This window comes from Micromesistius poutassou (assembly GCF_964030765.1).
Source record: "Micromesistius poutassou genome assembly, chromosome: 19".
Classification (NCBI taxonomy): Eukaryota; Metazoa; Chordata; class Actinopteri; order Gadiformes; family Gadidae; genus Micromesistius; species Micromesistius poutassou.
Genome location: NC_140289.1, coordinates 6,627,515 through 6,699,603, shown reverse-complemented (window position 1 = coordinate 6,699,603; position 72,089 = coordinate 6,627,515). Strand labels below are relative to the sequence as shown.

The 72,089-nt window shown below is 45.7% G+C and overlaps 2 protein-coding genes and 1 pseudogene across 3 annotated transcripts in view; all 3 read left to right on the top strand.

Moving 5' to 3' along the window:
- ddhd1b (DDHD domain containing 1b) overlaps nucleotides 1-5,405 on the top strand; it is a gene marked incomplete at both ends in the record, with an annotated part of 12,603 nt that extends 7,198 nt beyond the window's left edge. The window contains 4 exons of the mRNA XM_084484146.1: nucleotides 359-423; nucleotides 2,460-2,638; nucleotides 4,038-4,301; nucleotides 5,227-5,405. Coding sequence (XP_084340272.1) covers nucleotides 359-423; nucleotides 2,460-2,638; nucleotides 4,038-4,301; nucleotides 5,227-5,405 — 687 coding nt within the window. The remainder of the gene's footprint in view (nucleotides 1-358; nucleotides 424-2,459; nucleotides 2,639-4,037; nucleotides 4,302-5,226) is intronic.
- A 19,018-nt stretch (nucleotides 5,406-24,423) lies between these two features.
- Nucleotides 24,424-53,715, top strand: tiam2b (TIAM Rac1 associated GEF 2b). The gene is made up of 26 exons (XM_084483584.1): nucleotides 24,424-24,552; nucleotides 30,551-30,713; nucleotides 31,417-32,592; nucleotides 34,034-34,592; nucleotides 35,177-35,346; nucleotides 37,114-37,344; nucleotides 38,602-38,787; nucleotides 39,192-39,338; nucleotides 41,327-41,386; nucleotides 42,136-42,303; nucleotides 42,600-42,704; nucleotides 42,910-42,988; nucleotides 43,085-43,174; nucleotides 43,397-43,564; nucleotides 44,653-44,762; nucleotides 47,090-47,311; nucleotides 47,620-47,688; nucleotides 47,975-48,100; nucleotides 48,362-48,470; nucleotides 48,812-48,991; nucleotides 49,397-49,515; nucleotides 49,737-49,845; nucleotides 50,753-50,811; nucleotides 51,071-51,161; nucleotides 51,306-51,393; nucleotides 52,069-53,715. Exons 3-26 carry the CDS (start codon nucleotides 31,423-31,425, stop codon nucleotides 52,781-52,783), a joined length of 5,130 nt encoding a protein of 1,709 aa, XP_084339710.1. The 5' UTR covers nucleotides 24,424-24,552; nucleotides 30,551-30,713; nucleotides 31,417-31,422; the 3' UTR covers nucleotides 52,784-53,715.
- A 7,339-nt stretch (nucleotides 53,716-61,054) lies between these two features.
- Nucleotides 61,055-68,507, top strand: LOC311364278 (claudin-20 pseudogene; annotated as a pseudogene). The gene is made up of 3 exons: nucleotides 61,055-61,733; nucleotides 63,476-63,516; nucleotides 68,340-68,507. The product of its transcript is annotated as a claudin-20 pseudogene (transcript).
- The last annotated feature ends 3,582 nt before the right edge of the window (nucleotides 68,508-72,089 follow it).

Sequence of the window (72,089 nt, the reverse complement as noted above, 5' to 3'; positions counted from 1 at the left end):
TCATTCCGTGGATGGTCATATTAAGTGTTAAACAGTATTAAAGTGTTTAAATCCAGCATGGTAATTCCTAGTCTTTTAGGTAATTCAAATTATCAATAGTTATCGATATCAATCAATATGATCAAGTTATATCGTGATATGACTTTTAGCCATATCGCCCAGGCCTACGAATACCTCACAATTTAACTTAATGTGGATCAATCCCATAAATCCCATAATCTCATGTAAATCTGTTAAATATACAAATGGAAGAGGGAGAGAGGGGATGTATTTCTGTTTATTTTAAAAAAGGTTTTCATTATTCCAGGGAAACTTAACGTGATCTTGTTGTTTATCAGAGATTCTGTTTATGTTGCAGGCCTACAGACTGGAACCCCTCGTTTTGAAGCACTACAGTAACGTGGCACCTGTCCAAATCAACTGGTGAGTGCTATGCTCTGCAATGTTGTACTCTACAACTGTACAACTACCAAAATATTGTCTACAAGTCAGACCCATGACCTTTGACCTGTTGACCAGCAGTGGGGACCGATATCAGGAACACACTTTCTTTGTTGTCTCACGTTCCATGTGCTGGACTTCATTATTATTGATTGATTTTTTTTCAATAGGTTGGTTTTCAAAATATGATTCCGTTGGGTGCTTATAATAAATACGATTAAAGCATGAATAATACATTGCTCAGTATACCTAACCTGGTTATGATAAATGTAATTATAGGTTAGAATAGTTTTTCCAATTCATACTTTGCGGTCACGTGACTACCTTGGATACCTGGAGGGCAACAAACACTGGCAAAATGGCGATGAACAACGGCCAACCAAGGGAATTGCAGCCTGGTTGGCCGATACAGATTTCCGATACTTAAATAAATCAACTATTTAGACCATTTGTCACAAAATGTTAAAATTATATACGAAGAGAAGATAAACATACTCGGAACTTGTGATCCATACACAGCACCCGCTGATGTAGGTTATTCATTGCTTTGAAGCTGGCAAAGACGCTACCAGACTTGGAGTTTGGAGATATTTACATTTATCTCATAGAGAATCCGTCACCTTATACCGCACAACAATTGAAAGCCTACGGATGGGTTAACAGCGCTGTCGTATGGGAGGTGAAAAACAGGAATATCTTCATAATCAAAGCAAAGGTGAATGTTACTATTCCACCATCCACTATGAAATGTCCCCTTTTGTCCGCGATTACATAGCCAATACGGTCTTATTATAGCCCGATCATTCACTAAAATACACATAGAAAGATTAAAGCATCCAGCATATGATTTCAACAATGTGTGAGGGCAGGGATGATCGCACAGTTGCTGTTACAGAATGCTGCGCGATTTAATCTGCACAGTGGAATGAGCGCTGGGCGGAGCTGTTTGTGCATTTCAGAAGCAGGGAGATTCTGTACAAAAATATATGTCTAATCTGTCAGTTTGCCATGTGTATGCCTGGCACAAATGCTCCCGTTGAACTAATCTTTCCATCATGGCGGTATTTGGACTGAGAGGAACCTAAGGACCGTTCGTGTGGTAAAACTGGCGACGTCCTGATTATGTTACTAGGTTTCGTTGCTGGAGTTCTTGCCCGCCAGCCAGTGGTTGTGACGTCACGTGCAAAGTATGAATTACAGAAGGACTCAAATAAATTACAAAAGCTATTATAACTATGATACTTAATATTGACCTTTTAGGTTTTACAATGTTTAAGTCTCAGAGATCCACAGCTAGAACATAACTCAATAAAGTGCCACCTAATTCAAAACAAGAGTTTAAATCACTGAAGTCAACAAGTCATTTTATGAGTTTATGTTCTCATAAGAGGAGTTAAAGTAAAGAAGCACTCTTCACCCCTACTTTCACTCGACAACAGAGAACAACAGCTGTTAGGTCTTGGATATGGTATAAGGTATGATGATGTTATCACATGCACACTTTGCACACAGCGCAAATGTATTTATATAGCGCCCTTGAAACACAAAGGCTGTTCAGAATACTTTACCATGGGAGGAGTCACATGAGAAAGCACATTAATGCTATCGTGAAGATATTTCAAGACAAATCGATGAAGCAAAATACAACAAAAGAGAACCATTTCAATTAGAAATGTACAATTAAAGTATATGAATGTAACATAATAAATATGCCAGTGCACACTTGCATGTAAATAAAAAAATATAAAAAAATGCTACAATTATTTGAAAGTTTAAAGTGTTGAGGCAGGATGGGTGTTCTGGAAGTTTGTGATATGTTGTGTTAAACCTGCATTGTGTCTACATTTTCCTACTATCAACCTCTTCTTAAGGAACTTTCTAGTTCAAATATTCTGTGAATGCAGTAATTGCCTGCAGTAGAAAAGTCACATAGTGCAGGTTTAAGTTTTAAGTCATGCATATTATATGCATATATTAATAAAATCTGCTTTGCCATGCTATTTGGTTCTGACCTCCAGGTATAACACCGTCAACCCCCTGCCCTACGACCACATCCGGCCGACACTGATCAACCCTCTAAAGGAGAGCACTTCCATCTCGGACTCGGAGAGCCTGCCCAGCCCATGCACCTCCCCTCCCCAGGCCCGCAGGCACTACGGAGACTCCATCACCAGCCTGGGAAAGGCCAGCTTCATGGGTGAGTGGAGGTCCCTCCTGATGGAGAGAGACGTATACTGATAAGACACTGCTTTTAACATGAGATAAGATGGAGTCCTAATCAGTTTTTTTATGGCCTAGTACGCTTTAATCCCATACCAGGACTTTGATGTGGTGTATCAGTGCAGAATTACAAGATATTAAAAAAACAAGGAAAACAAAACTGTAGGATCTAAAATAAAATATGAGAAATATATAGTTGACATTTGATATATATTTTTTTGATATATATCTTAAAAAAAATCTTAAAATATTTATGATATCTTAGAAATTCTATCATCATCCTGGGAAATGCCAGCAACATGGAGGAGTGTAGCGGGTCACACATAATGGAGAAAGACTAAACAGGATACTGTTTAAGACGGCGGATCGTTGCAGAACTACAAGATGCTATGTGACATGGTATTCCTACGACATGGATAAGGTATCCTGTGGACTTTGGCCACTTCAAACACTGACGAGATGAGACACTGACTGATTCAGTGACTGATGGATACAGACTGACAGACAGACACACACAGACAAACACACACAGACAGAGAGAGGCACAGATGATGGTTGGATTCATTGCAATAGCAATTTATTTTGAAGCATTTTTTGTCCTATTTGTTGAATTGATCAGAACATCCTGACGGTAATTATTAAATCAAATGCTCTGACAAAAAAACAAGTGTTGTCTGTGACCTTCGCCAGGCCTTTCATGAGCTTGTCTAATGATTTTATTCGGTCCGAATGAAAGTACTGGAGTCTTACCTGTCTGTGTAGCTACCTGGCCACCTGCACGCACGCATGACTGGTGTCCTCTACAAGGCTTGGAAGATATACTGCTTGAGCAAATGAACTAGTCTCGTGTTTTGGGGGAGTGGCTTTTGAGGGATGGCCTGAAGGTAGGGCTGGGATTTTTTGGTTGGATACTTTCAAATGTAGCTTACTCTGGCTGCTTTCTCCAAATTGCCTACCGTAGCTTTAATACTAATGAAAAAAATATATTGTGGCAGGCACTGCAAGTGTAGTTTATATAATTTCATAATAATAATATAAATCATATTTATTTGAGTGTCAATAATTCATATAAATATAATTATTATTCAGACATATATTATTTTGTGCAATGTGTTGCAAATTGAATAAAAATTAAATAAAATCTATATATTTTTATAAAATACAATTATTTTATAAATACAATTTAATCCAGGCACTGTTGCTCTTATATTTCTACGTTAATATAAATATAAATAACTACTAAATATAACAATGCTAAACGATATCATTCAGTAATTGTGTCAGGCGCTGCAAATCCTGAATAGTCATGTCGTCATTTGAAGCCAATATATATATAACATGTTCTTTCTATTACACTGTTGTTCTTGTTGTGTCAGGTGCTGCGAGTATCGGGAAGGGGATCAGTGGGATCCTTTTCTCCCGGTTTTCCCGGTCCAGCAGCCATGTGGGAGGACTGGAGGAGGAGCCATCCGACCTGGAGTGCGGAGCCACAGAGGGGGAGATTGTGGAGGGGTCAGGGTTGGAGGAGGTGGGCGTAGCAGGATTGCTGCTGTTGGAGGCTGAAGAGGAAGAGGCGGAGCTAAAGGAGGCGGAGCCTATCATGTCTCAGTCTCCGTCGGCCATATTGGACAGCACCTCTGGTGAGTCTGGAGTCCGGCTGACGCTTTGTTTGAACTGACGAATATCTCACCCAATGATTTACTCAGACCATTGAGAGAAACCATCTATATTTTATTCCTCACTATGAAGTTCTCATCGTAGATTGATTTTAGTGACTCGCGGAAACCCATAAATGAGATACACCGCCGACTTTTTTTGGAAAAAAAAAACAGTATAGGGGGGTATTTCAGGACATAAATCCCAGTGTGTGAATGACGACCTGGCGAGACGGTTTTCATCTACGTGAGGCGGCAGGAGCGCTAGCGCCAGGTGCTAGGAGCTAAGTGCTCAGGGCTTTGGGGAGGAGGGTGGTCTCCACGTGTAATAAATTCCTCCTCACCCTGAACCGCGGAGCACGACAGTGCAGAGCTCACGAGACGACCAGGACTGTGATTAATCCTCGCATACCTGTCGCTGTGGAGCGCCATGTGATTAAACCTCAGCGGTTTATGCATGTGATGATGATGATGAGATGTCATCACATGATGTCGTCGTGGGGGATGCATCACGTGACATCATCACTTGTCGTCATTGCGTGATGTCATGTGTCATGTCACATGTGTAACGTCATTGTGCTGCGTCGTGTGTCACGTCATGGTGTCATTTTATAGCGCTTAATCACAGTGAGTCTTGATAGGCCAAGTATTTATGCCACCCCTTAGCCATAGCCCCCCTGAAAGGCAAGAAAAAAAACTCCTCCCTCCATTAACAAGTCAGGAGCCTTTTTGAAGGAACGCAGAATGGGGGATCCCTCCTCGAGTGCAATGGTGGAAAACATAATGGCATTACAAGCAGAAATTTGAAGCAAAATGAATTAGAGACAGAAAATGAGTGTTGTGTGTGTGTGTGTGTGTGTGTGTGTGTGTGTGTGTGTGTGTGTGTGTGTGTGTGTGTGTGCGTTCCCAGTGGAGCTGGAGCAACGCATGGACTTTGAGCTGCGTGAGGGGATGGTGGAGAGCCGCTACCTGACGGCGGTGACGTCGCACACGGCCTACTGGTGCTCCTACGACGTGGCGCTCTTCCTGCTCACCTTCATGTACCGACAGCAGGAGTACCCGGAGCCCCACGACGCAGAGCAGTCCTAGCACACACACACACACACACACACACACACACACACACACACACACACACACACGGGCATCTTAACACACACACACACACACACACACAGGCATCTTAACACACACACACACACACACACAGGCATCTTAACACACAAACAAACACACACACACAGGTATCTCAATGCACACACACACACACACACAGGCATCTTAACACACACACACTGGCATCACACACACACACACACACACACACACAGGGGCATCTTAACACATACACACGGGTATCTCAATGCACACACACACACACACACACACTGGCATCTTAACGCATGTCCACACACAAACACATATGCAGGCATCTCAACACACACACACACACAGAAATCTTAACACACATCTTAACAGGCATAGGCATCTTAACACACTAACAAACACACACGGGCATCTCAATGCACGCACACAAACAAACACACACACACACACACCATGTATATCCATAGTCATCTTAATGCATCCATACATATACACATACAGAACAAACAGGAGACTTCACATCAACACACACACACACACACAGCTTATGACACACACACACCCTAACCCTTTAACACAATAAAACACACACAATCGCCATCATAACAAAACACATATGCATGCACACACACAAACACACAAACACAAAGGCGAAGAAGGGACGCGTAATAAGATCATTTATTCTTGACAATAATTTATTTATCGTTTAGTCCCAGGTTTTAAGCAGATGTTTGAACCTGTATTTTCCTGTAGTATGTAATAGTTGTCTTTTTTACCGAGGAATCTCGACGTGAAACAGCCTACACGACTCCTCAAAAAATAAGCAGACGTAATAACGATCATTTCAACCCAATTTTCACTATTGTGTTTTGTACAGTTAAGAAAGTCATCAACTCATGTCAATGAGTGAGTGAAAATTACCCTTTTGAACAACCTGAACCCTGACACACAAACATGCATTTGTACAATCATAACACACACTCACTTTACATAAATGTGGCAACACACATTTAGACATGCAGCACACTCTCAGCCCCGCATCTCACACCACAAATTTCCCACCGAATGGATGCCTCCCCTTTTGGATATAACCTTTAACCTTTTGACCTCGAATGCAGCAGACGTACACTGTGGATTATTTATTGTTCATTCATTCATCCTATTCGTTCTCCTGATAATGACTTGTTAGCTTGTATTCCATCATGGACGTCATTTGTCGTTTTCCGTTCTATACGGCAGCCGTCCTGTGCACCTTAACCCCTTAGGGTTGATCTGATATTTTATCTGTAGTTGTAGGACACTGTGGAAGTCTCACAATAACACCTCCCTCCATACAGTTCATACGAGGTCATGGATTCTGAGAACAGAAATGTTAAAAATTGAGAATTCAGATAAACAGAATAGGCAATATTTTAACGTTGTTTTTTTGTTTAATGTAGGGAGTGAATCCTAGAAGCCATACTATCATGTTTACCTTCAGCAAACTGCAGTTGAATGATTCTCACACTTCTCACCCATTGTGGGGGAAAAGGCGAAATACGGTGGCCAAAATGATTGTTTTCATGCCTAGAATCGTAGCTTTATAAGCACACGTAAAGTTTGCTGACCATCCGAAACATTTCCACTTTGGTTTATTTGTGACCGCACATAGACCAACAAACGGTTTGATGATATGTCTGAGTGGGGTCAAATATCACGGCTATAGTTCTCTGGGTGAAGATTGTTTTTAAAGACATCTTGGTGCAAATGGGTGGAGTTTGCTGCCCGTTACGTGTTGGGTCGAAGATGCCATGGAAACAATGTATACCATGTGCACTGAACTGTCCTTATTAGACGAAGCCCACCTATCCTCAGCTGTCCAGGATATTTAACACAAACAACATTGAAAAGAAGGTTATCCAACAGATTATACTTGCGTCTTTTAAACGTTTGAAAAAAGAAAAATAAGTCCTAGTTTGTCACTGGATTAAACGAAGCATGAAACGGTTGTGTGTGGAGAGCGCACACAACCAGGCTTTGCTACTAAGATTCAATTTAAAAAAAACACGTTTAGCATGCTAGTGTAGCGTGCACGAGGTTTGGAACGCGCCCCCCCCCCCCCGGTCCTAGTGCATCTAGACCCCAGGGAACTGAGTGGTCTTACCTTTACCACAACAAAACTTTCAGCCAAAAGACGTGACTATTTTTCTACCAATTTACCGTTTACGTTTTTTTGTGTTTCCTACTTGCCGTTCGATTTGCTTTTGCTGTTTAGCCATTCTTATAATAATAATAAAGGTTGAACAACACTTGAAAGGTCTTACATATGTCCTACACTACTTGTGTACCCTGTTTACATAATGTCTGCTGATGGAAGATGAACTGAATGGTTTGGGCTTGTTTGTGTGCCATATCCAAATGAAATTAATGTTGCAATTTGTGTCACCTTTTAGATGTTATGGAAGATTTATTTATGTTTTGTTTCATGAGAGGAAGTGGGGAGAAATGCACTGTATTAGTGTGTTAAAATACAGTTCTTGTTGGATTGAGACCAGTTCTTGGTTCAGGAGTAAGAGTCTACTCCATGAAATTTCACCAAGTTCTGATTGAACAACAAATGTACTGGGACTTGTCGTTGCTACCTAACAACTTTATTTTGTGTATCTTGTGTTTTTTCTGTTTTGTTTTAATACTTCCTAATATGTTTAAGTGCCATTTTGTTTCCCAACTGAGGCCACTCCAATAACACACATCTGTCTTTAAATTTCTCACAGTGAGTGGATGAGCCCAAAGCCTCTGTGTGAAATCTGTACGATAAACCGGCCTTCATGCTAACCCCTTTGTACCTTGTGTCCACTGTTCCTAACTTAATTATGTGGTGCTTTTACCTTGGTAATACTTTGTTTATTTTTCCTTTTTTTTCATTAAAATAGACCTCTGCACCTCCTCTCTAAAAACCTTCAGTGGTTGTATCACATTTCTTTGTCATTACTAGAAAACAAGTCAAAGTAATTTATGGATATTATTGTATAATTGTTAGGCATCCTACACAATGCTACACATGACAAATTAAATGATAGTTCTAAATAAAAAAGAATTATCGATTGTTAAGAGTAGATTTATCATGTTCTCTGGTAACTTGGGAATAATGAATAAACAAATTGAATGAATGAATAAATGAATAAACAATAAACGAAAAAAAAAAATCAATTACAGATTGGATGTCACGTTATTCAAGGAATTCACTATATTCCACTACATTGCATAAAGTAACCACGAGATGACATCCTCTTATATAAACCCAGGGCATCAAAACAATGAACAATGGGCATCACACAAGTAGATCATTGTCCAAGACAAAACAGTTTTACTAATGGGGGCCTTTTAAAAAATGTAATACATTTAATTTTCTCTTTCTATAAGAATAGTGTAGGCCTTTTTGCCTCAGTTCCACCTGCTGATCTGGTGAAAGCCCGGCAGCTGTGAGTGTGACTGACAACTTGATGAATTCAAAAAAGTAATCTCAAAGAAAAGTATGAGTGAATAAAGTAGTCACAGCACAGAGCTAAAAGTCGTCGAGGACTTCCCACCATCTGCCGCAAGCTTTTGTTGTCCCGCAACAAAGACCCCGGCTCTCGGTCCTCGACCCCCTCCGTTGGTCTGCCACCCAACCCTGACGCGCCGTTTGGGTGGAAATGTTCACCATTAGAGGGCGTCATTACAGCTCAAATCTGCCAAAGAAAAGGCCGCAAAATGACAATAAAGCACACGATGGGAGATCAAGAACGTTTTCATTGTCCACCACTAGTTGATTTGTCATCATCGTTTTTGTGAAAACGTTGAATGCCTTTAAAAACTGCAATGACTTTTACATTGGTGTCTTTGCCCATGGCTCTTAGGACGGTGTTACTAAAGTAATAATGTATTTACAGCTGTTGTAGCATATCTCTCACCTCCTGAAGTCACACAAATTCTCAATGTTGGCTCAAAATCCATGCAATCCATCAAAATGTCCCAATTTCCCCCTCACCATCGACAACTCCATAGTCCCTCCTTCCCCTCAGCTCAAGAGTCTGGGTGTCATCCTTGATGGCACACTTTCTTTTGAAAAACATCAATAATCTCACCTGGTCTGCTTACTTTCACCTGCACACTATCCACTGTCTTCATCCATCACACACACACCCAACAGCACTGCAACTCTCATACACACCCTCGTCACTTCCCGTATTGACTATTGCAACTTCCTCCTCTCTGGTCTGGTCTACCCCACAAGTCGATCCGTAAACTGCAACTGGTCCAGAACTCTGCTGCCCGTATTATCACCAGAACCCCATCCACCGAACACATCACTCCTATCCTCAAATAACTACACTGGCTCCCTGTCCAACATCGCATTGACTTCAAGATTATTCTCCTCACTTTCAAGGCCCTCCATAGTCTCTCTCCTCCATACCTCTCTGAGCTCCTCTAGCCTTACACTCCCTCACGAACTCTCCGGTCCTCTTCCTCCTCCCTGCTCTCGTCTCCCTCTGCCTGCTTGTCCACGATGGGGCTCAGAGCATTCAGCCGCTCTGCCCCCCGCCTCTGGAACTCTCGCCCACTATCCATCCATAGTATAGTCTCTCCCCACCTTTAAAACCTCCATTATAACTCACCTGTTCCGACTGGCCTATCCCACTTAACCCCACCTACCAGCCAATCTAATGAATATGTTGGATTGTTTCTTTTTAAAATGTGAAAAAAATTAGGTTTTAACTATATTTGCCTATTTTAAATTGTTTGATTGTCTTAACTGTTAGGCGACCTTGAGAGTTTTGAAAGGCGCCCTGAAATAAAATGTATTATTATTATTATTATTATTATTATTACAAAGATCAAACATATGGGCTCAACATGTAGGCTAACCTACACTGTAACACAACAGAAACATCTGGTTTCCAAATAATGCAGCTAATATAAAACTAAAGGAAGCATTCAGCATACAGTTATGACTGAGTGTGTGTGTGTGTGTGTGTGTGTGTGTGTGTGTGTGTGTGTGTGTGTGTGTGTGTGTGTTGACCAAAAGACGGATCATGATGTTTAAAATGTATCTGTTTGCTTTCTTTCTTCTAAAGTAGGCCGCAATATTCAGCACAGATTTGCATTTCAGAGGAGCTATAATCCGGGCAAAGAAACTAACATTATCCTCTCTTCAGAACAAGCATCCATCATTCTCTCGTAAAAGTATGGCAGTAAATGGTTTTACTGGAACGCCATCCTAACATTTCGTTTTGGCCGGCTACGCTGCCAAATTAGAGATTCCCCAACCGACAACAGTTGGGTGTCCTAGCATGCATCGTGTGTGTGTGTGTGTGTGTGTGTGTGTGTGTGTGTGTGTGTGTGTGTGTGTGTGTGGAGAGATAAAAAGAAACTAATGAGGACCACAACACAAGTTTAAACTAAAATGGCAGCTTTGAGTGACTTTGTTTAATTTATTTGGTTTTAAGGCCTGCCACGACCACAACAATGTCTTGCGTGCCAGTGATATGCTCTGCTCAGCATTGAATGGTCAATTTGTTTAATCGGAGACCAGATGTGCCTTTATTTCCCCTGCTGTGTGGGTTTCAAAGGGATATAAGAGGACAAAGAGCCAGAACGTAGACGCTATCAGGCGCCTGTTGTTATCAGACTAAGAAAAGGTTGGATTGTTGACATGGCAGCTGGGGACCACGTGGTCTGAACATGTATCTGTATGTGTCATAGTGGTCCAGCAAGGGACAGCCCATGGAGCCACAACCAGGGGGATTTTCTTTTTCGTACACAACTAAATCTGTTTTCATTCGACATTAACTTCCGAGATAATCACATTTTGCCGTAGCATTGAGCGATTCCACATGTTGCTAAGCTGAACGTACTAATTACTTTCCCAGAAACATCTTTGTGCTACGGGAATTGAAATCGAAACCTTTTCGATGAGCTGCTCTTATACGGATGAGTGGGACTAGTTTACGGACTAGTTTACGTATGAAGTGTGGATCCCGATTCCCATCAGCACTTGTCTCTCAGTGAGGTGTGGTCTCCTAAAACAAAACTCAGCTCCTCCCTAATGCTTGCCTCTCCCCCTCCACACATCAGGGATGACGGCAGAGACATATGTCCAGTCAAACCTCTGGATAGTTATAAGACAGAGAAACAGTTTTGATACAGAGGAAACAACACCACGGAGGTTAAAGCCATCTTCTGCAGCAACCTGTTGGTAAGTGTGTAGCATACTTTGTTTTAACTTCGAATTCGCGTTTCTCTGCAAAAATGGGGATTTCCATTTTTAAATAACGTCAGCAAATGTACGCTTTAGCCAACAAGTCGGAACCATATGCGGGAACATTTGTGCATTTTCTGCATATATCTCCACTTAAACGTTATTTCCTTGTGTTCCGTGGAAGTTCTCCACGTGACTGTGTTGTTCCTGCTCTTGACAGCTGGAGACTCGTCATTCCATCGTCCAAAAGTTTTGCCAAAATATTCATATTCGTCCACTCACCTGGCAGTATGTCAGATATTTTGCTCTCAGCTGTTGTTCTAAGGCATCGTTGTGAAGGATCTAGAAGCAAAGCGTGTGTGAGGATTGTCAATAAGGTTCAAGCGCAATTAGGCGCCAATATTAGATTTGGCCAATTTAAAAGTTGTTCGTGGCTGAAGCCTTGCCCTTTTTCTTTTTTTTTTGGTGACATGCGATGACGTCAAAACATTAAGAACTGCTAGTATTCATAAAAGATATTATCTGGCTGTTTTATAGTATAGCCTACATTCTGGAATCAACGTATAGACCTATCCACTAATACGCTATTCACTATAATTTACATAGGCGTGGTACCAATAGTCTGCGTCTGTCTCCGTCTATTTATTGGATGATGACTAGGTGGATGGATGTATCAAATGCCCCCCATCCCTGTCTTTGTAGTGGTCTGTATAGTGTCTGTCTGGCCCAGCCGCGTGTGTGTGTGTGTGTGTGTGTGTGTGTGTGTGTGTGTGTGTGTGTGTGTGTGTGTGTGTGTGTGTGTGTGTGTGTGTGTGTGTGTGTGTGTGTGTGTGTGTGTGTGTGTGTGTGTGTGTGTGTGTGTGCGCCCGTGGTTGTTTGTGTGCACTCGTGTGTGTGGGCGGGTTAAGGGGTGTATTCATGAGCAGACAAAAGGGCGAAATTGGCTCGACAGAGTGTGTCGGAGGGGAGGGGGACACTTTCACGGTTCCACAGGAAAGTCTGTCGTCAAGCACTTTCCCATTATAGTTCTGTAGAGTCATGGAGGGGAAAACGGTGTTCCTTGACCATTAGAAAGAAGTGATAAGTTGTTTTTTCTAAAGGTCCAGGTTTCTCCAACCCAGTGCTTTGGTCTGGGTAACGTGACTCATGCACCGTCACGATCCTCCCGCCATTGGGCAGTTGGGTCGGTGCCCCTCTCTCTGGACGTGGGTTCTGGGCCCTAGCACCAGTAGAGAATTACATGACGGTTGGTGGTTTCTATGGACTGACACTAGTGGAGTGAACCAGGTTCCAGGATTATTTTTGCCTAGTTCAGATTTTTGAGTCTGAACTAGTCTTACCTTGATAAAGGATTATTTTTTTTTAATTTCCAATTTAAGGTTGGATAAAATATTTATGCTGGAAGGAATTTGTACAATATGAATCCCATGGAGTATGATGTGTGGTGTATTTTTGATGAACGCTTACCTTGACAGTGCTACATCATCGATTATTGTTTTACCATTTAGACCAAAACAAAAACCCTGCTGAGATTTACATCGTTTTTTTGCTTGAGGGAAATTGAGTGTTTTCTGATTCCCACATTTGGCAGATTAAATACTTGTGTGTGTGTGTGTGTGTGTGTGTGTGTGTGTGTGTGTGTGTGTGTGTGTATGTATATATATATATATATAGGCCTATAAATAAAGTATTTTCTAAGCAATTCCGTTCCCCAGCTGACTCAACTAAACCCCACTCCTGGGCCTTGGTCACATGTTTTTTGGGAGGGATTTGTCGGGGAAGAATGTTTGGCAGTTAGTGCGTAGCTTAGCAACATATCAGCTGTGGCAGAATTTTACGCTTCCAAAACACACAGACCTGCCAGTGGGCCGGACCACACAGGTCTTAGCGGGACATGCTATGCTTCAGCAGGTAAATGTCAATATTTGTTATTGACTTAATGGAGACTACAGACACCCATACACACACATTCTAGCCACGCACACACAGAAACCCCAATGTTATGTCAGTATTTTCCTCTCGGCAAAATAAATATTGGAAAGGAAAAAAATGCCAAAAGCAAAGTACTCAAATTTTTCCTTCAAGTTGGTTGCCTGTTGTGACCTTCTTATTTTACTTGTCACATGGTTTCGTATTTTGTTTCCGACTTGTTTTTTTTCCGCAAAATTACAGATCATAATGACTCTGAGGCCAAACCTCTGTACTCAAGACTGAATTTAGTTAAACAGCGCCATTCTCCCTGCTCTATTGATGTGTCCATTAGGCGAAGGCAGTAAAACCTTGGGATTCCTTGCCTGGCCTGGTTAATATAATTAGCTTGTATGAATACTAAGCAGGACGGAGCAGAGAGAGAAAGCATGTGGCCCAAATAAGCACACCTCCCCTGGGTACTTAAGGTTCAATAATGCCTCTGTTGTCCTGGAGGGTCACAACCCCCAACCCTCAGGAACCAGCTGGCAAATGGCAGTAAGCCTGAACCAAGTCCTTCTCAAAGCTACCTGCTCAGATGTTCCGTGGTTTCGTTTTGATTGGTTTTGGGCAGTGGTGTCATGGTAACCAAACAGCTACAGAGTTCAGTTTTTCCAGGTTCTGTCGTGGGGAATTTGGTACTTGTTAGAATTGGTAGAATTTCAGTTTCCTCGCTCAAAGGTGAGGTACCTTTTGAATGCTGACTCTCATCATCCAAAAAAATCTTATGTCCTCCCTACCAGTTCTACCTATGGATCATCGTTCAAGATTTATTTTCTAAGCTGAGCTATCTAGCATCTCTCACATATGTTGCTCTATGATGTGTGCGTCAAAAGTGAATTCAAGCTAAGCTATTTCTAATACAAACTAACTGTACCATCTTTAAACACAACAAACAGACCCTGTACTAATAATTAACCACCGATGTGCCCATTCCTTGCGTCAAACGTGTAGGTTTGATTGTCATTTGGGAAGGCATTTGTGATGCTAATGATTATTGATGGCAGCCAGTGTCCTGTCCAGTTAGACAATGGCGGCTTTTTAAGGTGACCGGTGATTACGACACGGTCCCCTGCTCTTCTGTGTAAAGCCCTGCCTTGCCATATGTCTTCTGTGGCCTGACAGCTAGCTACTACTGGTCAATGAATAGAGAAGACGTCGAAGGAACCAACTGTTTTTTTTGTGGCCAAAATGCGCTAATGAGATCGGGTGTCCGGATGTCATCAGGTGCTTTTCAGCCTCATTATTGTCCTTGTTTGATGATTAAAGTCATGTAAGACTGACCAACTGTTTACCTAAAGGTTCACACAACAAAAGATGTGTCAGAAGTTGAATTTGTTACTTTGGAAACCTGAGTTGAGGCAAACGACATCTGGCCAAACAAAAAAATACAACAGTGGCATTATTGATGAAGAACATTTAGCTCTGTTCAAATATTTCACCTCCCGGGAGGTGATGGAGGTGAGGTGGGTTGGTTTGTTTTTCTAGCGGTGGTGGTCTAGGCGGGTGGGGCTAGTACCAGCCATACCACCACCACCACCAATGGGCCTTGATGTCTTTTGTGGCTTTAGCGAGAAGAAGGTGCCCTCTGTTTGGCCGTCGACAAAAACGGGCTACCGGGGCTGGAATGTGTGGTGGATTTTCTACTTAATTAACCCCCATTTCTTGTGCAAGCCGGCACTTTTTTTTTATGGCGCGGAAAAATGCAATGGGCATAGTCCGTCTCGGCCGTTGTTGTTTTTTCTGGTGGTCGCTAAGCCGTCCAGGGCGAAGTGTTAGCCGGGGGAGCAGTGAGCGTGAAACCAAAGTGTACACCAACAATGGTAGCACTTTATGTGTGGGGCTTTACTGAGGCACGTGTGTGTGACCTGATAGAATCTCTCACTGGTCAAGATTAGCCACAGATTTTTTTAGGAGGGAAAGAACCAGTGAAATTCTTTGCAGTAATCAAAGTAATTTCTGTAATAGTTTCAAGTTTTGTTATCGCCGCTGCACGAGTCAAGGGTTTTAAATTGTACGTCATGTGATTAAACATTTTCTGTCTCATTTACACTGACATAATGGAAACACTATTTGCTGGACAGACATTCAAACCACAGTTTTAGACTGTTTTAGTCTGGTCAACCACAATATTATTTAGTTTATTAAGTTATTTCAGAAATGTTAAAGGAGTAGGGGCTAGGCATGTTATGCAGGGATGCCTAAATGTAGGCAGTGGACCACTGGGATCAAACCCAGTACTGTTCGGTTGGGAACATATGTATTCCAGAGGGGATTCAGTGTCGACTATGAAGCAGAAACAGAGAATTTTGTTCCTCTGTTCCCTAAAATAAATTTTGTACTAGACAATTTGTCATAATGTGGAATTGGAAAATGTGTTCAGCTGCTTTCAAACATCCCTCCCTTGTGAGCGTAACTGCTGTTTGCCATGATGTTTGAGGTGCATGGAGGAAAAGGAGGCTGCTTTCCTGCACCCACTAACCAAACCTAAAATACCTGTGGCCACATCAAACAAGACTGGTACTGTTCCCTCCACACTTGGGAAAAAACCCCAAACTGTTGATCCAGGTGAACGTCTCAAGCTTATGTTACCGTTAGCAACAACAACCATGGCGTTTACTTTTTTTCTTAACAGCACTAAAGTGGTTAAATGTGTCAGGTTGTCTACCTACCTGGGAACCCTTTTTTCCCTCTGGTATTTATTTGGACAATTGACAATGGTTGACAATAATGTTGAAGCACTAATGAGTATGAGTATTTATAAAGAACAGCGATTTGCAATTATCTTGGCAATTTGTTAGTATAGTCCCTCCCAATGCACCATTGACAGTTGAACCTCGTCAATACTACAATGTTAAGGGCTCTTTACGTCCACGCTGTACCATGTCCAAACTGTACCATGTCCAAACTGTTTGCAAATGTGATGTGTCAGTTTTGTTCACGATTGCATCAAAAATCAAAAACCAAAATCAGTTCCAGCTCCATCTTTTTTACCGTCTTATCCCTTTGACCAATCTCAATCTCAACAACCTTGAACCATCTCATATTTATAACTGTTTTATGACGCCATGTTTTTGCTGTTTTGTTTCCTAAAATGTGTTATTTTAAGGCCAAAAAGCTGAAAACAGGAAAGAACAAACAGCAGTTCCGGAGATAGTCTCAGAGGCCAATCATTTCAATTAGTTTTCTGTAAAACATTCAGTAATCTTCTCTAAATTTGCTTCAGTTTCCGTGAAAACGGTTTAAATTAGCTGACCTGCTGTGTCATCATTACCAACCCACCGAATGAATCATGTCATGCGATGGTCATGGCACTAGGAGGGAAGAGAAAGAGAGAGTGAGGGGGGAGGGAAGGAGGGCGGGAGAGCAATGACATGGCGTACAGTTCATCATGGTAATGAAGACTCTGCTGTAAAAACCTCTGTCGGAAGCATAGGATTCATGTGTGCAATTTGTGGCGTGTGTGAGTGATTTTTTGTGTCAGGTTGTGTGTGTGTGTGTGTGTGGTAGTGTGTAGCATTTGTAATTGGTATCTTTGTGTGTGTGTGTGTGTGTGTGTGTGTGTGTGTGTGTGTGTGTGTGTGTGTGTGTGTGTGTTTCTATGCAATCATGTGTTTGTGTGTGTGTTTCTCTGGGTAAGGAAGGCACTAATTTCTCCACAGAGGAGGGGCTGGAAAATGGTTTTCTGGGGACCACAGCTGCCATTCCAGCTCTGTCTTTGAAGTAGTTTCACAGTCCGATCCGATCTTATCAGCGTTTCCATTAGAACTCTGCAAGGCCCAGACTAATGCCAGTCTGTCGCCCCCCCCTATGCCCGCATCGCTACCCCACAATCTGGTTTGATGATGCCCCCCCCCCCCCCATTTTTACAAACCAGTTACTAACCAACGCTCAGACGACCACAGGAAGTTTGGTGCCACCTCTCATATTAGTGTCAAGTGGCCACCATCTTGGCTCCAGGGTTGCCCACTATGTGGTTTGTGTGCCTGGGAATTTGGGGATCTGCTCTTCCCTTCTTCTTGCCTCCATTACTCTGTTCTGTGTCCATGGGGGGGGGGGGGGCTATGAAAACAGCATGGAGGTTCAGGAAGGCTTTTCTGTATGGCAGTCTGACACCCCCCCCCCATGCCTCATCTTTGAGTGACTTTATTTACAGCTGAAGCACTTAAACCCAATTTCCCAAGTCTCGCCGACCCCCAACCTTTAACCTGTGATGTTGACTGTGTGTGTGTGTGTGTGTGTGTGTGTGTACTGTGTGTTGTTTTTGTGTGAACGAGGATTCTCTCCTGGGTCGGGTCATGAGAGTTTCCCCCCCCCCTCTGAACAGGCCTGAGACAAGCAAGGTGAGGTGAGTTTGGGAGTGTTGTGAGTCCAGCTGTGTTGAGTCTTTCTGGTCCTCATCGTGACATCACCAGTCTGTTCCCAGGACGGCACTCGTCTTAATGAAGAAACCCCGGAAAGAACTTTTCTTTCTGTCTTTATGAGCTTCTCTCTGTATCACAGCTGTTTATTATTACCAGCGTATTAGCTATTAATCTCTCACTCTCTCCCTCCCTCTCTCTCTCTCTCTGATATTCCCACAGCAGTATAATCCCCTTTAGGTTGTGAACTCTATGCACACATACACACATACCACATTTGATGCAACCAATACAGTATGTAGTCCCAGTCCTTGGTTTCATAGTACTTGTACACGTTCATACTGCAGTTCCAGAGTTGTCAGAGAGTACATCTGTACCAGTTAACAGGAAATCCCTCCTCTTGGTCCAACCTTGACTCATTAAGCCAGTTCCCAGCTTCCTGTTGGTGTAATGTTGGTTGGAACTCATTGGCTAACTGTCTGCTGACTTCCTTCCTGTCCTTGCCACCACTGATTTATGTGTCCAAAAAAGTGTTTTTAGTCTAGTTCAGCACCTGAAACAAACATGGATGACTTGACTCTCCTCTCTTGCTCTCTCTCACACACTCTCTAAATCTTAGAGGCTCTCTCTCTCTCTCTTTCTCTCTCTCTCTCTCTTTCTTTCTTTTTCTTTCTTTCTTTCTTTCTTTCTTTCTTTCTTTCTTTCTTTCTTTCTTTCTTTCTTTCTTTCTTTCTCTCTCTCTCTCTCTCTCTCTCTCTCTCTCTCTCTCTCTCTCTCTCTCTCTCTCTCTCTCTCTCTCTCTCTCTCTCTCTCTCTCTCTCTCTCTCTCTCTCTCTCTTTGCGTCCCTCTCTCTGTCTACTTCTCATTCTAGGTCTCTCCCGCTCTCTCTCTGGGTCGGTCTCCAACCAAAGTCGTCATTGTTTTCCATCTTCTCCTCCTTTGCCAGTGTTGTGTAATAGGAGAACTCCTTAACTTTCTATCGCCTGTCCCTGGAGAGAGTCAGCAGTATACTCTCAATGTCCTGAGGAACATTTACTGGGTCTATTCATGGTTACTGAAATGGTACAAATGCAAAGACTGGCAGAGTGTAAAATAACTCAAGGACATGTTTGAAGGCCTTGAAGGCAGAATAAATGTATAATAAATGTAAAAGAGCCACTACAAAGCACAGCACCGAATGCAAATCAGATGGATGCAGCATCCGAATGTGTCTTTCCTCTTGAAAACAATGGCCTGTCTGGTGCTGGGAGAATACATTTATTATTAACTTTACAAGAACAGAATATGGAAATGGGGACTTTTACTTTCCTACTAGACTTTGAATTCCATCTCATGGAGCTGCAGGACAGCAGTAACAACTGATATAATCACAGGGATTCATTTATTTTAAATTTATAATTATGCATGGATTTTCTCGCAGTCCCAACAAGGATAATATGTGTCATAACTGAAGTAGTTGAAAAAAAATATCCCACTTGCTCATTGTGTTCCCAGCGGATTGGAGCTCTTATGTAATGCAAAGGGATGTGGCAGAGGTGGGGTTTGATGTTCTCATATGGGAGGAACAGATCACTAAGCTTAGCTAAACTCTACAACCCAGCAGGAGCAGAAGCCAACAGCAAGAGACACCCAGTAAGAGAGATCTATTCTGGGGAAGCTCCCATTGGTCAAGGATATCATCGGGCAGAATGAACGTGAAATATTCTCAACCGTTCAAATCACCTGACATCGCCTCAGGCTTCTGATTGGTTAATCTTATCTTCTACAGAGTTACTAACCCTAACCCTAACCCTAACCCTAACCCTAAAAATAGTTAGAGCCAAACGCTGGACGTCACGTTTTTTAAACAACGCTCTTTAAACACCACAAGGTGTGTCCTTTCCTCTTCCCTCTGGACCGGTGGGTGGAGAGGAAAGTGCAGGCTAAATTTGTTCTCATCTGTATGACGAGAACAGGACACGGGATGGGGGTGTTTGCTTGACCTAATGGCCACCTGCGTCAAACTCCGGATAAGCGACGCTTTCTGATTGGTCAGATGATGGTGATAGGAAACGGTGTAATGGCGTGCATGCGCTCTTCATTCATGTATGGTGTGCGTGTGTGCATGCATACTTCATGGCCAAAATGGCTCTCTATCATAGATGTCATGAAAACATAAATAATTCCTTTGGCTCAATGGTGCATGCTAGCAGGTTGACATTTTCAACCAATAACATCAGGGCATTTCTGCTCCCCCTTTTATCTGAAGTCTGAAACACAGACAGCTACCAGCGTGGTTTGTTACTTCAGCACGATCCAATCAAATCCTCAGGGATCAACTGAAATTCCTCCCATGTTGTGGTCTTATATCCTGTTAGGCTTCAATATGAACATATTCCATAAGTAAGATACACACTGGACACCATGTTAGCTTTAACAACATAAATGACCTTTCCGGCATTTCTTCTCAGGTGTGTGTGTGTGTGTGTGTGTGTGTGTGTGTGTGTGTGTGTGTGTGTACACTTGTGTGTGCTAGTGTGTGTACACATCTATTCAGGTCATGCCTCTCACCTTCTGGTATTTGGTGTCGACTCAGCAGTAAGTTCACCGACTTGGCGTGTGTGTGTTACGTGTGTCTCTGACGAAGCCTTTGTCTGCACTGTCAGAAGCGCTCACGAGAGGTCGGCGTAAAGCAGGACGCAGTCTCCTCCTGCTCTCTCGAATCAAGTTCTCTTCCATCGCCATAGTCCCCATGGTGCCTGGCTCCGCCCACAACACAATGAGGCCTATCACAACAGGCCCCTGGACACAATTGGTGGATGTGGACTCTGCACTGTGAAGCTAGCCGAACCTCCGATAGCTCCGCTGTGAAAGCTTTCACATTCCAGCCGGATCAGTGCTTAGGTGCTGGCCGACGCTCAAGACCCACTGATCCTCGTACCTATAAGCTGACCCGTCCAGGGAATGATGTCCGCTCTGTCACAAATGGCTCTCTTTGTTCCATTTCCCCTGAGGCTACCATAGTTGTTAGAGAGCTTGATGCTTAAACTTTGGGTACAGGATCCAAAATGGCTCAATCCAGTCGGAGATGAGTCGCGGACCCCTAGATTAAAAAGTGTGGCTTCCGCTGGTATCCTGTGATATGGTTGTAGATGGTCCACACTAGGATCATGAAAGCTATTACGCTACTGCTTTTTTATTTTGGTGAATCTTTATTCAACTAGGGTAGGCTCATCCTAGCCTGGCTCCGCTCGCCTCCGTACTTCCGCTCAATTTTCATTTCCCTCCAGTACTAGGTCTGGGTTTGCGGTATATTCGCAGGTTTTCTGCAGCCAATTTTTTGGCCGTCCAGTCAGCGAACAGAGGGAGTGGCTGAGAACATTGACGTTGAGGTTGTGCGCTAGTTTGAGTTGTAGTCAAACGTCAGCAATTGGTTATGGCAGATCCAGAGCGGCACTGGGCAGATCCAATAGTTTTAAACTCCAACAGACACCCGCCTTCAAGTGAGTTAACGTTTGTCAATGGAGAGTGGCCAGACTCTCTGTGCAAATTAAATGAAGTACGAGATTCTGGTAGGACCAGGCTAGGCTCATCCCATCAGCACAGCCAAGTTTCCCCCTCCCCTAATGCGAAAGCAATGATTGGTAAGTCTATGAAAATGATGTCGGGATTTTCCATGGAATTGAATAGGAAACCGGAATAGGCATGTATCTTGTGTGGCTCTTGTAGCGACGAGAGCTGCTCTAAGCCCTTTACGCACACTGGTTAACACCCAGTGGTTGACACCCAGTGGTAGACACCCTTTGTTGACATTCATGGCACAGTGTCCACCATGCAGGCACGGCAACATAGCAAGTCAGGTGTGAGTTGGGTGTCTTGATCAATGACGACCCTTTGTCATTTCAGCCAGCAACCAGCAAATTCCTGAGATGACGAGGACTGAAGAAGCTCACCTCTACCTCCTGAGCTTCTGCCCTCCTCAGTAAATACACACTACTATTGGCCCCGCTAGCACAACTCACCACTAGCTAGTTATACTAATGAGCCCACATAGTAGGGGTAGTGGTAGGAATGGAAACCTGGGGGGGGGGGGGTGAGGGGTGGGGGTCGGGACTTGGTGACTCAGGTAGAAAACCACAGGTACAAATGATTGCATTTCAAAGAAAAGCACCTCAATTTCTTCCCCTCCAAACCCCACCCAACCATGCACACTAAGCTTCTGTTTACCCTGCGGTGTGTCTGTGTTGACGTAGGCTGAGCCAAAACCCCTGTATCCTGATCAGCGTGTATGCATGAACGAGTGTGTGTGTGTGTGTGTGTGTGTGTGTGTGTGTGTGTGTCTGTGCCTGTGCCGTGCACAATCCTGCAAAAGGGCCATCCGGTGTGCCTCTGTGTTGATGGGAAACATCAAAGGGACAATATGCTGTATGTGCTCTTTAGGAAATGCTTTTATCTGAAGCAACAGTGAATGGAGATGCATGTCATTAAGAAGCAGGTAGTGGCAAGGGGCATCTTGCTCAAGGATGCTTACAGGTATGTTATGGAAATCGGGGGATTGAACCCAGAACCTTATGGCCTTAGCCACTACACTACACAGCCCCCTCCTATCCAGGGGTGTATGCATAATATACATTTATCACTCACTTTTATTAAATAATTACAAAGAAATATAAAATATACATCCATAGTGTAAGCTGTTGGAGGTTGTCTTTGTGGTAGCCGCTCCTCAGAATCCCTCAGAAGCACCATGAGTTCCCTGTCACCAGGCTCTGTCCACTGGGCAGAGACAGAGCTACAATGTGCGCCACAATGTCCTCCTGTACCATGGAGGCTCTGCGTGTTGACGTCTACTCCCCGGACCACTACGCTGGTGATGATGGAGGGGTAGGGGTCGGGGGGGTGGGGACAGGGGTGGTCACACAGCATCTGGAGGCTGAATGGAAGGGCCCGCATCAGGGAGCCCCGTCCTCCTCCCCAGCCCCCTCCCTCTCCCTCACAAGCCCCCAGATATTGGACAAAAGAGTCGGGGAAGAAAAGAGAGTGTGTTCAGAGAAATAATCAAACGTCTCTGGCCACGCTGTGAGCGGGGAAGAAAGGGGAAGAGAGCCGAACAACGGGCCCAGTTGTCCGGAGCAGGGAGGCTTCCTGGTTTGTTTGGGACCCATGTTGGCGGCCGGTCTGAATGACAGGCGTGGCCGGGAGTCTGGACTGTGTAGATGTCGCTGTGGCAGATGTCATGTTTAAAATACTTTTGAGTAAATTCCATCTGTTGGAAAAAACAAGGTGTAGCCAAGCCCTGGGGCTACAAAAATAAATGATGTTTTCAAGTTTTCATTTTCATTAAATGTAAGTCCTCCTTTACATTCCACAGTTATTGTTGAGTTATTCTGTACATAAGTTACTTAGTCAGTTCACACGTTTGCAGTAGGGTAGTGCGTTAGTTAATCAGGGAGTCCTTACGTTTGTTTGTCAGTCAGTAGGTTAGATTTAGAGGTCTCTGTGGAGCGTCTTCCAGGTCCCAACAGTCTTGTAGGCAGTGTACCAGAGCGTGTGTGTATAACCTCACTCAACAAAAATTCTCCCTCGTTCTATTTCTTCCGTCTACTTCTGGCGGGCGATGAGGGGCTGGTCCAGAAATAGTCATCTTGTCCTGGCGGCGGTCCCTCCGACAGAAAACCCTTCCAGGGTGAAAACTGTTTACTTCACCCACATAGAAAAAAGAGAGAACAAAACAGCCATTTTGGAATCCCATCTAGTGTTTCTTTTCCCCCCGCACTGACTTCAACAACATCACCCTGGAAAAGTGTTGTTAGCTTGTTAACTCAGCCTCCCGTTGCCATGGATAACACTTAACGGCTTCTGGGAAGTACGTTCATCTCCCGGCGTGTTCAAATTGGAGGCTAATCGAATGAAACGGCCACCGTTGTGTCACAGAGGCTAATGGATAGTGGCCAGAGGATTAGATCAACCCCTAGCCCTAGATTTAGATTGAGAGTTTTACATTGAGATGTATTGTGATAAAGGACAACTGCGCGTATACACAGTGTACACATTGACTTTTCTCATTGGAAGTGACAGAATTAACCGGTCAGATCAGATGAGCATCCTGAGAGTAGAAACCAGAATCTAGATATTCAGTCTGTTGGTGCTGGTCTTGATGGCTTTATGACGTTATAACAACAGAGTAGACCGAGTATTGCTAGGGTGAGACACATTCTTGATGACGTGAACAGCCTTCCTACTTCCAGACAGAAGTAGAGAGAGCCTAAAATAGACTGTTCTGCAAGACCACCCTGGTGAGTCCCTTGCAAACGTTCTTTTGATTATGTTTAGTTCTGGATCCAGAAATCCAGAACCGGAACCAGGGAACTTTGATCAGTATTTCTGGATCCGGTGACTCAATATGTGCCCCCCCCCCAAAGTGCAGACGCGTGGGCTGGACGAAGAATCCAAGAGTAATCGTGGAACTCACTCATCTGTCCTGAGAGACCAAGGGAGAGAGAGGTGACCGGAGCAGCCAAGTGAATTGCATTGCTACTCCTCAGACAGTTGGGCTGCTGACCCAGCCAGAAGGTTATCTGCCCATCAAAACACAACAAGGTGATATAACCGAAGGCATATTCCTTGATGTCGTTATCTCTGTAGCGACCACAGAGGTCTTGTCCTCATGTATGTTCTCAACCCCCAAACCCTCCAGTTGAACCAGCATGTAAATCACAAACCTACTATCTATGACCTCCATGTAGCTTTGTTTGTCTCTTATTAAGTCCCTGTTGGCTAGGGTTATAAATGTATCACAGCTGCTACTTATCACATGAAATCTAGTCATGATGTATCCCAGTATGAAGCCAACTATACACAGTGTGCGTAACTGTATATATAAATAGATACTTATCTGATATCAAGCTCATTTTCATAATAATAATACACTCATTTGGACGTTTCCATCCAAAGCGTCTTACAATAACCTGTGCATGCATTGTTAGCATGGGTGGCCGCAGTAGGGAATTGGACCCCTAACCCTGGCACAATGCCTTGCTCTACCAGTTGAGCGAGGCAGGACCGTTTTGCCCTCATGCACATTGGAAATGCTGTGTGTGTGTGTGTGTGTGTGTGTGTGTGTGTGTGTGTGTGTGTGTGTGTGTGTGTGTGTGTGTGTGTGTGTGTGTGTGTGTGTGTGTGTGTGTGTGTGTGTGTGTGTGTGTGTGTACGTGTGTGTGCACATGTGCGCGTGTCTCTGTATAGGAGTGTCAGCCAAATACCAGAGAGGTTAAAACATATATAAATGCTCAGTATTTTCTGCTTTGCATGCTAAACCCCGAGAGGAGGAAGCAGCTGTGCACAGGGGCCACACCAAATGCAATGTTTGGCCCCTCCTGGTTCCAGGGGCCACCGCCCCGTCTGTTGCTGCTATCTGGAGCACAAGGACCCCAGTCAGCTGGGACAGGAAACAGACCTCTCCCTCCAACTGGACACACTTCCTGTGGCAGAGAGAGAGAAGGAGAGTTGGGTTGGTGGCCCCGGGGCCCCCAGGCCCTGCCTGCTCCTTATCGAAGACCCCCTTTGTATTTCTCAAGAGGGGCAGAGGGAGGAGGGACTGTTGTGGGTTTTGTTCCCACACTTGAATGAGTAAATATTGGGCTTGAGGTGGGGAAAGGCGTTGGGCTCTGTGGTAGACCTGAAGGGTTGTGATGGTATCTGTGAGATTAATGTTAGAAAAAAAACGGTTCCTAGGTTCCTATGTTCAACTTAGATAAGAGTTTGGCAAGGGTTGTAAAGTATTACACTTCTAAAGACTACAAGGGGACCTGTATGTGCCTCAGCGTTGTGTGTTTAATTTAAACAGATTTGATTATTTGTGTTTCCAATCTTCATAGAAAAGCGTTCAGATTTGAATTAAATTAGGTACATTCTTAGACACAAACTCTTGGCACTTGGTACATACCTACAACTCTAGCAAACCTAGTAATTAAATTCAATTTTATTTGACTAGCCCTTAATCACGGGTACAGTCTCAAAGGGCTTAACAGGCCATATATCTGTGACAGTACCACAGTACACACAGAAAGACCCACAACAACAATAGAGACCTACGACTCTTAAGACCTATCCACTGGGCAGCACCCGTTGATCTGCCAGTGTGTTAGCAACCTCAGAACGTCCCCATGGTAACTGTCGTTGGGAAGGCGTTGCCTGTGTAATTTTAAGACAACGGCAACATTAACTAGCATTCTCTGTGCTTGCCGTCATTTGTTGTTGTCAGTAACGTAACTAATAACGTTAGTAACGTTAGTAACTAGTAACGTTGCTAATGTTTCGCTATGGGGAATCCCCTACAATCCCTCAAGCAAGGCAAAAGTCCAACAACTACCCTGCTATCAGCACTGCACAAAATGCAGGTGTTGGGGGAGTCGAACGCCTTATTATGGATTAAGGTGGGCCAAATAAGGTATGTGTATTATGTCTGAGATTCTACGATAAAGCGAAACACAAAAGCCCGGAAGCTCCATCGCCTCTCTGAGGTCTGAAGACCAGGATGTTTTTCTTTCCTCCAACCTCCATCACCTGAGAACCACAATAAAGCCACCTGCCACCTTCATTGTCAGCTACTGTGTGTCTGTCACCACCACCCTCATCCTCAGGAGAGAGAGAGAGAGATAGGGAGGCCGATCTTATTGGGATGGTTAGACGATTCTTGTCTGGGGAATGGTGGATGGAACAGACAAGGCAGATGAGATTGAATAATTGAAGGGACAGAGAGACAGAGAAGTGTTTATCAGTAATGGGCAAATCATCGTTATAAGTCGATGCATTGGTTGATGATGGGTTGAGGAGATGAGCTGGTAGAGAGACTAAGTGATACAGAGAGAGAGCACTAGCTTCATTAAGAGGAAAAGTGATTGAAAAGTGATGAGGAAGAGTGATTGAATGAGGTTTATAGCAAGATTTTAAAATGTATTTTCTCACGTGTGGCTGTTATGCATGTGCCGGCATGCATATCTGTGTGTGTTTGTAGAGAGCGGTGTGTGTGTGTGTGTGTGTGTCAGCAGCCTGTCTCAGTCCAGCACCATGCTACTGGGGGTATGCTGGCTGGAACAAGAGTCCCAGTCAGGCTCACTCCCAGGTGGCTGCCTGCCCGTCACCACAGACCCCCCTCTCCCACTCCTCTCCTCCATCCCCTCTCCACAGCCAGAACCGTTCCAGAGCCTTTACCACCACACATCCCACACCCACCACTCCAACTCTCCTCTGTCCTACTCCTCCTCTCCTCCCCCCTCTTCTCTCCTCTCTGTGACTATCCGTCTTCCTCCTCTCCTCTACCTCCATCCCCTCCTCTCTTCCTCTCCACTCTTCTCATCTCCTCTTCCCACTCCCCTCCACTCTTATCATCTCTGCTCCGATCTCTCTTTTCTCTCCTTCCTCCTCTCCTCTTCTCTACCATCATATCCTCTCTTCCTCACCACCCTTCTCTCCCTGATCTTCCCTTTTTCTCCTTGCCTCCTCTGTTCTTTTCTTTTTTTCTTTTCCTTCTCTCTTCCATCTTTCACTCCCTCCTCTCTTCCTCTCCATTCCTCATCCCCTCTCGACTCTTTTCCTCCCTCGCTTCTCTCCTTACCACTCCTCTTCTTCTCCACCTCTCTCTTCTGCTTCCTCCGCACTCTTACCTCCACCCTCTCCCCTCCATCCACTCCTCCTATCCACTGTTCTCATCTCCTCTTTCTATGTTCTACGTTCTCCTCCGCTCTCCTCATGGTGCTCATGAACTGAGAGGTCCTGGTTCTATGCTGAACCGTCTCATGTTGTTGTTCAGAGAAGGGCACGGTGGCTGCTCCGCGCTCCGATGACACACACGGAACGAATCTCCAGGCTGAATCACTGAGTGCTCTGGCTTTAATGACAACCACAGTTTGTTTGGGAAAACTCTGGCGCTCTTTCAGCGTCTGCCAGGTCCTCTCTCGTCTCGAGAGAGGCACTGCTGGAGTTTATCCCAGCTATAAACTAGAGATGGAATGACACAGACGCATCCAGTTTATGAGGACTGATGACTGGCTAAAATAGACTCGGAGAAAAATCCAGTTATAAAAATCACAATAACATAATCTCAATAAAGTTTCCAAGTCAAAATAATAAACAATAAAATGCAAAAGTAATTCCCAATAAAAAAATCGATACACGCTTTATTCAGATATCTCAAAACAACATAATTATATAAACAAATAATCATGTATTTTTGGTTCAGTAAAGTCAAACACTTCACAAATGTTCCTGTTAACAGAGAAAGGAGTTTTTAGCAGTATTCATGTCCGAGACTCCAAATCCCTGCAACAAACGCTGCTTAGAGGTGTCCTAGTTGTGCACAAGAGCCAACGGCACAACAGAGATGGAATAAGTACATCCAACCACACTGGTCCAAACTGCCAGTTTGGCCATCGTATGACTAACTCACTCCTATTGGACGAATATCACGATGGCTCAGGGGATACAATACACAACGATTACAAGAAGAGGCCATTAAAATGTCTCCTGGCCAAACCAGAGCCTTAATGGCTTCTGGCCGGCGGAGGAGCCTGTATACAGAGGGCTACAGTGCCTGGACACCGTGGGGATAATGGGAAGTGACACGTGTATTGGGAACAGGTGGCATTCCTCCACACAGGGCCCAGCATCAAACCCTGCATTCAGCCGTCACTTCATCCACCGAAGAGGGGGAATCCCGACTGCAATGCCCCATGTCTGCTGCGTGGGGGGGGGGGTCGTTGGTTCAGGGCCTGTCGGGTCTTTGTTCTGTGGTAGAATGCGAGAGGGGTCCCGAGGGACTGGGTCTTGAGGGGGGGGGGGGGTTGCCCCTATGAGGCAGCAGATGGTGGATGGGAGACAAAAGGTGGGCGACCAACCAAGCCCACATCTTCCTCCTTCAGAGATATTGGTATGGATCAAAACCCTCCACCGCCACCACCACCTCTTCCTCCACCACTGCTTCTGCTGCTGCTGCCCAGACCACGACCTGTAGGTCACTTGAGGAGGCGGTATTAGGCGCACGCATCGTAGCGTCTGATAGGCCGGGAGCCAGAGGAGAGTGTGATTTCTGGGGTCTCTAGCGTGTCAGGATGGATCGGCTGCTTCCATTGGATGTGCCTGCCAGTGACATCACCGGTTCAAGTGCAGGCGTTGGGGTTTTGTCTTGAGGACATCTGCGTCCGTCTATTCATCCCCACACTTTCCATATCAAGTGTTTGACACACACACACACACACACACATCACTCCTTCCCTTACACACACAAAAATTTAATTCATACCTTTTCCAAATTTCCATTTATCTAGATTTACTTTAAACAATATGCTGTTTAAGATGAGGCCCAGATGAGGACAATTATATCATCTATGACAATCTCAACATGAGCAAAAGCAAAGTTTTATTTTAAGTAAAGTTTTTCAGAGTTCCTCCTGAAGAATTCCTCGCCTCCCTGGTCCTGTGGACCCTGGCAGCTGGAAGACCTTCAGCTGGAGGCATGTTCAATGAAAGGGTCAAAGGTCACATGCTTGTTCAGGGTAAGCAGTGCATTGCGCCGCTATGGAGACAGCCCCGCTCACTCCTCGCCTGAACCTCGGGTCCATAGTAACCTTTGACCTCTCCTAGCTCTGTGCGGGGAATTAGAATGCTAATCGCAACCCGAGGCTCCTCAGTGTTATGTTTGTGTTTTTTTCCTGTGGACGATATGGCGATCGTAACTCATAGAAGTAGGTATTGAAGCCACAAGTAGATTGTCTGACAGAAGAGGCGGGAAGAGGAATATAGAAGGAAAGGAGAAAAAAAGGCGAGGAGAAAAGAGTTCTATCTCATTGTGTTTCTGTCCTTGGCCTGGTCAGGGTTCAGGGGTTGTTGTGGTGTGGTTTAGTGTAGCTAACCCAGCCAGGATCAGTGTATCTGTCTCAGGCTACTGTTGCTAAACACGCACTGGCACTGACTCACCAGACTAAACACAGTGTTTCTCTTGTTTTTAGTGTGTTTAGGTTTTGTATTTGAGAGGTTTTTGTTCTGCCTCCTGGCGAAGAAGCTTTCATCTCAAAGGCGTCCTCAGTTGTATATAGCGACTAAAAACCCTGAACACTGAGAGACTTGTGACGCCTTTATTAAAATAACGCTGGGTTCCCCGGTGACTTCGGTCCCAGCGGCTTTCGGGGGGGACTAGCAGAAGAAAACAGAGGCCGGCGAAAACATTGAAAGAAGAAGGAACGAAAACAGTGGATGAATTGGTTTGAAATTGCAGCGGGGCAATGTAAACAGTAGACATGAGTAGTAGTGGTGGTAATAGGCAGCCTTTTTAAATGGGCCCCCTTCAACAGCGAGCACGACGTCATAGGAAGAGCTGGGGGGGGGGGGGGTTAGGGGTAGGATGGAGCGTGTTTAGATTATGGGTAGGGGTTGGAAATGGGGGGGCGGCAGGGGTTGGATGGCGGATGGGGAGGGGGAGTGGAAGACCACAGCACCAACCTCCACCACTCACAAAAGCCACGTCTGTGTGGAAATTGCTTACTTACTTAAGCCCCTCCTCCTCCCCCTCCCCTCCTTTCTCTTTCCCTTTCTGCCTGGACAGATGATCTGGTGAGCGAGAGGGAGAGTGAGCGCGAGAGAGAGAGAGAGAAAGAGAGAGAGAGAGCAGCTGGAGGAGACGGAGAGAGGAGCTGCCATACGACAGCCAGCTACCGAGGAGGAAACAGGAGCATGAGAAGAAGCAGGAGTACGAAGCATTGTAACTGGTAAGGCTCGCTGTTGCACGTGTGTTTGTGTGTATTTCTGTATTTCTGTGCATGTGTATGTTTATTCTCAAAGCGGAGAAGAAACAAATGCATGTTGCATTTGCATTGCATCATGCTATGATACTTTTTGATAGTCGCTGTCTACCCGAAATGATCAGTTCTTCCTTTTTCATCATTTTTGTTTTATACTTTTCTAATATCTTTTTCAAAAGTCATTTTTTTACTGATATTCTCATACTTCATCACAGAAAATGATTCAAGATTCAAAGGGTTTTATTGGTATGGTAAACTTAATGTTCTGTTGCCAAAGCACTAAAAGTGAAATAAGATACAACGTAGAATACAAAATAACAACTAAAATAGAATTGTCTAAAAATCCATGGTTAAAATATTTGAATATTCCTCCATTTTCTTTCATGCATTTATTGTCTTTTGGTTATTTTTATACTTTTTCCCACAACTCACTCACAGTCTCCACTGGATGATGTCATATACCGGTGTAATTTTCCAGTTTATTTTATTTATATTTATTTTAAGTACTTTTTGTCATAGTTCCCTAACTGTCTTTTTTCCCGCGTCATCATCCGTTATTTATTCAGTTTTGGTTCATTTTTCCTACTACTTTCCCCATAACTCCCTCACTCATGGTCTCCCCCTGATGATGTCACGTGTCGTCATCATCTTTGTGTCTCCCTACCGACAGATCGCCATGGGAAATACCGACAGCCAGTATGGCAGCGTTATCGCTCCTGGCAAGTCCTGTTCTTCCGGCTTTCCCTCCTCCTCCTCCTCCTCCTCCTCCAAGCGGAGCAAGGAGGTGCCCTCCGCCCAGTGCTGGTGGCAGGGCAGCAGGGCCGGGGCCCGAGCCGGAGTGGGGGCCGGTGCCCGCGGTTACCCCCAGCCCAACAGCTCCTGGCAGTACCAACACCTTCCACACGGGGGCGCTGTCACGACGGCAGGATCGATCCGAGACAACGTGTCCCAAGTCGGGGGTCAAATCGACGGCGGTTGTCGTGGTTACCTGGAGAGCAGCATCCGGGGAGGTGGGGGCGGGCCCCTGGAGAAGCGGGGCGGAAGCCCCAAGGTGCTGCTCAGCAAGGACGGAAGCATGAGGGTGGAGTTCACCAACGGACGGGTGGTCCCGGCCGCGGGGGACCCGGGGCCCCAGGGCCCCCCCGCCTCCACGGGGCCCGAGGTGCTGCGCACCAGCAAGGGCAGCTCTCTGAGCTCGGACGGCTCCTGGTACGACTCCCCCTGGGGCGTGGGCGGCGGCTGCGGCGGCGGCAATGGCGAGCTAGCGGACAGCGTGTTCATCTGCGGGCCCGAGGACACCAGCGTGGGCTACGCCAGCAGCGGCTACAACACCTTCTCCTCGGCCCAGATGGACGACGTCTCCACGGGGGGCTTCAACGCCAGCCTCCTCTTCGCCGGCGCCACCGGCAACGCCGGCGCCAAGGCGGCGGGGAGCGGCAGCTTCATCACGTGTTCGTCCGGGCGCACCGAGGACAGCGACATGGGCGACTCGGCCATCGAGTCGGAGACGCGGGACTCCGCGCTGGGCTCGCCGGGCTTCGTGAGCTCCCCCCACCTCGCCACCGTGGCGCCCTTCCCCACGGCGGTCGGCCCCCAGCTCCGCGCCCCGCTCCCCGGGAGGTGCTCGCCCTCCTTCCCCCCGGACGTGGCCGTCGTCAGGGAGGAGAAATTCGAGGAGAGCTACTCGTCACGCACGCTACCCTGCCCCAAGGCGGGGCCTGGCTGTGACGGTGGTGCCGGCGCCGTCGTTGCCCCTGGCAACAACCGGAAGGATTTCCTGAAGAACCGCATCAGACGCCTCAGCGACTGGACAGGAAGTCTGAGCAGGAAGAAGCGGCGGATGCAGGTGAGACAGCGACAGCGACAGCGACAGCGACAGACAGCGACAGGTCGCTGTCTGTTTTGTTGTGGTATTCTTCGTCACTTTGGCGTTTTTCCATCCGTCTGTCTTTCTATGTTTTCACTGTTTCTTTATCGACCTAAGCATTTTCATATATGTTTATCTGTTTGTATATTTTTCCTCGTGTCTGTATATCGGTTTCTCTGTATTTTCAGTCGTCTGTGTCTTTAACTGTCTTCTGGAACAGTTCCTGGTTCTTGACCACAGTGCATGAACATGCATGTAGCAGTTGCAGTGGAAGCAGAGAGGTTATTCATTATAGAGCAGTAGAAGCAGAATCAATTCTCAAATCCATGCTTCAAGTATGCCATGCTGCTCTTTAATACTCATGTGAGCAAATGCTAACATCATATCCTGTTTACAAAGTCCAACAGGAGCTCACATCCTGACCAGAGTCTCAACAATAGCAGGGGGCGTTCTACCAGGAGCAGGGATTGGGCTATAATAGTAAACACGATTGGACTCCAAAGAAACAATACGGTCAAAATCCTGACAACAGAAGGTCAAGTCACAATCACTTCTGTGTCTAAAGTCACTGCATGTAAGAGGATACCGAGAGAGACTGCATTACCTCATGCAGGTATCTCTCCTCCCTCTCTGAGTCTTTGCTATGGCTGTTTACTGATCCGTCATGTCAAAGCACAGCACTGGATGCTGTCCCACACAGGGTCATCCGACTCCACCATGTCGGCCCCTGTTGAGGGCTACTGCTGAGGGTTGTTTTGGCCGTAAGAGGAGCCCCGCTTCGTGCCCTGGCTCAGGACAGTGTGTGTGTCCTTGCTGATTAAGCAGTTCAATAATGCAGTGGATGTGCTCCAGCGACGCAGTTTATCAGGGACATCTGTTGTGATTAAAGTTAGCCTGGCACAGGGGGGAGAGGAGGGGAGAGAGACAGATTGTCTCCCACCGCTCTGGGGTTTCCCGGTTCGATTGCTCCTCAGTATGGTGGCGTCCTTGAGCAAGAGGCCCGACTCTGAACTAGTCCAGATGATAGCTGGTGGTCGTCATGCAGGGTGGTCACCGCAGGCGCTGTGTTTGAGTGTGTGTGTGGACTGGTAGGGGTAAGGGCGAGAGAGCTCTGTGAGGGAATGAGATGTCCTAGCTCACCCCAAACAACACGTCATGCTGACTACAATGTACCAATCAAATGGTTTTGGTTTTCTGTTGTGTCCCTATATTCGATTCGAACACTTTAATCCTCTTTCCCACTTTCTCTTTATGTTGTTCGTTGTCTTTCTTTTCTTCCTTATTCTTCCCTTTTTTATTGTGTTATTCTTTCTTTTCCTCATGTTTGGTGGTCTGCCATTAGAGTAACACGCACCATGGCTCGATAAGTTGTACCACACATCAAATCAAGTTACCCCTTTGTCCCCATCCCCTCCCGTAGGAGCCCTACGGCAGCGAGACCAGCGAAGCCTTCAGCGGCGTCAACCCCGACCCCAACCACCACCACCACCACCACCACCACCCCGCCACTCTGTGGGCCACCAACCCCCTGCACGTTCAAAACCAGAGCCAGGCCTCCACGGCCCAGAACCACTTCCAGCAGGCCCAGCCCGCCCAGCACAAACCCCCCAGCAACAGCAGCAGCAGCAGTAACGCGGCCCTGCGGCACAACATCTACCAGAACTTCATGCAGGAGCTGGAGACGGGCCACAGCGAGGCAGGCCGCACCAACCCCTCTGACGGGGCCGTGGACGAAGAGGAAGAGGAAGACGAGGGGGCAGGGGAGGAGATGGCAGGAGGAAGGGACATTGGGGAGGAGAGCAGCAGCGGGTCGATGGGGTGCTCCCTGGAGCAGCTGGACCTCCTGTTTGAGAAGGAGCAAGGCGTGGTGCGCAGGGCGGGCTGGCTGTCCTTCAAGGCCCTCATCACCGTCACCAAGGACCAGAAGCTGGAGATGGTGGCGCGACGCAAGTGGAAGCAGTACTGGGTCACGCTCAAAGGTAGGGGCCCCCGGAGATAAGTCTACACACACACTACTGGGTCACGCTCAAAGGTAGGGGCCCCCGGAGATAAGTCTACACACACACTATTGGGTCACGCTCAAAGGCAAGGGCCCTCGGAGATACGTCTACTGCACACACTACACACACACTACTGGGTCACCCTCAAAGGCAGGGGCCCCTGGAGATACTTCTGCTGAAATGTAAACGTGGATAAGAAACTCTGTCCTATTTACAGCAATATCAAAGCACTAAACTCAAACCACAGTTGCAGCTCCAGTTCTATTGAAACAGCCATGGTGCAATTTCTGTTTCTAAACGGATCAATTTGGGGAGAGGATTATCTAGTGTTGACAGTGTTGCACATGAAAGGTGCTGGGTTTGAACCCCAGTGTTCACAGTCTACCTGTAGGCCCCCTTGAGCAATATTTCCTCACCCCCACCTGCTACTAATTGCAATGTCAGTTATTTCCAACCTGATTTATCTAAATCCTCTTGCTAAATTACCTAATACTTAACAATAGGCACATGCATTCCACTGAACCAAACTCTACTTGATCTGAAACCTTGTGACCTCCCTTCAGGTTGCACCCTGCTGTTTTATGAGACCTACGGGAAGAGCACAGCAGAGCTGGAGGACTCGTGCTACGCGCTGCTAGCAGAGGACAGCATCGTCCAGGCGGTCCCAGAGCACCCCAAGAAGGAGAACGTCTTCTGCCTCAGCAACTCCTACGGAGACGTCTACCTCTTCCAGGTCAGAAGACAGCCAGCATGCTCTACTACAGCTAGCACAGTTTAGAGCTACTGTAGGCTCACGTAGCACGGCGCTAGCATACCACAAAGCTAGCGTATCATAAGCCATAAGAATACCATAGCATACAAATGAGGTATCCTTGTGTAGTGCTAGGTAACTAGCACTACTGGAAGTACTATATGAAGGAAATGGATACACATCACATCTGGGAAATTCAGCGCTCATTCTTGTACGTTCTTGTAGGACTGTATTCACTTCGAAAACATAATATGCAACCATACCACAATTTTTCTTGTCTGAAATGGCGATTCCATTCAGCCTCTCACGCACAATCTTCAGCTTGGCAAGCCTTCATGTTATAGGCATAGCTCCACGATAGAAAACGGTGGTTATTGTTTCCAAACGTACTTCTCAGCCATACAGCCGATGACATCACAAACACTGATTGGCCAGCTGATTGGCCGATTGGCGGAGGCAGGGCATCATACTAAACGCTTCGGTCTCCGGGGGCAACGGCGACTCGGCAAAACAGGCCGGGCCGGCTGGTGTGAATAAACGAGAGGAAAGACTGCGGTGGTTTGCGGTGGCCCCGCCGACCCCAGTCCCTTCGACGCTGCCACAAGTATGAACAGACCTCTGGCACATTTAGTTTGGCAGTTGTGCCCAGTAATGACTACGTTGGAGTTGTGGGTACGTCTTACTGTACTTTAATGGAGCCCTTGTTTCAGGACTCTTCAGAAAGGAGGGGCGGGGGGGGGGGAGGGAAAACAACATAGCAAATACAAAATGGCCTCTGTGTTGTTTATTCAGTTGGACAGTCGTGGTTGTTTTTAGTTTTTTTTCACAACTTCTATTATATTATAAGGTGGATCAACCGCTTGTTTGAGGTAAACAAAAACACAAAAACTGTTTATAAAGCCAAACGCACACAGAACACAAATGTAGAAGGGCTTATTTGTTTTGCTCACTTCAAATAGAACTCAAGTCTATTTTGGACGGGAAGAAATGAGTAAGTAATTTATCTGTGTCTTTCCCACAGCCGTGTGCTTTGGGCTTCTGGCTCCAAGTCCTGGATCATTAACAGGCATGTTATGAGCGCAACAATTATTACAAAGGCATTGAAATACGGGCCGTGACATTGTCGTTAAGCGCCACAGGGCTCCGGCAGTAAATCTGTTAGAGGGCCCTGTGACGTGGGGGTAATGGCAGCTCTTTGACCTGCGCTATCCAACGGAGGAAGCACGCCACGCGTTGACTTGGGAAACGTTTTTTATGTACATGCTAAAAAAAGGTCTTTCATTTTGTGAGTGTGAGTGTGTGTGTGTGTGTGTGTGTGTGTCTGTGTGTGTGCGTGTGCGTGCATGCTTACATTAATCATCCCCCCCCCCGGCCAGCCCATCTGCTCCACATCACCACGGTAACTAGCCATGGTGGTAGAGGGGGTCGATGAATGGACTGAGGTGTAGCAAGTGTAGCTTTTGTCTGGGCGAGAGTCATTTAATGAGAATTACGACCTCCCGCTCTCTCTCTCTCTCGCTCTCGCTCTCTCTGTGCAACAAATGGTCACCTGAAAAACAACAAGCTAATGGATACCTGAGGGGGAAGAAAAAGTCTTGCCGGCACAAAGTATAATAGCTCACTAACACATGAGAATACTGGGCAGAATCAAACGTTTTACAAATGTCTCTCTCTCTCTCTCTCTCTCTCTCACTCTCTCACTCTCAAAATGTCAGCCCTTATGAAGTATTCTGACTCTCCCTCACGCAGGCGGCCAACCAGACGGACCTGGAGAACTGGGTGACGTCGGTGCACTCGGCCAGCGCCTCCCTGCTGGCCAAGCGGCAGGGCCGGCGGCGGGAGGACACGGTGCGCCTCCTGCGGGGCCGCGCCCGCCTCCTGCTGCAGGAGATCGACATGGACAGCAAGATGAAGAAGATGGCCGACCTGCAGCTGTCCGTCATCCGGGACCACAAGAACCGCAGGGCCGTCGAGAGCCAGGTGTGTGTGCGTGAGAAAGAGAGTGTGTGTGTATGTGTATGTGTGTGTGTTTCTTTCACCTTCACATTTGGTTTATGAGGTAACACACACACACACACACACACACACACACTTGTACTTGTTGTTAAAGGACTTCCATGCAGTTGGTTCTCAGTAATAAAACCCAGAACCTCCGGTGAAGGAGGTAAACACTTAGTAAACACCAAGTGTGGGAAATGGGCAACAGCAGCTCGCTCAGGCAATTGAATGTCCAACTGGGGGGGAGAGTGGATCTCTGGAGTGGGTCTCAAGAGTTGAGTATTTTTGGTGTTAACTTAACATAGAAGTGTTACCCCTTACTCTCTCTCTCTCTTTCTCTCTCCTGCTGGATGTCAGCATCTCTTTGGTGATGGCAACTGATATGGTAGAGGCGATGTGAGGATGGGAGGTTAGAAGAGTAGAGAAGAGAGGTAGTGGGGTGTCGATTGAGAGGTTTTGATAGCTACTAGCTGCATTTGTCTCCTCTAAAGACAATTTACATTTTTTATTATTCATTCTAAGTGAGAAATGGAGCGAGGTAGAGAGAGCTAGACAGAGAGAGAGAGAGAGAGAGTGAGAGATACAGATGGAGAGAGAGAGAGAGAGAGAGACAGAGACAGACAGAGAGAGAGAGAGAGACAGACAGACAAAGAGAGAGAGCTAGTCAGAGAGAGCGATACAGACAGAGAGAGAGGTGTAGACAGAGAAAGTGAGAGATACAGACAGAGAGAGAGAGAGAGACAGACAGAGAGAGAGACAGACAGACAGAGAGAGAGCTAGTCAGAGAGAGCGATACAGACAGAGAGAGAGGTGTAGACAGAGAAAGTGAGAGATACAGACAGAGAGAGAGCTAGACAGAGAGAGAATAGGGAGGTCTATTAAACAGAGTGTTGCTAATAGTGAAGGGACAGAGCCAGCAGTGAGGGATCCAGCTACTGCTTCCTCTCGCTGCAGGACGCTGGAACATGTTTCCATCTGCCGGTTCGTTTAACGGCTCTCACAGGAAAGTTCTTGTAATTATAGGGGTGTTGGTAGCGGCTGGAGTAGCAGAATAGTAGGAATGGTGTAGTGCAGTAGTAAACGTGGGTTTTATGTGTGTGCTTAAATATCTGTCTGTGTGTGCTCGTGTGAGTTTATATGTATTTGTGTGGGTTTATATGCCTGTGTTTTTAATGTCAATGATTATATTTGTGTGCGTGTGCGTGTGCGTGTGTGTGTGTGTGTGTGCGTGCGCCTCAGATCCGTCAGTGGGAGCAGAACCTGGAGAAGCTGAGTGTGGACGTGTTCCGGCTGCGCTGCTACCAGGCCAGCCTGCAGGGCAGCGAGCCCCCCAACCCCAAGAGCCTGCTGGCCGTGGCCAGCCGGCCCTCCAAGGCCCTGCTGGGACGCCTGGGGGTCTTCTCTGTTTCCTCCCTCCACGCCCTGGTACCAAAGACCTCCGAGCCCACCCTGACAATCACACCCCACCACTAACCCTACCCTTCCGCCCTGACCCCACACCACCGTGACCCTCACCCCACAGCACCCTGACCCTCACCCACCCTCACCCTCACCCTCACCCACTACCCACCCAACACTAGTTTTGTAACAACATATTTTAAAACATGTTGCATGCTTCAAACAGCAAGAAACAGTTAACAGTAGTATTAACTCAATAGGGCTCAAATATTGCAGTAAGCAGTACACTTTATCCTTGGCTGATCAAACATATTTTGTACCACCTCTGTCCGTATTTATTTTTATATCAGAAAGAATATCTCTGTTTGTGTTCCTAACCCAACAACCAATGTGACCGTATTTGGGCATCCTGTGTGTGTTTGTGTTTCCAGGTGTGTACCCGTGAGGACTCGGCTCTGCGGCGGCGCAGCTCCACTCTGTGTGGGGGGACGCGTGGTAAGAGAGGACTATTCTCCTCCCTCAAGACCCTGGACACCCTGACCAGACGCAGCAGGCAACAAAGACACTCAGCCTCTCAGGTACACACACACACACACACACCTGACACACACTTAACATACACAATATACGCACACACACCGGAGACACCCTGACTAGGGGACACTCAGGTATACACGCAACAACATTGGTCCTTTGTGTGCTTATATAGTAATATATAGCTACTACACACTCTCGCATAAACGAACACACACACACACACAGTTCACACATTCACACTGCTCTCCGTTCACCTTTCGTTTCACCTGTGTAAACAGCACCTTTACGAGCAACTGTGTGTGTAAGTCTTCCTCCCTCAACAACTCCCCTGCATCCTCCTCCTCCTTCTGTTTATCTACTCTGCCTTATGAATTTCCCATCATGCACTGGGTCGGGAAGCACCCTCACTTGACCCCTGTGGGCCATATGGACAGATGTTCCCTGAAAGAGGGGTCTATTCTGGGATGTGAAACGGCTGCTATGCAGCCTTCAGCTCCAGTGGAGTGGAGGATGGCTCGCTACCATGTGCTCAAGTGTTTGTTTTGGAGCCATGTTTTGACAGCTCAGAGCTATACACTCTCTGTACACATACACTACGTACACACATCTCTCCCCGTCCACTGCCAACTCCCATTCCCTAAGATTGTATCAGAAAGTGTGTACTTGTACATACGCTAACAGGAAGTGAGAGAGCTGAAGAATGCTAGCTGCTTATGTCTTATGAGTCTGCTTATGAGTGCAAACAGCTTTACAAATACAGCAGGAAAATGTTACAGCATAACATGAAAACATTTATTCTCTTTCTTTTATTAAGGGAATACATTACGTACTTCGAAAAAAAAAAAAAAACATTTTATGAGATGTCTGCATACACACAATAGGAGTAGTAATAGCATAGTTAGTTAAGTGAAGTCCTGCCATAGTTTCTTCTGGCTGTATTAAGGACCTCTGTAGTAGCTGTGTCATGCAGCAGATATGCTGTAATTACCGCCAAGTCTCCACCGATGAGAGATTTCCTGGTAGTCCCCACGTAGTCTCAACCACAACCGTAGACCCAAAGCCTTTCTTCATGACCCAGCGATGCTACAGCCATTAGCTGGAGGGGCTACGTGGGGGGGGGGGGGAGTAATTGTTCCAAGATGCAACACCATCCAAGGCAGATGTTTTGTTGAAGTTTAAACAACCAGAGGTCTGTGTTTACTGGACCCTCCACCCCCCACCCATCCATAGTCCGTTAAAGACGTTTGTTACAGAAACCAGTCAAAACACACAGTCACACATAGGCATCTCTGTCAATGTCTGCTCTCATCGTATCGTTCTCCAAATCTCCTTCCAGTTTTGCGAGGCAAGATGGTCTGGTGGTAAGGGTGTTCGACACGCTGAAAATGTATGCCTTAGTTGCCCAGTCCACAACCTGCCAGTTGGCATCCGTCAGCAAAGCCCCTAACCCCCACCTGATCCTTAAGGACATGCTTCTGTGTCCACTGTGTGTCGCTTTGGAAACAAAATGTCTCTTGATTGACTAAATGGTACATGGAAAGCATACAGCCATATATTGACACCCATTGGCTTGTTGCTAAAAAAGTGATGGCAGTCAAAATGTGCTTCGTGTGTGTGTGTGTGTGTGTGTATCCTAACGGCTACGCCTCTTCCTCTCTTCGACTTCACCAAGCTGTAATTTAGACTCAGTCTAACCCCCTCATTTCTTCCAGGATGCCTTGGGGCTAATTTGGGTTTTGATGTTGAGCCGGAATTAGCAGCGAAGTCACCGTTTTTAGTTCTCTAGTGCTTAATTATGTGTAAAGAAAGACCCAGAGTCTATCTTTAGTCTGGGTTTCTATTTTTAAGCCATATCTCTCTTTTAGCTCTTGCTCTCGCATTACCCCACGTCTATTCTATTCTATTCTATTTTATCCTTCTATTTCTCGCTCTCTCTTATTGGCTGTGTGTTTCTATATCTCTCTCATTCTCTCTTACTCTCTCTCTCTCTCTCTGACAGCTTGTGTGCATCTGTGTCTCTCTATCACAGGTCTTTGAGTGTCACACTCTGGGCCGCCCAGCCCACCCGGCCTCCGTCTGTAGCTCGGAGGTAAAACAGCACCCTAATACTACTACTTGTCCTACTAATGCTACTGCTACTATTGCTACTAATAAGAACAAACACGCTGGTACTCACACGCGTTCACCTCTTAACAGAGTGTTAAGATGCTCTCTGAGTTACATGCAGTCTGGTAAACTTGTGATGTTGAGGTTTTGAGCCAATAGGTCTCACTTCATAATGTTTTTGTATAGTGTTTCTCCTGCTGTATTTGCATTCCAAAGTGTAAAGTATTGTATTGCTGAGAAGAGGAGGGGGGAGGGAAGGCAGATGAGAGGAAAGTAGATGGAGGGAGGGAGTAGGAGAACGCAAGAAGAGAAGAGGAGCAGGAGAAAGTGGAATGAGGAGAGAGGGAGGAGAGACGAAGAGAGGTGTAGATGAAGGAGGAGAATAAGGGAGATGGGGGAGCTGTGTAAAGAGACAGAGAGGTGATTATGTATTCATCGTCAGTGCTGGCCGACCACAGCTGTCATAGTAACCTGCTGGTCTGTCAAAGCTGCCTCACAGCTCTGTCTTTGTGCTCCTTCATCTCCTTTGTGGGTGTTGTCCCTTTGTATGGTCTGAAAAATCCATCTCCTCTTTCATAAACACACCCCCCCCAGCCCATCCTGCAAGATTCCCTCACTGCAGTCTCGCTCTCTCTCTCTCTCTCTCTCTCTCCGCTATGTCAGATTTTGTATGAAGTTTTTAATTTGCATCCATCTCAATGTGTTTTCTCTCCCTCCCTTTTGCCCCACCAGAGATTGGATGTTTCGGGCCAAACCCGCCCAGCAGCGCCCTCTGTGGACCACTCCTGGTATGGCAGCCTGCAGGCCCAGGTGTTCGTCACTCTACCTGAAGGTCGGGTCATGGCTGTTCCCGTAGCAGAAGACTGTTTGGTGTCAGAGCTTCTCGCCGTGGTGTGTGAGGTACGTCTGCTGCTGGTTCTCCTCATTAAAACCAGAACCCCAGGCTTATATGCTACATTATTTTAGGTCAGGGAAGTGTAAATGAAGAGAAGAGAGTAAGTGTAGATGAAGAGAGTAAGTCTTTTTGCTGTTTTGAATTTCCCAGATGGGAAATTCTTAAATATGATGGGATATGTTGGGTAACCAAGTGAGTTACTCATAGTAACCAATTGTTACATTTGTTTTAATTTTCTGTGTGTTTGTGTGTGTGTGTGTGTGTGTGTGTTCAATGTGTGTGCATGTATGTGTGTGTCCAGGAGAGACAGCTGGACCAGAATCTGTTCGGCCTGCGTGTGAAACGACTCGTGGGTCAGAGACCAGAGATCAGCAAGGCGGAGCCGACTGAACCGCTCAGAGACCTGGTAGGAACCAGTACATACCAGTCTAAACCAGTTTGATGCCGTTTTAACAAGTAGGAGCCAATAGCGACCGGCGGAAACCACTTTAACTGAGCGTATAAATGGCTCCCACTCCTCCTCTAAGTGTATAATGTCATGTTACTTTCTGTTAAACATGAATATTTTTTCATAGTGTGTGTGTGTGTGTTGTGTGTGTTTATAAACACAGGAGTATGACGAGCTGGAGTTGTTCTCTCTCCCTGTGTTCACCGTGATGCTCACTCGCCCAGACTCCGTCCTCGACTTCGGTACGCCTTCAACTCCACAACGCCCCCCGTCTGCTGTCCGTCTCCGGGTGATCGCTGCTCCTGACCTTTTGACCTTTGACCTTTGCCCCCTGGCAGGTTTTGCGGTGACGGGTCACGTGGACGGCGCAGGGCGGAGCCACATGTACGTGAGCGAGCTGGACCCCCTGGGGCTGGCGGTCAGAGAGGGTACGAAGCACACACACATTTACACTAGCCAGCCCATACTGAGGATGTGTGTGTACTGTTGTGTGTCTATGTAGGCATGTTTCTGTTTGTGTGTATGTGTCTGTTCAGTTTGTGAGCATAATGTGTGTGTTTCTCATGTATATATGTGCATGATTGCATCTATGTATATTGTTGTGATCTGTGATCTCTGTGATCTCCTGACCTCCTGGTCTTCTCCACCAGGACTGAGAGCGGGGGATGAGATCCTGGTTCTGAACGGCTCCAGTGTGTCCGGTCTGGACCTGGGTCTGATGCACACCTTCTTCCACCAGCCCTCCCTGCAGCTGGAGCTGAGGAGGGAGGGGGCGGGGCCTGGGGAGGCCGGGAACGCCTGGTCCGATTGGAACCCAGGTAAAACCAGACGTACCTATAGCACTGTGTGTGTCAGGGTGTGACGTTGTTGTTGTGGTTCTGTCGTGGTATGTTGAACGTGTTTCAGAGTGTGTTTTTCTTTGTTGTGTGTGTTTTATTGTGTAGATGTAGTTCTCCTCTGTGACAGTAGATGGTGGTCACACTATGCTTTACTACAAATACCGTAGTAAACAAACACTGATGTATAATTTTCTGTAATATATGTTTTATATATTGGAAGCTAATTTTACAATTCTCTCTCGTAAATTTTGCAAAATTTGTGAAAATTTTTTTTCGTCCAGAATGAAAATTGTATTCTATAATTTGTGTAGAATGATCGTCATCATTAACTCAGTTTGAAACTAGCAATCCAATCCATGCAGCATTGTACATAAGACAGCTTAGTATTGGTCCAGTGGCTGGCCCTGGTCTAGTGTGTTCAACTAGCAGCTGATTAGATTACAGCCAGCAGACTGCAGGTGTCGGCAGAACCCCAGAAGACAGATGGCTCCACTGTCTTTATCTCTGTTAGTTACAGATTAGCACGGGCTGATTAATAGTGCCCCTAACCCTGGCAGTGTTAGTGCCTTGCTCCTTGGAAGCTACAAAGGGAATAAACACCCTGACCGTGGCAGAGTTAGTGCCTTTGCTCTATAAAGATATAAGGGAAATTGAACCCTCAACCCAAGCAGTGTTTGTGCCTTGCTCCTTAAAGCTACACAGGGAATATAAATCCTAATTCTTGTAAATTAAGTTCCTTTGCTGTATAAAGCTACAAAGGACATGGAACCCTCAACCCTAGCAGTGTTATCGCCTCCCTCTATGAACCTACACACAGAGAATAGAACCCTTCACCCTAGTAGTGTTAGTGCCTTGCTCCATAACATTTCCTTATTCTACAATTGAGCAACATAGGGACTTGAACCTGCAACCTTGATAGCGTTGGTCCAGGATTATGTTCCTGGGTTTACCTGGGTAAGAGACCCGCGCGCAGCTGGTTTGAGTCCTGGCTGTGGTCTGTAAGGTCCCACGGGTCATTATGACTACAAACCTCATCCAACGGTTTCCTATGCTGGTGTCTTCAACAGACCTTCTACTGAGAGGAGAGAGTCCGGATCCTCCACCTCCTCCACCTCCTGGTTTTGAGGATGTCCCAGCACCCCCTCCTCTGTCTAAGGTCACGCCAACACTGGAACAGGTGAGACCCATCTGCCTGTCTTATCGGTCTGTACGCCTTCGCTCTCTATCTCTCGTTATATCAGTGTGACGTGTTTTCCCACAATCCTTTGGGGCCTGCAAGCTTCCTAAAGCCCAGACTTCCGTGTAACTGGGAATCCTTCTTATCCAGGCTTAAGGGAGGGATGTTGATCCTTCAGAGGTAGAAAGAGAGAGAGCGAGAGATAGACTAAGATATATAGGGGGAGAGACAGGAGAGAGAGAGAGGGACGGGTGCCAGCATGTTTTCGATCAGCGTGATAAACCCACAACCATGGGACTATCAGACACCAGAGAAGAAGAGTTGAAGAGAACGGAACGTGGGGGGCTTTTAGATGTTTCCTTCGGCTTCCTCCAGCAAGACCACCACCTGACAGCCTGACCCACCCGTCGATGGGGGCTCTGTGCTGGGTGCTGCCCCTGGAGGAGACCCCCGGGGAGGGGCTGGAGGTGCTGGAGGAGGAGGGGCTAAGGGCCGCGGTGGACCTCCAGCCTGTGACATACCGTCCGTCCCTGAAGGAGAGGTTGGAGGGTCTCCTGGGGGAGTTGACCACCTGCCTGGCCTGCGACCGGACCCCGGACGGCCTGGTTCTGCTGGTAACAGACCGATCGGCCCCTAGATCCAGATCCAGTAGCCCTCCTAGTTCCGTGCTTGGTTCAGTCTCCCCCAGTGGAGGGAGTTTGGTGTTGAGGGATGTGTGGTTTGTCACTGTTGTTGTTGTGGTTGGACGTCACTGCTGGTTGTTGTATGTTGGTTTCAATCAATCAATCAATTTATTATTTGAAGTGCAGTCTCACCATCGAAATGGTCTCAGAACACTTAAAAACAACAAAAAATGTTGTCCTCACAGCCATCATGCTGTGTTGTGGTGTTGTTGTTGTTGTTGTTGTTGTTGTTGTACCGCTGCCAAAGGAAGAAAAAAGGTCAATAGAATCTAACAATAAATTAAGTTTGAGTGAATGGGAAGCTGCTTCAGCCCACTCAGCTATCCGACCCATCATTTATCACCATCCTTACACCTGTTGTGGTTTCAGAGCGAGTATTTGTTTGTAAAAAAACATGATATGCTTAACATGCATGATATCTAGCACACTATCATGGAATTTCTTGTTTGAGAGGCCCATGGGTGATATAATCCTCATGTTAATGTAATGTCAAGTGTTACTAGCTTACACTGCTGTTCTAACACTGCTGTGCTGTATGGACTTCCTTACAGACACAGGAGAACCGTACGAATCACGGCTCAATATTAAATCTTTGTTTAGTTATTTAGCAGATGCTTTTATCATAAGCGTCTTAAGGTGATTACAGAAATATGTCTTTAGTGGACATCTGGGGGTTAGACCTCTTGCTCGTGAATATCCTAAAGACAGGCTGTAGACGGTGGGAAATTAATCCAGAACCTTTACATGTCTGAGAACCCAGAACCTTTCAACCCTAGCCACTAAGCTATCCTCCCATATATCAAAGGCTAAGATATTAAAGGTTTATCTTACACTCATCATCTATCCCTGCCTCCATAGCCGTCTTTATTAACCCCCCCCCCCCAGACATTCATCACACGGTCATAGTTTTAATAAAGGGCTAGCAGGACAGCTCATGATGATAAATGGCCTGCTAACATTGGCGCTAATGCTAACTATGCATCAATGAAGATCCACACTGAGATGTTGGGGCATGGTGTGAACACTGAGAACAGTCTCTCTGGCTGTTTTAAATCAAGCATTTGGTCTCTCTCTCTCTCTCTCTCTCTCTCTCTCTCTCTCTCTCTCTCTCTCTCTCTCTCTCTCTCTCTCTCTCTCTCTCTCTCTCTAGAAAGTCTCTGTAAAATATATAGTAAGATAATGTGAGGTTTAGGCATAAGGTAAGAAATGATAATGTTTAGGTGTTGGGTGTAGATATGAGGTTAGATTGATAGTTAACCATGATACTCTTCAGGTAATCGCCCAGAAAGGATTATGTTACGGTTTGCATTGAACAAAGCTTTTCTGTGAAAAACAGCAATTAAACCTACTGCGTTGTAATGTTTGCAAATAAACAACCACTCAAATATAGAGTTGATTTGACGACTCCTTCAGTTGTAGAATCTTGGGAGGCCAAGATTCTAGAACCTTTTCTCCTGCCTGTGAAAGAAGTGATTTGTTTTAACAGATGTTTATTTAATAAATGTTCAACAAATCATCAACATACATTACGATGACCATGAATGTAACCAAATCAATCAATTCAATGCATAAATGTATAAAGCTATCGACAGAAATGTAGTCTGCTGACACTTACCTTCCACTACCCTCCTGGTGGTTCCTCAGAACGTGGACCGCGTGTGCACACTGTACCAGACGTTCCCAGAGAGCTGCGGCTCTGAGGTGGAGGCCCCCAGGAACCCCTACCTGAGGGAGGCCAACGGGCAGCCGGCCTGTCCAGGACAGGGGCCCCTCTCCCAGCCACCCTACCCAGGACACATGCCCATCTCCCAGAGACTCTGCAAGGTCATCCAGGAGCTGGTGGACACAGAGAAGTCCTACGTCAAGGTGTGTGTGTGTGTGTGTGTGTGTGTGTGTGTGTGTGTGTGTGTGTGTGTGTGTGTGTGTGTGTGTGTGTGTGTGTGTGTGTGTGTGTGTGTGTGTGTGTGTGTGTGTGTGTGTGTGAGAAAGAGAGGGAGAGCGCATCCTGAGATACACATGACTTGTTTTGATTGGATGTAGTCCCCCTATGACACTAGATAGCACCACACTATACATTGCTGTGTTTGTGGGAGAGAGAGTGTGTGTTTAAATTCTGTCTACACTGCGTACCGTTCCTCTTCAGTCCAGGTGATATTGAAGTGTTTGTTCCTCAGGACCTGGGCTGTCTGTTTGACATCTACCTGACCCCACTGCAACACGAGAGCTTCCTCAGCAAAGAAGAGGTACGTACGGGACTGTATGTCTCTTTGAATTTAGACTAAAATCATTACATATATCAATATTTATTATAATCAAGTTACTAGTAGTTGCTTAGCTAATAAGGGGGCATTTTATGGTACAAATTGTATATTCTACTATACAAGGTTTAGCATCTATTGTTAAACTTTACCCTCATTGAGAATGTATTTTTTAGGGTAAAGGAGATTAAAAAAAAAAGTTTTACAATCAGAGCAACAGATATATACCATTAGCATTATAGCTAATGGTTCCCCCCCTCTCTTTTCTCAGATGGAATCTCTGTTTGGAAGTCTGCCAGAGATGCTGGACTTCCAGAGAGTCTTTTCACAAACCCTGGAGGACCGCATCTCCTGCTGCCCCAACCTCAACTCCCTGGAGACCCCCGAACAGTTTAAGGTACGGACCGCTTGGAACCGCTTTGGTTGTCGTGTTTTAATCTACTTTTCAAATGTATTTCTGTGATTAAGATGATTTTATTAGTTATCCATTAGTTAGTAGTTATTAATTGATAATAAATATATAACACATTTCTTGTTCTTGTTTTTCCACCTAACATGCTTTGTATTGCTGTTTTGCAAATAGCAAAAGAGCAGTACAAAAACGCTATATCATTAAACTTTTTTTTTTTTTTTTTTATTGGATTTCTTCTGCTTCTAGAAACTTCTCTTCTCCCTCGGAGGCTCTTTCCTGTACTACGCCGACCACTTCAAGCTCTACAGTGGGTTCTGTGCCAACCACATCAAGGTTCAGAAGGTTCTGGAGCGAGGTGAGGACAAAGAAAACTAAAAATATTACTTGTACACCAGACAAAACTGAAACAAAATGTGTTTGGAAAATAGGGGAGTCGTTCCTCCTGAATTTCAAGTTTAAAATACTTTTTCAGTTGATCTGCAGTATCCCTTTCCATCTTCATAATACATCTGAAGACCAACCTCTTCCAAGAGCCTCTCGTAGTCTGACCGTGACTGGTTTCAGCCCTAGTGTTGAATGTAGAACCCACTTTGTTGAGATGTGCTATCTCTGTAATTGGGAACATCTGGACTTGGCTTGGTTTCTCAGCCCATTAATGTCCTTTGTCTCTGTCTGTCGGTGGTTCTTCTCTCTCAGCCAAGACGGACCAGACCTTCAAGGAGTTCCTGGAGGCGAGGAATCCCACCAAGCAGCACTCGTCCACCCTGGAGTCCTACCTGATCAAACCGGTCCAGAGGGTCCTGAAGTACCCCCTCCTACTAAGGGAGCTGGTCTCCCTGACCGACGCCCAGAGCCCCGAACACAGCCACCTCACAGGTACCTGGAGAGGGATTATGGGATGTTGAGACTCACCACTAGGTTGGGTTTGATAGAGTCACCCGATGTTAATATTGAAACCTCAGCAACAGCACCACATGTGGTAGAACTGGGTATTGCAGTTGCTTTTCAGTATGACTAATTGTGACTTTATTATTATTATTGGGACTTATTATTGGGACAGCTAATACATATTGTTTAGTATTCGCTATCTGCTTTGATTGACCAACAGGAATAAAGACTATTCATTTTTTTGTGTATCATTTGGCAATAAACACACAGGCTATGATTTATTTTTCAGTTGGTCTTTAGTGTTTTCCTTCCTCTTCATGCTCTTTATTTAGTGATCCTTCTTCTTTTGAGCGACTGTGAGAAGCGTCTTGTGACTGGTTCTTGTGTGTTCAGAGGCTCTCCGGGCCATGGAGAAGGTGGCCAGCCACATCAACGACATGCAGAAGATATACGAGGACTTTGGGCCTGTGTTCGACCAGCTGGCTGCTGAGCAGAACAGCCCCGATAAGGAGGTAACATTAATCCGTCCACTCACAAATAGGAAATCACTCTTTCAGTCCGTCACTCAGTCACTCACTCACTCAATTACAATGTACTCACTATCTAATTCACCCACAAACTAGCTAACTCACCCACATCTAGCTAACTCTGTAATGCAAAGCAACTAAACAAATATTCTCTCTCTTTCTCACTACCACTCTCTATCGCTCTCCCCCCCTCCTCTCTCTCCCAGGTCACTGAGATCTCCATGGGTGAGTTCCTGATCCACGCCCCGGTGGTCTGGCTCAACCCCCTCCCCTCTCTGGGACGGATGAGGAAAGATCCAGAGCTAACGCTGTTCGGTGAGACCCGCCCCCATGTCTGTCTCTCTCTCTCTCTCTCTCTCTCTCTCTCACTCACTCACTCACTCACTCACTCACTCACTCACTCACTCACTCACTCACTCACTCACTCACTCACTCACTCACTCACTCACTCACTCACTCACAAACATATACATTAAAGGGGTAGTTCAGGATTTTGGACATCGGTCTCATTTCCAAGTGAGCCATTGTGCTATTTATCATTGGAGTGTTTTCAACACTTTTCATTCAGTCCTTCTAGTTGCAGAAATCGCTGGTGCTAGGCTAGCGCAAGTCGAGGGGATCTGCTAGCCTGCCAATAAAAACAATTTTACCCACTCCCGAGGCAAACCAATTATAATGCCCGACTATCGATGTAAATGTAGCTAGGCAGCGGCGGACTGATATTACCTGGAGTGCGCTTCTCTGTTTACCTTCTGCTGTAGTGAATTGGTTACTACACCGGAGCAAAGTGAAATTCCGCCGCTGCTGAGAAAGTAGTCCCCCAAAATGTAATGTGATCATTGCGATACAAGGATAGTTTTATTTCTAATATTATTTTATCAACACAGACATTTACATCGATAGTCGGGCATTGTAATTGGTTTGCATCGGGTGTACTTTGTACTTTGAACTGTTGAAAATGGTCTCCATGATAAATAACACACTGGCTCACTTGGAAATGAGACCCGATGTCCAAAATCCTGAACTACCCCTTTAATCCTTTTAATAAAGCCAGAAAGTGAATCTAGTATGCTAGCATTTTTAATTTATACTAGGGGGGCATGAAAACATAACTAATACTGTACATGCCAGCTAGCATGCTAGCAAAAACAAGCATCTCTGTGAGACCTTTAGTATAGAAAGAAGCATAGTAAGCATCTAACAGCTGCTGTTCTCTGGTTAGTGTTCAAGAGGGCAGTGATCCTGGTGTACCGGGAGAGCGTCAAACTGAAGAAGAGAATGGTGAGTTTGAATCCCAGCAATTTTTTATATCGGTCTTTCCCTTACTGTACCCCTGGATTTATTATCTACAGGTAATCTATTAACTTTACACCGCAGCCTTTAATTTCTAAGTATGTGCAATATACGTAAATGTGTGCGATATCATCCCTCTACTAGTGGCCAGAAATAGAATAATGCACCTTTAGCACATTTCCCATGTAAACACACATACATGTGTACTCTTACATAACCATTTGTTTATTGATTTGGTTTCTGATAGACCAGTTCGCGGTCCAGTGACCAGGACCTGGTGCGGTTCCGCTGGCTGGTCCCAGCCTCGGCAGTCCAGGTCAGACTGGGGAACATCACAGGTGAGTTAAATACTCCCAGGAAAAATACAGTGGTCCAGACATTATGATTGGTTCTCTGTGATTGACTCTGTCTGTGATGTGTTTCTGTGATTGGCCCTCTCTGATTGTTTGCTGTGTTTGACACTGTGATTGGTCGATTGGCAGGAACAGACAACCCTTGTGTATGGGAGCTGGTTCACACCAGATCAGAGGTGGAGGGGAGACCAGAGATGGTGTTCCAGCTCTGTAGCAGGTAAGATGGTTCACCCGTCTTTACTATGCTACTTCATAGGCGTTATATGTCTGTCCATTGGGTTCCTACGGCCTAACTTTATTTGTTATACATATATTTTTTACCTTTTTTATATATAAATACAATTGTTGTGAATTGTTGTTGTTGTTTGCACAGTCTGGATGACATTTCAATTTTGCTGTACTATGTGCAATGACAATAAAGAGAATTATAATATATTCTAACATGGCTGGAGGGATCCCTCCTCTGTGTTCCTTTTGCATATTTTTCCTTGTCCCTTAGAGGGGTTACAGTGTTCAGGGTGTAGGGGCGATGAACTGTCAATGAAGCCCGGTTGTACAAATACAAATAAAATCAGTCTGTTCAAATATACAGTGTGTAACCCAACAACATTATTATAATCTTTGTTAGTCTACCTTTTATATACCTTTTTATAATACTTTTGTACTGCCCCGGGCATTGTACTAAACCATAACTAGCCAATCCATTATAAACATTTAAAAAATGTATTTATTTATTTTATTACAATTTATTTATTGTAATAAAAAGCCATCCATAATTAAAATAGAGCTACAGCTTTATAAGTCAGCCAAACCTGCACTATATCAGCCGGCCCAAGGTGGGGTCGTGACCCCATGGTTGGGGAACCCCAGTCTAACTCCACCTCTCCTCCAGCGGTCTGGAGAGCAAGGCCGGCGTGGTCGGAGCCCTCCGCTCCATCCCGCGAGACGGAGGCGCCAGCCGACGCTCCGGCCCTTCCGACAAGACCTCCGCCACGGGCTCCCTGCGGAGGCCCCGGGCCCCCGCGGACCGGGCCGACCCCTGGCGGCGGCGGCAGAACCAGCAGCTCCATCACCAGGCGCGGCGCGCAGAGCGATCCGGCAGGAGGAGCACTGCGTCGGAGCGGGCCGAGCCAGGCCGCGCGTCGCCGGACGGCTCCCTGCTGGGGGAGGACTGCTGCTCCGAACCCCTCCCGCCTCCCCCCTCCGGCCCCCCCCACGCCGGAGACCCCGTCGTCCCGGCGAAGGACGCCCTCCTGGGGAAGAGGGCCAGGCTGTGCCCCCTCACAGACGACCTGGAGGCCCATCTCCGGAGGCTGAACTTCAAGGAGGATCCGACGCCGCAGAGGCGGCCGCCGGGGTCTTCCCACTCTTCTGTCCCCCAGGATCAGGAGGGGACGCTGGGGAGCAGCCGGGCCCAGCAGCAGCCCCTCTGGATCCCCAGGGCCCCGGGCAGCCTGCAGCAGCAGCAGCAAGAGGAGGAGGTCCGGTGTCTGAACACCCTCCTGGAGAGGGACTTCAGTGTGCAGAGCATGGCGTCGGTGGTGAATGAGGACTGCTTCTATGACTCGGTGCTGGGCATACACAAGGCCGCCATAGCCTCTCTATGAGCCGGGGCGAGAGAGGGAGGATCGGCCGGGGCGAGAGAGGGAGGATCGGCCGGGGCGAGAGAGGGAGGATCGGCCGGGACTCGGGTGTTAATCAGAGGATCTTTTGGCCTAACATAAGGGGGCTGTGACTGTGCCAGCTAACCAAAGAATACGGAGAAGAATCGCACATCGTACCACTGTGTTACGCAGACATGGAAAGTGTGACAGACACGGACTGAAACTCATCTACCTTTTGGCAGCGATTTCTTTGGCATTTCGTCACAGTCAATGTGACCTAATGTAATAAAACCTGACAGATACGAAGCTCAGCTCTACTTTTTCAGCTCAACTGACATTTTTTGCGTTCGGATTGAGCTGTATCAATTCGTTCTCTGCGCCATCTTCAAGTACTACCTAAAGGATGGAGTTCCTAGCACTATATTTATTGCAGAGGAATCTCCAGGGTCATTCCGGATTAAAAAAACAAACATGAATTGGCGTTTCATGCTCATGAACAGTGCTCGTTGGTATGATGAGTGGTTTGTGGCTTTGACAAGAGTAACGGTCAAACAGCGACACCCGGTGGTCAATCCACTCAGTCCTGTGCCCTCAGATCATTGTTTTTTTAATACGATTGTGAATAATTTACTCTTGTTTTTTTACATTATGTACAGTTTGTATTAATGTCTATAGCTTTGAAATGTATTATCTGTATTGTTATTTTTGTTAACTTTTTTATATTAAGACAAGAGCAGTTATTTGTATATTCCTGACTGCTTGATCGGAATAACCCTCTGTATATTCTGCATGTCATATAATTGTATTTATATATTTTGTCATATTTCCGTAATTTCGTGTTCTGATGAACAGTGTCTAAAACAGATGGTTTTAAATTCCACTGTTAGCGTACCATAAAATATTAAAATAGTTATTTGCTAATTTATTTTGTTATATATTTGTGCTTTTTTGAAAGGCCTTGAAATGCAGTACAAGTTAAAATAAATTGTGTTATATTTAATTTTTAAGAAAAACGTTTTACTTGTATTAATTAATTTTTTTATTGTGATGTGTATGTGTGTGGATCTCCTTTCGCTGCATGGTTACACATAGTCACAGTGAGTCACACTTTACAAGACCTTTTCACGCATTTCCTTTCCTCCTTTCGTCTCATTCTCCCTCTCCCTCTTTTCTTCATCCTCTTCTCTTCCCTCTTTAAACTCTCCTCTTGCCTGGAGCGGCAAACGCATAACTTAAACACAAAACACTGTTTGTGTAAAAACATGTGGTTTGTTCCAGTCACTGTTGCATATCAACACGTGTTTGTATACTAAAACACTAAAGTGATGTTTTGACAGATTTTAGGCCGTTCATCACGTAAGCAATTACCCATAGTCATGTGAAAAAATTCAAATGTGTACTTATTCTTATGCTGTGCACTCAATAACTCATTAACAATGCCAATAAAATACACAATCATATATTTCAAAGACACATACATGTAAACTCAGTGTAGTCACAATTATGAGTTTATGGTTATCACAGAAATGTAGTGTGTTTATGCATCAAAGGAGTCACCAGCAAACTACGTTTCTATGACAATCAAAACAAATCAAAATATTGTTTCCATAGACCTCAATCAGAGACCCAGGGTCTGGTGGGAGGCCTGTAGAATCCTCAGGCTTCCCGCCTGGTTGAGACCAAAAGGAGATGTGTGTGTGTGTGTCTCGGTCTGTCTCTCTATCTCTGTCTGTCTGTCTGTCTGTCTGTCTGTGTGTGTTCTATTTGTCTGCATGACAACAGTCTTAACTGTTTGAATGGAATGTGCTTTGCGCGGCTTAACCTGCAGTCAGCCGTACAGACAGGGAGGCGGACCCCTCTCACACACACACGCATGTAGTATGCCCACACACACACACACACGCGTACATGCACATACATATACTTGCACATATATGCGCATATACTTACGCATACACAAACCTATAATTGCCTATGTAATATACACAGAGATAGACAGAAATGGACACACACACACACACACACACAACCTCAGAAATCCCCAAAATTCCAAACAGCTAAACTAGTGTGTACTCATAAATACGCCATTGTGTGTGGGGTGTGGGGTGTGGGTGTGTGTGTGTGTGTGTGTGTTTGTGTGTGCGTGCGTGCGTGCGTGCGTGCGTGCGTGCGTGCGTGCGTGCGTGCGTGCGTGCGTGCGTGTGTGTGTGTGTGTGTGTGTGTGTGTTTGACGAGAACTAGGAATTAGGAGATGCATTCTGCTTACTGTGTGGAATCTACAGAACAACAGAGATAACCGTTGGTAAGTAGACCTAATATTTTCTCTTTTGGTTCAGTTTTGCTCAAATGTGAATTCTTAACTTTTTCAATCATGTTTGTTTGAATAGAATTACATTTTTCCTCTTTTATGTACACGGTTTTGTTTCATTCCATGCCATAAGCTGCTGCATACACATTTTTCTAAAGTAGGCCTATGTGTAGAAAATATTGGTTACTATGAACACAGTCAAAGAAAAACACAAATGCAAGCCTGTGTGAATCATACATGCTGCGTAGCTTGGTTAAGAATGCTGAACCCAAACTATTAATATGCTTTCTTTGTGGACGGATGTTTGTGTAGGATGTGTTACAGTTGTCTTTCTAGTGAGTGTGTTTGGTCAAGAGACTGATTTAGACCGTTCTCTACAATCCCACTTGTAAAGCGAAACTGAACTGGGGGATTATTATTGATTATCATTGATCACTTCAATGATAGGTCACATATCTATACACCAGGACATGCCTCCGTTGTTTATCTATAGCCTAGGGATTTTAAGGAAGTTAAGTTAAGTTTGAATTAATTAGATATTCATTAAAAATGTAGAACAAGAGCCTGTGTTATGGAGGTGATTTAAAGACGTCATCAGGCCTGTGTTATAAAGGCTATATTAAGATGTCATAAGACCTGTGTTATCAGGCAAGATAGGGGCCTGAGCAATGATAGTTAATGATGTCAGAGAATAACCTAAATGAAATGCCCTTCTGAGACTCAGTAAATGTGTGTGTGTGTGTGTGTGTGTGTGTGTGTGTGTGTGTGTATTTGTGCGTGAATGTGAATGACTATGTGTTTGTGTGGGTATCTAGCCATGTGTGTGCATGAACAGGGTTTGGTGTGTGTGTGTGTGTGTGTGTGGAGGGGGGGATGGGGGGGGTTAAGTGGTCCATTTATATTCCTGTGCGTGCGGTGATTGATGCGTAATGCCTGAGGGCGTCCATGTTTGCCCTGCGACACAATGGCCTCCGTAGCGGACCGAGAGACAGATGGAGGCAGGCGGGGGTCCATACTGTTATTACTATGAATATGAAGCAGTCCCCTGGCGCCGACCCAAACACACGGTCGCTCAGCATCATTCAGTGAGGATTGCAGTCTTTTAAAACAGCATAGAGAAACTCCCAATTCCCTCAAGGTTTGATTGCTCATGTCTGTCTGACAGAACATTCCCACTCGGACAGTCTATGGAACGGTGGACAGGAATGTGCGGTAGTTGCATTTTAAAATAAATTATATATATATATATATATACCCCTTTAATAATATACATTTTTTATATATATATATATATATATATATATATATATATATAATTTATATTATTAAAGGGGACAAATTAACATGAATGCTGTGAATAATATGCATTTTACACACAAACCACACAATATTAGATACGCATAAACACACACCACACACACACACAAAGGAACCCATTGTGCATTTCATAACACAATTGATCAATCAATCACTATCAATTACTCAGAAAATATCAAAGCCTTATTACGAGGGCATATAAATGAAAGTCTGCTCTTTGATACATCCCTTGCATGGTTACCGGACCTCTAGGTTAGATAACTTATAATCTTTATATTCATTGAGTGCACTTGTCATATTCAATGTAAGATAAGTATAAAGTGTTCCTCGTCAAAACACAACATCCCTGTACAGCCCCGGTCGTGTGTGTGTGTGTGTGTGTGTGTATGTGTGCGTGCATGCGTGTCAGAATGTGTGTATCACCTTCGATTTGTCCTCTCGTTTCCACAGCCTGCTCTCAGAGTACGGTTTCCTTCAGGCCCCGGGCCCTGGGTCTCCAGGGACCGGTTATAATAGACTGTCAACTCTCCTCACATCACACATTAACACACTTTAACACACACACACACACCTCCACCGCCTCCCTACATGTTTGAGGGAGGGTTGGGGGTGAGTGTGTTACTGCTGTCCGAGCAGATGTTGGGGTATGTGGGGACACGGAACATTAAACCAGAACCCCCAGGTTCTAGATTGGAACCAGACTAGTGATGGTGGTTTAGTGGAACTGGTTTAGTTGAGCACACATGTAATGTGTAATGTAATGTCATGTTAGGATTAGGGAAAGATTAGGGAAATAGGGAAATATTGTGCTGGATTGAGTTTTTCCTTATTTTTATTTTGGTAAATCCTGCACCTTTCAGTTAGAGAGAGAGAGAGAGAGAGGGGAAATGACAAAGAAAGAAAGAGAGAAAGGGACAGACAGACGGACGGACAGAGAAAATGAGAGTGAGAAAGAAAGATGAAAGAGAAAGACCACACACATTGATGGCACCACACTAATATCTCACTTTGCTTCTTGCGTTAATCTTTTTACTCAACATAATTACCCCCCATAATTGAGGTGTTTGCTTTGAAGATGAACACTAACTTGTGACAACAAATAGCTGGAGCCTCCAGTTCACATCGTGATAAAACATAAATTGAATGACCAAATATTAAGTTGGATCCACCAACCCCATTGTTAATTTTCTTTGTCTAAAAAAAGATGTTGCGATAACTTAACAAGGTTAAGGTCTGACGACGTTATAAATTTAAGCCAGAAAAAGCTGATGCATAAACTAGTATGCCGCTGTCCCTGGGATAGAGTTTTACACATTTAGTTACCCTTTAAAAAAAAACATTTAGTGTATGTATTTTTATTTTAACAAAACCAGCACACCGACGCACTGAATTCATAATTCACCACGCGTCCACATCTCTCTGCACTTAAATACCCTCATATTTATCTGGAGTGGACTGAGATGTGTGGTGTGTCTGCTTCCATTCGGGGTCTAATTGCCCGGCAACGAGGCCCTTGTTCCAGGCAACACCACGGGGTAATGGACATGACCGCGCCGGCGTGGGCTGGAAGAGTGCTTAGAGGGGCTTCAGCAAGACGGCCTCCAACAATGACACGCCACTGAATGGGACTCCAATGGGGAAAATTGCGTCTATTAAAATGGATGTCTTTTATCAGACAAATAAGTGCAATTATGGAGGAATACGTTTTAGTAGGCATGTGATTGACAATGGAAAAACGTTTTTCTTGTTGCCATTTTTTTTTCACCGCAGTGATGAACAGCGAGTGGGTGCAGTGACCAAGGAGGGGGTAAGAGGGAGAGAGAGAGGGAGGGAAAGAAAGAGAGAGAAAGAGAGGGGGAGAGAAAGAGAGAGAGAGATGGGGGAGAGAGAGAGAGAAAGAGTAAGACAGAGAGAGAGATTATGTGCTTTTGTCTGTATGTTTGAGTACATGTGTGTAAATGTATGCAATTCACTTAACTTAAGTGTGATTGGTAATCATGTGTATGCATCTGTGTGTGTGTGCATATTTTGATGTGTGTGTGTGTGTGTACATAAGTGAATGTGTGTGTGTGTGTGTGTGTGTGTGAGTGTGTGCATGCCTCCACGTGTGTGTACCCAGGACACCCTTTAAAAGAGAAGTAATTCTTGTCCCCCCATTGATTACGATGGTTCCTGTGTAGTCAGGATAAGGTCCGTGTTGTCAGAGGGGTCCGGAGACGCAGGATTATAATTGTGGGTCCTCATGGAGCTGACGGCCATGAAGCTTATCAGCGTGGCCCAGTAGGTGATAGATCTCGCCGTCAGAGAGGAGCACGCTGGCTGATCCATTCCTACGCAGCGCTGTTCTTATCCCATCCACCCAGCCACTCGTTAATTCAATCGCATTCAGAACAACAAAGACCGTAATCTGTCTCGTTTTCATCAGCAAGGGAGGCAGGATTTAAAACAGCTAATCACGACTGTAATAGCGTAAAGTGGATTATTTAGTATGACTTATTATAATTAATTTGTCCAAGTAGAGACGCCATGTTCGTCCATAAGGTTTCGTGTCCATGCCCTCTCTCAACGTTTATTGATTTGCCCAAAAGCTAAATTGTCATCAAAAGAAAAAAACAGCCTTCAGGAGATGGCTCAACGGACTCAAATTGCAAACATTACTTATATTCCATTGTTGTATTTTCCTGCCCGCGTATTGCAGAGGTTTGGTTGAATGGCGGTGGAACGTGCCGGAGCGTCTGCATCTCCCCGCCGCAGCACGCCCTCGCCCCCCTGATAACAACGCCTCTTTGCAGGGTTTTATTTCCCGACGTCGCCACCGGTGACCTTCAGGTTAGCATTGACGATGGGACCGGTGATCCCAAACAATACCCCCCGGCCCCCCCACCCGCACCCCCCCACCGCCCCCCACCCCCACCAGAACCAGACCCTGAGCTCAAACCCGTCCTCGGTCCTATCTGCTGGGTGCCTCCACACAGGCGACGCCGACATGAGTCGGAGTGGTGCACATTGTGTTTAACATGATACAGGCAGACAGAGAGGGACGGACGGAACAGTATTTACCGTTGCCACGGATACGGCAGGCAGAACGGTGGTACTTAGAGACTGTTAACCCACCCACCCTCATGTGCTTTCGGTTCTCTCTGTCGCTCTTTCTTGTGTCCACGGCAGCAGAGAGCCCACCCTACCACCGACGCCAAAGACCCGCACACCAGGTGAGACTCAGCCATTTTTCTCCTTATTTTATATTTTTTTCAAATTCAACAAAGACAATTCATTTGAAATGTTTACTTTATTATATTTGTTTGTAGATTTTTTTTTTTTTACAAATTTACAAAGTATTTATCTAATATGGTGAGGAGGTTGGTTAACTGAATGAACGTGATGGACTTGAAATGATCTGTTACCGCGTGAGGCGTCGGTTTGGTCCAGCGGCCCAACAGCAGGAAGACAAGAAGACTCCAATCCAGTCTGATGAAGAAGAAGAAAAGAAGAAGAAGAAGAAGCTGGAGGCTCTTCCCTGAATCCTGACGAGAAGAGGAATGGCTTCACAGGGGGACATCCCCGAGACTGAAGCATCACCACGACCAGCGACCAACACAACCAAAAAGATTCAAAGGGAGAAAAAAGGAGGAGAGGGGGGGAGAGAGGGGAGTTAAAGAGAGTGAGAGAGGGAGGAATTGACAGAGAGTGGGTTAGAGAGAAAGAGAAAGTGAGAGAGAGAGAGAGAGAGAGAGAGAGAGAGAGAGAGAGAGAGAGAGAGAGAGAGAGAAGAGAGAGAGAGAGAGAGAGAGAGAGAGAGAGAGAGAGAGAGAGAGAGAGGGCGAGTTCTCCATGTCTAGTGACAACAGTAACTCCAGTGACCAAGCGAAAGCGGTCGTACGCACGGGGATCCCGCTTACGAAAATATCCGAAAAGAGGAAAAAAGGGGTTGGAGTCAGAGAGGGGGAGTCAGAGAGAGAGGAGGGAGGAGAGAAATAACGCAGTGTTTTCTCCCACTTTCCATCGCCCTCCACCTCCCCCCCCCCCCACCCCTTTGCGTCTCAGCTGTGAGATGGTCACGCTCGCTCGCTCACTTCAATTCTCATTCTGCTTTTCCATTGCAGCTCACTGGAGCCCGTAGTGAGGAATTATCTGGCTGTCAGCGAGGACCTGCGCTGGGGAGATACGGCCCAGGGTGACTGGGGGGGGGGCGACGGTGGTGGTGGTGCTGGAGGGGCTGGTGATGATGAGGGGGAGGACACCGGGAATTCGCAGCCTGGAACGGTAGATGGTGAGGGGGAAAAACCGGCCAGTGTGGAGGAACTGCGAACGGGAAGGTGGCCGGTTACGGACCGGACTCGACCAGACCTGACCGGGGGCCTGACCGGATTGGACGAGTGCCAGGACGCAATAGACCGGGACCTCTCTGAATCAGAACCAAACAGGCCCAGATCAGAACCAGAACCAGACCTGAAGGATCTGGACCAAACCTGAATAGACCGGACTACCCTCACCCACACTAGACTAGACCAGACCAGAACCAAAGACCCAGACCTGCACCTGTCGGACCCAGACAAGATCCGACCCGACCGAACCAGACGGACCGAACCACACCGGACCGGATCACCACACACACCGGAGGCACGCCACAAACCAGACCCCCGGGCGCCATGCTGTCCTCCGCGCTGCAGATCCTGGCCTTCGCCCTGGCCCTGCTGGGCGTGCTGGGCGCCACGATGGCCACGCTATCGCCCAACTGGAAGGTGAGCGCCGACGTGGGCGCCAACATCATGACGGCCGTGTCCCAGATGCAGGGGCTGTGGATGGACTGCACCTGGTACACCACCGGCGTGTTCAGCTGCTCCCTCAAGCACTCGGTGCTGGCGCTGCCGGCCCACCTGCAGGCGGCGCGCACCGCCATGGTGCTGAGCTGCATGGCGGGCTCCCTGGGCCTCTGCCTGGCCGCCCTGGGCCTCAAGTGCACGCGCTGGGGGGGCGGCCGGCGCGCCAAGGCCCACACGGCCGTGGCGGCCGGCGGGTGCTTCGTGCTGGCCGGCGTCCTCTGCCTGGTGCCCGCCTCCTGGTTCACCTGCGAGGTCATCACCGCCTTCCTGGACGCCAGCGTGCCCGACAGCGGCAAGTACGAGCCCGGCGGCGCCGTCTACGTCACCTTCATCTCGGCCGGGTTCCTGCTGGCAGCCGGCGTGCTGTTCTGCATGTCGTGTCCCGGGAGCGGGTCGTCATCGCACCACGACGACTGCTACACCGCCACCTCCGCCGCCTCCTTCTCCGCCTCCTCCTCCTCCGCTGCCGCCGCCGCCGCCGCCGATCCGGAGAAACTGAGACAGCGCCAGCGGGAGAAGGAGGAGCAGGAGCGGGAGGAGAAGAAGAAGAAGGAGAGGGAGGAGGAGGAGAGGAAGAGGAAGGAGGAGGAGGAGAAGAAGAGGAAGGAGGAGGAGGAGGCGGAGGAGGAGAGACGCAGGGTCCAGCAGCAGGAGCAGGAGAGGAAGAAGAAGAAGACAATGGAGGAGTCTGCACCTCGGGAGAGAGAGAGGCAGTACTACTCACCGTCCCGTCTCCCTCCGTCCTCCAAACTTAAGGGCCGTTACAGCATGCAGGACTACGTCTGAAACCCCGCCCCCCCCCCCCCCCCCCCCACATGGACCTAACCCTAACCCTGCCTGATCCACATGGAGCTAACCCTAACCAGACCCTGCTTGGCTGCCTAGGCTTTGTGGCTGCTTTCTGCCTTTCTGCATTGAGGAGGAGGATTTTAGGTGTGTGTGAGGAGGGGGGTGGGGGGGGGGGTGCATGTGGTTGAGGAGGGAGGTAAGAAGAAGGGGGGGGGGGGGTTGAGTTGACTTTGACAGCCGTATCACCCACTCTCATCATCAGGGCCCCACTGCAATTACCCTGCATTCAAATGCGCAGCTTGTGGGTTTTAGATTTGCAGGGGTCGGGAAAAAATCTGCGGTGGGGGGTGCGGGTGCGCACGGCTGGGAGAAGAGATAAGAGCGGGGTGGGGTGCGATGAGAGAGGGAGACGCGGAAGAGCACCGTAGAGGAGAAAGGTGTAAATCTGAGGGAATGATATCGCACACTGTGGCTTTCCTCTGAACCAAAAAGGAATTAACCAAAAAAAAAAAAAACTGACAAGTGCCAACCCCTGCAGGGGACGAACATTTAAAAAATAACAGAAGGAGGGGGGGGAAATGCCATTACTTGCACGCTTCAAACACTATCTGCCTTGAGGGATAAAATACATATGTCATATGAATATTAATGAGCAAGCGCTCACTGGAGCCAGAACATCGATCACGTAGGCCTACAGCGCTCGCTCCGTGGGTGACTATAACTTGCTTAGTTCACCTTGTCAACTGTTAGCTCCAGGCTTCGACTTCCGCATAAACACTCGAGTGTATACAATCGCTTCGCTGAGATTTTAGGCTTAAAATAAAGAGAGGACGGTCAAAAGTCCAAATCCTACAGTAATCCCCCCTGACACGCCGCGTCCGCGCCGTGTTTTACCGGGAGTCCGGTGGGAGAATGAGGTGCAGAGGGAGGTAATGATGCTCTTTGGTGTCCCATTATCTCCTCACCACGCTCGGCTGCACACACGCGCGCGCTTACCATGCGTCTTTTGTGTGCCCCCCGGGGGGTGGGGGTGGGGGGGGGGGTCCTCGAGGTGTGAAGTGAGATGTTTCACGAGCTTTCTCTTTAAACCCGTCGATACTCTCGGGTCGTGTTCTATCAGAATGGTCGCATTTTTTCTATACTACAGATTGTTGTTTATAACAGGATATTATAAAATAACTTTTGTGTGGACGAGAAGGTCGATAAATCGCGTGTTGAATTGTGTGGGATCACGAGGATAAAAAATAACAACCGCTCAGGCATGTAGGCCTACAGCTTTAAAAACAACTGGAACGAACGGGTGCCAGCGCCCAGAAACCGTCAGGATTTGCTTCTTGCGTCCTCTTTCTTTCTATGTTTTGGAAGCTTTTCCTTATTAAAACAAAGGTCCTAAAAGTAATTTTATTTATAAGATATACCGTTGCTCGATAGACGTGCGTAATGCGTCACGCGTCGTAGGCCTGACGGTGCGAGGCTCCTTCAAAGTGGAGGTGTCCCTGGTGGAAAATAATACAATAAATGGTTTGAAACCACCGTTTTTTATTTATTTATTGCTTAGTAGGCTCAAGCCAAAATGAAATAGCAGATGAATGTCTCTTCTGATCCAGTTCTCTTCAAATATCCACCTCAGAGATTATACTTTTTTCACCGAACTATTTCTTATGGGGCCTATATATGAGATATATATAGTCAATGTAGCACATGAGAGTGTATAATAATTGATGTTGAATAGGTATAAAATGTTGGACACCCTTACAGAAAAAATAATGGATTGTAAAGAGCAAATTGTCTGCTATTGGTTTGTCTAAACTGACAATGTTGTGGAGATTTCGTGCTAGATTACGCTGCTTCTTCGATTTAATAAAGGCCTATCTATAGCCTATCTTTATCCGCTGATACAAAGACAAGGGCTAGGATTTAAGGGCACGGACGGAAATGGTATTGATTATAAAACCACTAAGCCTTTATTTCTGTGTAGCCCTTTAAAAAAAAAAAGTAAATAATATATCACAGGCATAAGAATGTAAAAAAAAAAAAGATATTAACAAGGATAATATAGGCCTATGCCATGCTGTCAATTCCACGAACTGTTTGTCTTGTCATTTATATAAAAAATTAAAAAGTAACCAGAATGTAACTGATGGACTTCAAGCAATAATAATAATTTTTTAATAATTACCCAACCATTACCCGTGTGACTGAGATCGTTGAGTCATTAAAATAAGCTTGGCTGTATAGGATAGGCTATAAAATAAAATATATAGAAAAGCCTATATGTGGGTCTATATTGCGCAGTTTTGTTTGGTTATTCTTAATTTAAATTATTTTACTAATTGCTTCTGAAATCTAAGCTCCCTCATAATAAAATACTGAAAACTCGACATCTTGCTGTTTTTGCTGGTTATACTTTTTTATTGTATAAAATGTAAACGTTTCTTATTGTATTTTGCTATACAGGAAACAGTTTAAGTTAGGCTACTAATGGTGTGATGTCTTTTCACATTTTACAGATGACATCCTCTCGTTGAGTGAAAACATAACTAGGCCTACATTTGATAGTAGGCCTACTAGAACAATTAAACAAATGATATCGTATAGTTATTGTGCACACTTAATATTTCCCATGCCTTACACTTATTCAAATGCTTTCTATAATTGTTATTAATTTATTATTTGTGTTCCTATTTTATGTTTGATTCATGTTAATGGCTCATAATTGTGGTGAAACAATGAAATCAGGAGTCAAAAATGTCCAAAATCTTAGATTCAGAATGTGGGATTTTACAAGCTTTTATGCGGTCATAAATCACTTAGGCCTATTATTTAGGACCTTTTTTTGGTTAACCAAGTAAAGTTAAGTGCGCTGAAGCAATTGCGAATTTTATTATTTTCGGCATATTTGATATGTCTATAATTCTGTTTATATAACCTACATACCTCCTATGTGTTTGGTTTCACGTAATAATCTTATTTTAGGCCTACTCAGTGGTGCTTTGTTTCCTGTGTTCCATCCAGCCTGACAGTGTAGTAGGCTACTGTTACCACATCATCACTAGGCTAAACTGTTGGGCAGCGCGAACCTCTAACACATTGGTTTCTACACCATCATAATAACACGCCAAAGCAGCACCATTAACGAGTATAGATCAGGTGAAAATGTCGCTGATGTTGCAGTAGGCCCGTTGTTCAACGGTGTTGTGGTGGTGTCATGTGGTTTTAGCGCCCCCTGTTGGCACACATGCATATGTACAACTGAAAATATTGACAATCCAATTCAATAAATGCAGTTCGTCTGACTGCTTGTTTGTGCATATTCCGTTGATTATAGGCCTACGCTGTTAACGTGAATGTAGGCATACTAATTCACTATTTATTTATTTGATTGAAACTACGGTATAGGTTTTGGCTTCACGGTGGTTCGTCCACTCTCTATGACCTTCTGTTTAGGGACTGTTCGTTATTTATTTTAAGACCCACCGGAGGGATTTTCGGACCTCTGATCACTTTATGCACAGGCCTAACCCCCCCGGCGATATCATTTTATTTTGACATGACCCTGCAATCGACATGGCAGAATTAATATGACCCCCACCCGGGACAATTTATCAACTCAATATGTCACATCACAAATATTGAGTGACGAATGGTCAGTTATTAATTTTCACATCAATGACGTGTGACGAACATCTGCTTTCTGAAAAAAGGGCTATTCACATGAAATTAAACAATAAAACTGAGACCATACCACAAAGCACACTGGGTAATAACAAATTCAACCCATGGACTCGCTTCCTGGGTCATTGTTTATTTTAGCAGGTATAGCCGAAGCTGACATTTTTATATTTTTCTCAGACGAGCGTCAATTTGAGAGCTTTAACTACATGCTACCACCTTCCTCAAATGCATTGAAAAGGCTGTCGTTGCACAATTTCCCAAATAATCACCGCCTACTGAAAAAATATGTGAAGAATACGTATATTTATGGGGGTCGTCCAAACAGACCTCTCCCGCTTCACTCGAAAGCCACAGCGCCAAGGAGGAGTAACTGCTACCCAGCAAAAAACGAACATGAAGGATAAACGTGGCGTGCAGAGGGGTAGGTGCCTGAAGTGCGACGAATGCGTGGACTATGACCTGCCACCACAGGACAATGCCTGCAGCTACTGTAAATGCACACCAGTCAACCACCAGCAAGTCCCAGAGACAGAGTTGGGTCAGATATGGGAAAGGTATATTAATTATGTTACTTACATTTGACATGCATTATGTTCCTAGAGTTTCTGCTGGTAGTAGAAGCGTTCAACGAATGTTTACTTTGCTAGGCAACGTGGAACCAGTCAGCTTCAGATATGTTCCATCTTGTGTAATCTCTGCGCATTCAGAAGAGCTTTGGGCCCGGTTTTCCAATAACGTCCACTCTTAGCGCTCTACGAAGACTCCTACGTTTAGATGTATCGACTCCGCACTTATTTTACATGCCCTGCAAATCTATAAATCAGTGTTCGAATTACGTGGGAGCCAGAGGGAACCGAGCTCCCAAAAAGGCGACAAAGTAAAAAAAACTGAGGGGGTCTCTCATATCTGAAGATGTCATTGTGGCATTGTAATTTCATCTTAAACAAGTGGATGCCTTGGGGAGAGAACTTCCACTCAGCCTTTGAGAGGGCAAACCATGAGGAATACCTATTTAGTAGGTAGTTTAGTTGATTAAAGATACTAAAATGTATCTTATCCATTAAAATATATTTTATTGTAGTACAACAGGGACTATAAGAGAATTTTTGGAATTTTTCTGAAAAGTCTTCAGCTGCCGTCATAATCTCGCTCTTCAGCCATGACAAATGTGGGAGACACACCATGAACGGTTGAATGAAAAGCTGTTGAATGAAAAGCTGTTTACATCCAGGAACGCTATGCTAATAAATGCCTTATTCCTTGACTTACACTAATTGTCTCTACTGTTCTGCTTCTTCTTTGTGTTCATCACAAATCCGTTTTTATTCCCGGTGTATCCCCTTGATTTGTAGCAGATCGTTACAATGTGCGTCTTTCCCACCAAGTGACTGCAGGTGGGGGTTTCCTACTGTAGTCCCCACTTCCTCACCTCACATAAGAGGGGAAACAGGTCCATGGGCTCCGGCGGGATGGATGGGCTCTGCCTGGGGACTGCCCAGCAGACCACATCCAGCAGAGAGCGGACACAACACAACATATGCCTGTACTCTACACTTCCCCACTGACCATCCATCCATTATTTAACCTGTCCACCCAAACAGGTTAAACACCCAGGCGATGGTGTGCATGCAATCCCAGGTTCATGGAGTATCTGCAATTGAAAGGAATCATGAAAGGATAAATCTAGTGATATATTCTGTCAACTAATTCCATGAGAAGACAAAAACCAATAAATAATTGATCCTACTAACAAGTATTAGTTGTGTATCCAAATCCCGATGTGGCATAAATATGGACACAAAGCATTTTCATATATATTTTGGAGTTGCCCCTCTGTAGATCCTATTTGAATAAACATACACAGCATCCTGGAAACTTTTCAACCAAATAAAATCATAAATAAAAATAAATAAATGTTCACCGTCCAACCCATGGCCCATTTATTGTGTAACCCCTGCACAGAGCTGGCAGAAGTGAGAGCAGAAGCCAGTGTGCGAGTTCTTGGAGTAGATGCCCCACAGCTCCCCTCTTTTCCCCTGGGGGCCCTCTAACAAGTCCTTGTTAGAGGGCCCCCCTTTATTTTATCACATTGAAGAAACCCTTGGTGTCTAGAAGTCCTCTGGTCAGTATTCTACCCATAGAGATACTCACTGTAAGGTTCTATTTTTGTGTCTCTTCGGTTTTATTAATTGTAATTGCAATGTTTACTTGTCAGTTTTAAATGGCTACAATTATTAGTTATTAAATTATTTATATCCATATTTATTATTTTTCTTTTACTACTGCATGAGACCATCATTACTGCCTTATGGATGCCCATGGGCATCCAATAGGAATACATTTGTCTTCAAGTACTTTGTCAACACACTACAGTCTTTGCAACAACTTCTACAATTTATCTTGCACTGGCCCATTTCACACCTAATTTGCTGATCCTTCCCGAATGTCTTTTTTATGGCATGGATAGGTGTGCTGGGTCGAGTAAATTATTTTAATACAACAAAAACCCCATGGTCGGGATCAATGCACTCACTGCTCAGATGACATTGAGCTGTGATGTCCCGCTTGTTGTCCGAGTGCTTTCTATTTATGTGCATTCGTAAGTTGCGTCTACTCAGTCTAAGTCCACAATGGATACACTGAACAGTTCGCTGCTTTTGACCCCGCACACGAGGTGGTGCCTTTGGAGGAGCAGCTGAAGACACTGTTCGGGCAAGAGGTGGAGGTGCAGCTGACGCCACGGCAGGAGCACAAGGTGGAGGTGCAGCTGACGCCACGGTGGGGGCGAGTCAGCGAGAGGTGGAGGTGCAGCTGAAGCCACGGTGGGGGCGAGTCAGCGAGAGGTGGAGGTGCAGCTGAAGCCACGGTGGGGGCGAGTCAGCGAGAGGTGGAGGTGCAGCTGAAGCCACGGTGGGGGCGAGTCAGCGAGAGGTGGAGGTGCAGCTGAAGCCACGGTGGGGGCGAGTCAGCGAGAGGTGGAGGTGCAGCTGAAGCCACGGTGGGGGTGAGAGTTGGAGGTGCAGCTGACGCCACGGTGGGGGCATCTCATTGCATGACTTCAGGTGAGGGAGAAACTGATTTCTACGTACGATAGTTCTCTGGCAATTTATGCAGTGAAAATGTGCCGCGTCTCTGCACTGCCGGCTGCATTTGCAGATGAGATAACCTGTGAGACAACATCACAATCAGAGCTACTGACAACCTCACACACAATCCACAAACAGAAGCACATGCTTGATTAGGAGGGGAAAGGAGACTATATGTTTTCTCTCAATAATATAATGTAATCATCAGTTTGTTCAGACCATACCTTGATGACGCAGTGCCAACTTTAAATGTTTTTTCTGGTGATACAGTATTCCATGTCTTTCAGTCGTAGTGAAATAACAACATGGACAGCAATAGGTGTCCGCCAAAGGGATATCTGGGTCCTCTGTTGTTAAATGGGTGGCGTGCTGCTGAGACAATTATATCAAAAGACAAAGATCATTAGATGCAAATTCATGCACAAAATAAGTTAATTCTATCGACAACATTTTTTGTTAGCTATAAAGTAAATGGCTAGCATAATGTACCAAGCTAATGTAGCAATTGTGCTAATTAAGCATTAAAAAAACGATCATATGGAATGCAGCCGATTCAGCTTATAAAATCAACACAATTAGCGTTAATCCTTCTTAACAGAGTTTGCTTTGTTACCGTTACTGTGTGTTCACACCAAACGCGAAGCAAGTGAACCCAACAAGCCAGTATGCAGGGAAAGTCAGCTGTGATTGTGCTCCCTTGGTTCATAGTCAAGCACAACAGATAGCTGTAATTAAGTAACAGACATATTTTTTTTTTTTGCGTTTGGTGTGAACACAGCTTTGACGTTACAGCTCGGTTAACAGTAACGTTAATTAACGATAACCCAACGTGTAACATAGTTATCTAGAAGCACCTGTTGAGTAGGGTAATATTAACAACAAAAGGGAAATAGGCAGACAAATTGTTAAATTTAATTGCATTTAACAGACACACACGTTAGATGTTTTAACCACTAACGTTAACCTACAGTTTAACTTCATAACAACAATTATCTGCAATAAAACGTATTTAACTCCTCATTACATGTGAATGAGGCTTACTGACCGACATGATGGACTTTCAGTCTTCCTTCTTCTCCATTGCAACCGGAACAGATATACGCAATATGATTGTGGGTGGGGCTGGACCTTTCTGGGCGGGGCTTGACGTCTAGCTCCGCCTTCCCGCAGGCTGAGAGAATAGTATGCTTAAAATATCTCGTCCAGATCCGGAGGTATGAGGCGGCCTCACTGTAGTGGCGGCGACTAGCGTCAGGAGCAACATCACTACGGTAGAGCTAAGAAGGTTCTACGAGCACTTTAGACCAACCTTACTAACGAACGACGTAGGCTACGAAAGAGATTCGTAGCAAAGAACGTTTCGGGAAACATACGTGATGTTAAGGTAGAAGTTAAAGTAGAGGTTACGAATGACGTAGCGTTAAGAAGGCTTTAAGAAGGTTTCAGGAAACCAGGTCCTGCTCGTTGTTGATAACACTGACCCACTTTCCTTGCTTGACTTGCCGGGGCTGTTTTGTGTGGGTGGTTCTCGTCGTGTTTGTTTGAGCGCAAGCGCACACACACACACACACACACAAACCTGTACCTTCATGTGGAGGCATGCTCACTCCATTTGATACGACTATATAAGCCTACACATTGGTCTAGATAAAGCCTATACAGGTTTTTCCACTATGGTGTAGCTTCTGATGTAGGCTATATTCTTAATATGCAATAGGCATTAATATGCTATATATGTTGTAAACACCTGGGTGGGCATCCGTGGCCTACTGGTTAAAGAGTTGGACTGGTAACCGGAGGGTGGCCGGTAGGTGACAATATGGACCTGTAGGCGACAATATGTCCTCATCCACGGATGAGCTCCTTGAGCAAGGCACCTGAAACCCCCACCTGCTCCCCGGACGCTGCACTGCGGCTGCCCACTGCTCCGGGTGATCACCGGCTCCCGGATGGGTCAAAAGCAGAGAAAGAATTTCCCCCAAAAAGGTACAATAAAGGTTAACTTAACTTAACATGCCTGTGATTAAGGGTCAGGTGTGGTTCATCATGGGGGGGTGGAGGCTGAGAGCTACATGGAAAAATATGCTCCAAATGCACTTTTTTTAAGAACTTTGAAATGTTGCTATTTCATGACAAAAATTGAGGAACCCCCCTATTTTCCTCCGGTGGTCCATTCCATAAATTCCAGCAGTCCCTTATAGAAATTTAATATCTAATTTATAAATAAGAATACACTGACATTTTCGCGGGAATTACGCACAATCAGGCACAACCGCGAAAGTGCCTGATTGCGCTAGTGTGCATTGGATTCATATCCAGTAGGTGGTAGGCCTACTGCAAGACAGAATTCACAACTATTGAACCTTGGTGAAGTTAGTTTGATGTTGGATATTCGACAGATATTCGGATATTCATTTTGGCTTAGGAAATTAATGGGATTCTTAAAAAATTCAAATAAAATAGGAGGTGCAAAATATGAATTTTTAGTGAGGTGCGTCTTGTTAGTACCACATAGCAGGACATGTCTGCATTGGTCTGGGGTGTCTGGGTCCCATAACTCGGAAGCTATTGAGCAAAAAGCAATTTTCAATAGGAAATGAATCAGATTCTTAAAAAAATCAAATAAAATAGGTGCAAAATATGATTTTTAGTAAGGTGTGTCTTGTACCACATACGTTTGGGGTAAGTAAATGACAAAAGCTGTACCAGGTGACCGACAAGTTGCAGCCATCAGCCACATATGTAATCAACAACAAAAACATGTTCATGTTCCGAGGGACTTCTGAGCTAAATGACTGTAGCCATAAACTAGAACTTTTCCTAATCGAGAAGCCCAAGATTAGAATTGGCTGGTTGATTTAGACAGATATGGCTATAGAGGATCGTATTTAGATCTTATATAGATCTTATTTACACTCACATCGATATGGTTTCCTGCAATCACCCATTTTCTGGAAAGCCAAACGACGTGGTCAGCTCATCTATGCATGTTCACGACTTTGTCAGATTGTTTATTTCGTGATTAACAAATAAAAACCAAAGGATGCTGGTTGTTAAAACCTCGTTGCAATTCTCGGTTGGTAGGAAGCTGCTCCACGTCTGACTGATAAGTCAGCCTGACCCACTTTCCTTGCTTGACTTGCCGGGGCTGTTTTGTGTGGGTGGTTCTCGTCGTGTTTGTTTGAGCGCGAGCGCGCGCGCGCACACACACACACACACACACACACACACACACACACACACACACACACACACACACACACACACACACACACACACACACACACACACACACACACACACGAACATGT

Excerpts from the sequence above, each read along its gene's own strand:
- tiam2b (XM_084483584.1), top strand. The coding sequence starts at position 31,423 with ATGGGAAATACCGACAGCCAGTATGGCAGCGTTATCGCTCCTGGCAAG. Across the intron at positions 43,175-43,396 it reads GGGGCTGGCGGTCAGAGAGG|GACTGAGAGCGGGGGATGAG; the intron begins GTACGAAGCACA and ends CTTCTCCACCAG. Across the intron at positions 47,689-47,974 it reads GCTTCCTCAGCAAAGAAGAG|ATGGAATCTCTGTTTGGAAG; the intron begins GTACGTACGGGA and ends CTCTTTTCTCAG.